Source organism: Gossypium raimondii, chromosome 3 (genome assembly GCF_025698545.1).
Source record: "Gossypium raimondii isolate GPD5lz chromosome 3, ASM2569854v1, whole genome shotgun sequence".
In the NCBI taxonomy this organism is placed as follows: Eukaryota; Viridiplantae; Streptophyta; class Magnoliopsida; order Malvales; family Malvaceae; genus Gossypium; species Gossypium raimondii.
Window position 1 is genome coordinate 15718343 of NC_068567.1, and position 72089 is coordinate 15790431.

A 72089-nucleotide genomic window follows, 5' to 3' on the forward strand; every position below is an offset into this window, starting at 1 on the left:
TGAGAGGGAAACAAAATTTTATCACAACAAAACAAATATATTAACAATTTTCACATTAATGAGAGAGTACCCTTAATAAATCATTGTTTCATCATTAACAATGAAACCACGTTGTTTAATTTTTATTTCTAACCAAATATTAAATATATTCATACTTACTACTAATTCAACCCATAATTCATATTTTAACCTAAATCATTCCATATATATTAAATGCAACTATGTTAGGAACCTGAACCTAAATCATTACATTTATTTATATATATATATATATCTAGTGATTTTCCTTTTCTTTTCTTTTTCAATCAATGACCTCTTTTCACTCTCTCTTTCCTTTTTTTTTTTCAAATTATTAGGTTTTAGCCTAATTGTTAATTCTTTTATTTTTTCCAAACTTTTAAGAATCAAGTTTAGTTATTCAATTATTTTAAAAATCAACTTAATTAATTTGTAATATGTTATATTATATAACAAAATTATTTAACACACTAAATTTATATAATAAATTAATTTATGCTAACAACTAACAATAATGGATATTAATTTTAATGAAAATATAAATTAAAATGTTTCATTATAAGAAAATTTTTTAATATATAATAAACTAATAATTTATATTGAGATTAATACTTTTCGAACTAAATCAATGGTCGACAGGCCAGACAACTAATTTTTGGTTTAATAATTACTATGAATTATTAAAAATTCATAAAAGAACAAAATAATTATTTAAAAAGTATAAAATCTGATTCAATTGATCCATTCGATTCGCGATCAATCAAATTTTTACCTTGTTCTAAATTGGTGTACCAGCTGACAGTCAGTCTGATCGATTTGTTCGGCCCGATTCTAAAAACATTGATTGAGATGTAAACATATAATTACATCGAATGTAAAACAAATCCATACTCGAGGTCAAACTCAAAATAATTTGAACTTAAAAAGACTCAAACCCGAAATAATCCAACTTGAACCCACCCAGACCCGTTCGATTTCCACTTCTACTATTAATCATATCATTATTAATTATACAAACTTAATCAAATGAATTATAATTAGTCGTACATTCAACAATCCAATTGAATCGTTTCTATACAAGTCTAATGACATTGCGTGCAGTTGCATTTACCTAATTATGAATGTAATCGAATGAATTATAATATTAATCATATAATCATAGATTCGACTGAATTGAACTATGTATAATGTAATCACATGAATCATACTATTAATCATACAATCATTAATTATACGAACATAATCGAACTAATTATATAATTAATCGTACATTCAATGATCCAATTGAAGTGTTTATATACTAGTGTGTACAACATTTTCCTAATTATGAACCTAATTGAAAGAATTAAACAATTAATCATACAATTGTAAATTCAATTAGATTAATTTATGTATGAATGTAATGACTCATGGTGTACTAGTAATTTTAAGAGCTTTGATCAATTGTACATTCCTCTAATTGCTAATGCAATCGAATGAATTATTACATCAATACTATAATTATTGATCCATTTAAATTACATGTAAAAAAATCTTAAGAGTATTGATCAAATCAAAATGCATTTGTAACACCTTTAACCCGCTCTCGTTGTCAGATTAGGGTTACAGAGTATTACAGTACAATTCGAAATATTTAAATGCAAATAAAAACGATTATACAGTTTATCTTATCATTCAATAAATCATATAAATCAAGGTAGAAATACATTTATGGGCCTTAAACCAAGGCTACGGGGTTCTAAAAATAATTTGAAAACAATCAGGGGTTATTTTGAAACAAAACAAAAAATATGGAAAATTTGAAAATCATTGAAAACAAAAGTCACACGCCCGTGTGACAAAGCTTAAATCGTGTGGCTCAGAACATGGTCGTGTGGGTATTCCACACGCCCGTGTGGCTATTTCACACGCCTTGTAACACCCTAAACTCGGCCTAGAAGTTTAAGCTTAATCTGGACGAGTTACACCAACGTAGTAAAAACGTACTTCTTTTCAGAGTTTTAAATTTGAAAACCAAAAATTCATTTTAGTCGATTTAGATGATTTTGTAGTTTCGTTTTAGACTTGGCAGATACTGACGAGATTATAAAAAGAAAAATAAGACAAGTCCAAAACAGATTACAAATCCAAAGGATTAAATTGTAGTTATTTCAGTGCAAAACAATCCGAGCTCCCTCACGTCATCCGATCCTAAATCAGATGTTTTTCTGACAGATAAAAGTAAGACAAATGGGTGAGTCACCAAACACAGCGTATAACCAAACTCAAATACAAATACATAGAGCGTAATATACAAATCGTAGTAACGCAAGCATTTTATAACAGTTGTATAACCTGTACGGAACAGATTTAGAGTATCACAGAGATTTCAATAGAGGTAGTACAACAGAACAAAGCAAAACAGAACAGAGCAGAACAACGCAATTCAAATAGAACAGAACCGAATAGAGCGGAACAGAACAAAGCAGAGCAAAACAGAGCATGTATGTTTATGCAGATGCATTATTTTTCAAATAGATCAGAATGTAGATTTATCAGAAACAGTCTTCTTAAACTCCGTTACACACCAAAATAGAGTTCTTCCTCGAACTCATCCATCCAAAACACACCACAAAGTCATCCCGGGTTGCCCGGCAATGATGGCTTATCAATATGTAGTTAAACTGCCAATCAAATATATGTGGTCAAAATCTTCCTCCTTTAACATCAACCCAAGTCCCATGCATTATGTCATGGCATGCATATGCAGAATCGGAGTAATGAGCATGTAAGACATGCTATCTTTTAATAACAAAATTAGTAAACATGAGAATCCATGTTTTGTAAAACAAACTTTTCAAAACATGACAGATCATATCAAATTTGTCATGAAGTTATGTGCATGATTATAAAATAGAATCAGTAATAATCGATCTAACATATTCATATATCGCATGTTCTCCATAAAAAAATAATGCAAAGGCATACCCGTAAACTTAACACATACACATCGTACCTGGATAATTCACACACATAGACAATAGCACATTACGTTCTGACAGATCCTACTTACTTAGGTTCAAACATAATAGATATACGTACAAATCACAAGTTGTTCATTATCATATAATCAGATATCAAGTTATAAAGCCTAATTCAGATTGTACGGACCTTACAGTAAGCCTGCGCCTGTTTCGGACGACGCTTGTAGCCCTAGGGAAAAATTCCAAATATAGCTTCACACGGCTTGGAGAACTGGCCCATGTAACTCCACACTGTAACACCCCTTACCCGTATCCAACACCGGAATAGGGTACGAGGTATCACCAAAACATATACACTTGTAAGCGTATTTAACCGAGTTATAAAATTTCATCTAAATAAAAACTTTCAAAATAATTAACATGCTTCTATAACTTTTCACCATATATCCTCGAAATATTATAATCATAATAATTAGGGCCTACGAGACCCGTCACATACTCATGCAATTCAATGCTTCATTTCCATTTCATTCAATTCGCAATTTCTCATGCTCACAATTTAGATCATATCACTAGCAATTTCCATTTAATTCATGTACAATTCAATGTCACTAAGTTTAACACTAATACGTATTTACCATTTAACTCAACGTTTATCGATTATACCATTCACTAACACATTTATGAAATTCTCAATTTTGCAATGAAGATATCACTTTAACTTAAATAACAACATCATCCTGGTATAAATACACTACCACTTATCCAATTGCTTTAATTCTTTTGGGCCCATTTGTCACTTACCATCCTTAATCAAATTAGGGAACGATTACGGAAAATTGAGTACTTCACTTTCACTTTGCCATAGTATAACTATGGTCTTACGTATGATCACTTATCACTTGTCCCTGATCAGATAAGTGTAGCCACTTATCACTTTGTTTCTTGATCAGATAAGTGTAGCCACTTATCACTTTGTCACTTGATCAGATAAGTATAGCCGAAGCTATTACTTATCACTTTCCACTTGTCACTTGATCAGATAAGTGTAGCTAAAGCTACCACTTATCACTTTGTCACTTGATCGAAGTACTCAAATCCGTTCCGCTCAATTTTATCATTTATTCATATATCGGGCTTACCAACATGTGTTAATTCATAAACCATTCATGGTATTATTTCATGCCAAATCATATACTTGAATATACCATACACACATACTATGAAACTTTATTTTCACACATGAGCTTAAACCATGTCCAATAATGCACAAAAACAAGCATCATTCATATTTCATCGTTTATCAGTTATAATCAACATATGACCATTTATACACGAATCATTCATATATTTCCCAATTTTCCTCCTCCTCCTCTCCATTCCACATCCTTAATGTGTACAGACACTTAAACAACATTAACCATAATTTCAATATTCACTAACATGTATATTCAAAGCTGTTTATCCGAGTCAGAGTCACTAAATTATTTTTACCCGGAGCTACAGAGCTCCAAATTAAGATCCGTTAATTTTCCTGAAACTAGACTCACATATATTCATAGCATAAAATTTTCAGAATTTTGGTTGAGCCAAATAATACAGTTTATTCTTTAAAGTTTCCCTGTTTCGCTGTCTGACAGTTTCGACCACTCTTCACTAAAATTAATTATCTCATTGTACAGAATTCAGATGATGTTTTCGTTTGTTTCTTCTAAAAATAGACTCATTAAGGATTATAACCATATAAATTATAACTCATAATCTTTTTTTTTTACAATTTTTAATGATTTTCCAAAGTCAGAACAGGGGAACCCGAATTCATTCTGACCTTGTCTCACAAAATCTATTATATCTCATGATTTACAATTCCATTGCTCACACCGTTTCTTTTATAAGAAACTAGACTCAATAAGCTTTAATTTCATATTTTATTCATACTCTAATTCAATCTCTAAAATTTTTTGTGATTTTTCAAAGTTACACTACTGCTGCTGTCCAAAACTGCTTTAGTGCAAAATGTAGATTTCCATTTTGCCCCAAATTTCACAGTTTATACAATTCGGTCCTTTCTCAATTAACCCCTCAATTAATTTAATTTTCTCAATTAATACTTTACCTAGACATTATAAGTTGTTACACAACTATTGAAATTCAGAATTTCCACATATAACTCTATCTTAAAACTATTTTACTATTAGGTCCCAAACATTCACTTTCTATTCAATTCTTTCGATAAAATCAGCATATGAACAATTTAAAACTCTAATTCCATGCTAAATCATCATATACTTTCAGCACATATTCATATCAACTTTCAACTTCTTTCATAAAATCAAAAACTAATGAATTTAACAAGTGAGCCTAGTTGTAAAAGTCATAAAAATACAAAAATTTCAAGAAATAGTCAAGAATTGAACTTACTTGTAGTAAAAATATGAACAACCAGCTTGAAGAAGCCCTTCCATGGTGTTTTAGCTGATGAGAATTCAGAAAAATGAAGAGAAATCTAGATAATTCCACTTGGGTCCTAACTTTATTAAGCAAATTTTGCAATTTTCCAATTTTGCCCTTAATTCTCCTTACTTTCTTGCTGATTTCATGCCTCTGCCGTCCAGCCCAAATAGACCTTGGGTCTATTTGCCTTTTAAGCCCTCTTCCTTTTATCATTTAAGCTATTTAATCATTTCCCAAAATTTTGCATTTGTTACAATTTAGTCCTTTTGTTCAATTAATTATCGAACTTTAAAATTTCTTAACGAAACTTTAATACTAACTTTTAACACTCCATAAATATTTATAAAATATTTATGGCTCGGTTTAAAATCCCCGAGGTCTTGATACCTCATTTCGATTCTAATTATTTTAATATTTATTTCTAGTGCACTATTCACTATTTCAAAAATTTTCCTAACTTCATATTTAACTTATACTTACTAAATTAATAATATTTTCTACTCATTTGTCGAATTTAGTGATCTCGAATCACCGTTCCGACACCTCTGAAAATTCAGGCCATTACATTTTTTTTTCTCTCGTCGGATTTGTGGTCCCGAAACCACTGTTCCGACTAGGCCTAAAATCGGGCTATTACACACACTGTCTGGCACATGCCCATGTGTCCCACACAACCTAGCACACACTCGTGTCACTTGCACGTGTGTTCTTAATTCGTAAACAGTGAGTTATACGGCCTGAACACATGCTCATGTCCTTACCCTTATGGCTTACATGGCCTGGGCACACGCCCATGTCCCTAGTCGTGTGGTCCTAAATCATAAACAGTGAGTTACATGACCTAGACACACGTTCGTGTTATTTGCCCGTGTGAACCCTACATTATCATAGTCACACACGACTTGGACACACGCCCATGTCCTTTGCTCGTATGGCTCAAATTCGATGAACAGTGAGTTACATGGCCAATCGCATGGCCTAACACACGGTCGTGTGGCTCACATGACCTAAGCAAACACCTATGTCCCTGGCTATGTGGCGTCGACATTCACGTTTTGCAACGTCTGAAATTCACAAAACAGGGCTTTCGTCCTTAAATGACCAGCAATTGTCCAACAAACAATTAACTCGCAATCAAATCGTTAAAAATTAACATTCCAAAATCAAAGTTACGTTGAAGAACCTTTGACACCAAACCTTTAAATCAAACTTACCGGCCAACGAATTGAACAAGAAAAAAGAAGTCAGACCCCGTACGAAATCAGTGTAATGTAACATAACACAAAAAGCAAGAAACTTGAAACTGTGAAACTAGGTCAATGAAGAAGAAAGCAAAAGGGTAACGTTAGAAAAAGATGAAACCATGTGAAAAAAGAAGGAAGTTTTTGTTTTGGGAAAGTTTAATCAACTAAAATAAACCATCCCATAAGATAGTTCAGTAAAAAAATATCTCTGTAGCTTTTTCCGAGACTCGAACACAAGACCAAAGGGTATACATACGCTTAACTATTAAACCAACTAGCTTATTCTTAATATTAATTGATTGAGTTTAACTTATAAACCAACATTTAAATGTGAGGGTTTAAGCAAAATGACACAATTTCCAGAAACATGATTTGAACCCAAAACCTCACACACATACCCAGAACACTTGACCACTGAACCAAACCAATTTACTTGTCAAGAATTTCCAAAGTCTAAACTCAAATCGAGGGATGACTTCTTTTGGTTTCAAAATGTAATTTCTTCTAAGACAATTTTTGGGATGTTACTCGCCCGTGTACGTTGACCGTGTAACTAACTATGCCCGTGTAAAATAAGATCACACAACCGTGTGGCTAGGCCATGTAACTCTTTGTGCCCGTGTGGTTTAAGGTCACACAATCATGTCGCTAGGCTGTATAACTCTCTTTGCCCATGTGGACCAGCCTGCACTGGAAACAAATAAGGCACAAGGCTGTGTGAGTAGGCTGTGTGTGTCACAAGGCCATCTGACGGCTCGTGTCCCAGGCCGTGTGTACCTTAAAAAGTTTGTAAAACAAGGCACATTTTCATTCAAAACTTATATATCAAGCCAAATCAAAACCAACCAATTCATCCTAAATGCCTAAAATATGCCAAAATATTCATCCTAAGTGCCTATCCAATGTGCCTTCATTGACACCACAATTTAAATACCTAAACAATCCAAAATTAAAGCTATGCTATCATGTCATAAGCATATACCACTTTATTGCACTTAAGCTCATAAACTACCTTACATTCAAGTCAAAACTTATCATTACTCTACTCATCCATTTACATTCAGATGTACCATAACATAACCACCTATATAAGATTTATACCAAGTGACCAAATAGTATAACAATACCATAACCAAACAATGTCTAAAACATGATCACGTATAGCTATTACAAAACATAAACATCATTTCATCAATTTAGCCATTACCACAAATATGACACAATTAAAACTTATACCATTTCACCTATTACATGTCATATAAACCAAAATTAAACGTCCAAAAACTACCAAAAGATATCCGAATAATATGATTCTTTGAGTCAATCCGATCGCCCGTCTTCATAAAAATATATCTACAAGAAAATAAGAGAAAAGACTCAAGTAAGCTTAATTGAGCTTAGTAAGTTTGACGGTTAAAAACAATAAACTTACCGAATAAGCATATCAATTACAGAATACAGAAAATAAACCAAAATCCTATCAACCACAATCAAGTCACATGTGAGTTTTATACTGAAATGCAAATGATACAATCCAATCAATTACATTATACCATTGAATATATGCCCGATGAACGTTATAATGGATTTGGATACACGATTAACCATTCAGAACACACCAAATCGCTCAAATGAGTTAATCCTCCGAGAACACACCTAGGAACCAATTGTCAAAACCGTATGCTAACATCCCTCAGAAACACACCTCGGCACTAAGTGCCAAGCCCGAAGGCTTTACATCTGCCCCGGAAGCACACATCAGTGCTGAGTGCCAAGCCCGAAGGCTTTACATCCACCCTTGGAAACACACCTGAATTACTGTAATATAACATTATAGTCTGCAACAAATGCTGAACTTCGGTATATTCAGTAGACAAGAATAAATCGGAAATCATCATCTCCACACCAATCAATCCCATACAATGTACAATATAACCTATTGGCATGCCAACCGTATACTATCCTACGTTCATCGGCACAATTATTTATCGAATATCAACACTTAATATAATTACTTTCTCAAATCAATCCACTTAACACAATTCAACACTCTCAAGATACTTAACAATTTCAATTCATAAATAATAAAATATTTAGATTATACAAAATTAAACCGTACGAACTTACTAGGGCTAGATTGTAGAAACAATAAAAGTTTAGGGACTATTCTACAACTTTTCCTTTTCCTTGGTTATCTACTTGTTCTTAAAATATAGTTTATTTCAATTATTAGCCTCAATTTCACATATTATTCAATTTAATACATATGACTACACTTTATTAAAATAAGTCCATAGACTAAAACAACATTATTTTCACATAATTAAACTTTATGTCTATTAAAACGAATTTATAACTATTCCAAACTTCTTCACACGCTAAAAAATTCACAAGAAAATAATGTATAATGTAATTTATTCAAATAAATCCCTAAACTTAAAATCATGAAAATTTTCTTAACAAAATATTTCTATTTAACATCCAAACATCATCTTCAACCATTAAACTTCATAAACACACCAAAACCATCAATGACATCTTCTAAAGTATTTAACAGTTTTACAATTTAACCTCTGGGTTAGCTAGGTTAAGCTAAAACGATCCCAAAAACACAAAATTCATGAAAAACAGATGGAAATAAACCTACATGCAAAGATCTATAATGCCGAATACTCAAGCTTAGACGATGACTCTTCTCTTCTTCTATTTTCGGCCAAGAACAACGAAAGATGATGAAATTTATTTGTTTTTACTTAAATGTTATTTTAATTTCCAATTTACTAATTTACCCTTTTAATAATAACTTAACAACTAACCAAATTGAGTCTATATTTTTCCACTAACATCTTATATGGTTTATTTACTATACAAGTTCACTAATTCACATTTAATAACTATTTAACACCTTTTACTATTGAAACTAACTTTTCAAGCTTTTACAATTTAATCATTTTAATTAATTAACTATCTAATCAACAAAATTTATTAACCAAAATTTAATATGACACTAATGACCTTGGAATTATGGTCCCGAAACCACTATTTCTGACACCACTGAATTAATACTTACGACACAACAGGCTGTTATAATATTTCATTTTGAATTATTTCGAGTTTAGTTTCATTTCATGTTTAAATCAAGTCGAGTTTTTATTTTTTATTTTTTGTATGGAAACTCGAAATGATAAAAAATTGAAATAATTCAAATTTGGAAACATCAAAACTTGTTTAGATCCAACACTAACTTGAGTTTGGACTAAAATTCAAATATTAATTTTGCAAATAACACATTTAACTTTAGTTTTTTTTTTAAAATTTTGAATAAATAAATAAATCTTACAAAAACGAACCCGATAAAAAATCAACTAATTAATATGTGAATCCAAAAATTATTCCATCTTGAATTCATAGAAAATAATTTTAACAGCCTTAAAAAGCCAACACCAAAGGGTTCAACACTTTAAAAGACCACTAATACATCGCGAGGCTTGAGGTTTTCAAAAATAATTTTATAATTAAAAATAATAAAAATACAATCTTAAAAAGTCAACTTTATTGGTAAGATTACTAATAAGTGGTAGAGGTTTTCAGAAATAAGTTTAAATGCTAAAATAGGAAAATATTAATATATAAATTTGAATTTTTATTCAATTTTCAAGTGAGAGAAAATCAATGGATATTAAAATTTCATGGTTCACTGCCCAAAACAATTTAACCTGTAATGGTAACAAGTTTCAGGTTTATAAATGGATGCTTCAAAATTACTTTTAAGATCTAATGTCTAAGATTCAAGTTTGTATGGGAATCGCACTACTAAAAGATTCATACTAATAAGTTAAAATATGTTATAATTCTCTGTATTCTTTGAAATTTTAAATTCTCTAAAATTATTATCAAAATTTGTAGTCTTCAACTCAACTTCAAATGGAGACTACATCCTACTAAATGTTGACGACTCGACTTCATATTAGATTATTGTTATAAGGGAATGTCCCATACTAAAAGTAGAAAGAATCTACGACTAATATTGTACAAAATAATATTATTAGAATGTAAGATTACTTAGAGAATGCTTAGTTTACGAATCTCACGATAATAAGAATCTTGTTATATGCTAAATAATCCTAAATTCGGTAATCCTATTGTCAAAATTAATCTTATATCTTGTGAACCAAACACCTCATTAGTATATTATTGGTATGCCTCATCATCTTGTTTAGTTCATTTTATTGGAATGCAATATTTTATTTTTTATTGATGAATATAAGATTATTTAAAAGTACATTGTAGTAAACCTTCTTTGATCATAAATATGGATGAAAAGATATTAATCAAGAGTGAAAGTTAACTATGATAATAATGAGTTAAGATAATGTAATTGATATGTTAGTGAGAGAATATATAAAATGTTTGAAGAGTTTAAACATATAGTATGTTTTCATTGAGTCTAAAGTTATGAAGAATGTGGTAAAATTGTTGCAAATATTACCTTGGAGTAACATAAAGCTATCTAAAAAAATAAGTGGTAATCTCATAATACTAATTTAAGCTAATTTTGTTGGTTGAAACTAATACATTCTATGCACCTTTGACCCAAACTATGAATACTACCCCTATTTAATTCTCTTCTCAAATGAAAGGAAGAAGACATGTTGAAGTAAGTAATGGCTTCCACTTTCTCTTATCTTATTTCATTTTCATTGTGTGAAGTGAAAAATGGTGGAGTGGGAGAAAACAAACACTTGAAGCCCAAAAACACAAAACAAAAAAATGTAAAGCAAAGGCAAGAGTATTCACCTTCTGTTTTCCAAAAATTTCAACGCACTTTATGCCCTGTCTTACGCTACATGAATCATGAATCCCTTCTTTTTTTTAACAGATTGATAAAAGAGTCTCACTCAAAAGCCTTTGCATGACTATGGAATACATCTGCAATACTTTCGTGGTTGAGTTATTGTCGCGAGTTAACTTAATAAAAGATTAAATATTTCTTTGTATTCTTCATATCTGTTTTTCAATTCATGTTCGGGGTTCATGACTGCCCCTTCTAACAATGTTATCTCTAATGTTCGAACCTACGTTCTCCTTTGAAAGTGCAATATGTCTAACTATTATACCTAACACTTGTTGGTTATAATATTGACTATTAATATAATGATATTTTCATATTTTATAATTTTTATATCAATGTTTAAATAAAACAAATAAAAATGTAATGTTTAAAGTTTGAATCCAAACCCTAAAGAGAGCTTAATATAAACAATTCACCATTTTACTTATAACTCAATTTTTGATTACTTTTTATATACATATAGTTTAAATATTAATCTTTTCTTCCACTGTAACAAAATCTAATTGCTGTTATGAATAGGTATTTAGTATACTAACAATGACAATTTTAACTCTACAAATAGAGTTAAAATTTTATCACTTAACCTTAAATTGCATTTAATAAATAAATAGAACATGTGAGAAAGTTGGAAGTAAAAATTTTCATAACTATACTAAATAATAATAATAATAATTAATAAATTGCTTTTTGAGCAGGAATTTAATGCCATCGTCCAAAAACACATTAGAACGTTCAAAATAAGTAACGTTGATTGGGGATAGAAGAAAAATTAAAACCTCACATTCATTTTCTGTATTTTCTTTATGTTTCTTCGACACTATGAAAAACACCAGCATTGAAACACGTTTAATTATTTTTTTCTTTTCAATTAAATTTAAAATGGAGTTGAATGAAAAATCAAATAATGAAGTGGAAAAGTTGACTGAAAAAAATCTAGTGTACTAGATAAGAAAGAAAAGTTAAAAGAAAAGAAAAAGAGATAATAATTTTCTATCCTAATACATAAAAATCAATCCCTTCAAATTAGGATGATGATAAAAGAAAAGAAAATGAGGGAGTAATGCATATTACTTTAAAATTATATAATTTTCAAAATTTTATTTTCATTCCTCCTATTTTTAACTCTACCAAGTAATTGATGAAAATAATTATTTTTTTAAATTATTCCATTATTCCTATCAAGCACATTTATGAAAAGAACTTATATTTCTCTAGACCAATTTAATTTTCATTTTTCCAATTTTTTTTCACTTTACTAAGCAGTGCCTTAGAGATTTTGCTTAACATACATAGAATGAATTGTTTACAATTTGACACAATTCACATTAGCAGGGGGCATCTTTGATACTTTGCTTGAGAAACAATTTTAGGTTTTTTATGTGATAAAGTCCCAAAAATTTATCAACTCCATCTCCAAAAATACAAATAGACAAAGATGTATTTTTGTGTCTTTATCTGATGGGAATCCATTGCTTTAGGCGGTATTGTTGAAGGAGGAGACGCATGTACAGGTTTTGCACCCCTCATACGTTGCTTTCTTTGCTTTGCTTTTGTCCTACTCCTACTACGACTTCTTTACGGGCTCGATCTCCGAGGAATCAAGCTACTGATTTAAGAGAAGAAAAATAAAAGGTAAAAAGAGTGAGTGGTAGTGGGTTAGTGCAAGCAGGTGAGGGTAAGACACAAATAGAAGGAAAGTGGTTGAAATAATGGAGCTTTGTTGGTCTCCACCCCCCACACTTATCTACGTATAAATGGAGCTATACTTTTACCATACCATATTAAAGATTTTGGAAGAATTTTATGATTAATTTATCATGTTTTACTTTCTTTTTTTTTTTTTAAATTCCAATCAAACATTTAAAATTTATTTTTTTCGTTTTCTTTATGGACCAATATTTCTAGAAGCGTGGTCAAAAGTCAGACAAGACCACACCAAACTTAAAAAATAAATGATAAATTAAAATCAATTTTTTATAAAATTAAAAAATCTTCGGCCCCTCAGTCTCAAATAAAATGCACTACTGGACTAAAACTGTACTGATAAGACCAGGCTGAGTATCACATAATTCACGGCTCTTTAATGGAAAATCTTTGATCCTCTTCCCCAAGATAGTGTTGGAGCAAATTATACAAACAGGGGAGAGCAATTGATTTTGTTCATCCAGCTGTGCAGTGGACCCTCCTACAGTAGTTGCCGGTCCACCCACTGACCATAAGACTAGTCTGAGTCTAATCATCATGCTTGTCTCCTAATCATGATTCAACCTATAGCTTTGCATTCCACTCAACCATACATCATTGTACTTAGTACACTTAATCATTCACATCACAAATCCACCAAGTACCATATCTGTACAAAACGCAAAACCATGGGAGTCATTTCGCAAACTGTAATTACCAATAGCATTACAGTCCATTACTTTTTCTTAGGTTAAATGCTCAAATCTTTATACAAGTACTCAAATAAAGGTTAAATCTTTTAAAATTATCAAATAAGGTTTTAACTTTTTGAAAAGTGCTCAAATAAGAATTAAACTTTGTCAAACGAGTTTAAATTAGAGCTTCTCAAATATCGTATATCAAATTTTAAATTATGTTTTGATACTTTCTTTTCTAAGTAATATTTGATTTAGGTATTATATGTTTTATTCTAAAGACAGTAGCACTTACCTAATTTTTTTCTACAAATTGGGCTAAAGTGCATAAAAACTTTTACTTAAACACTTCTATAGAGGGTAAGCTCTTATTTAGCTATTTTGAAAGGTTTGACTCTTCTGTGAAGAACCTCTAAACGATTGAGCCCTAATTTGAGCATTTACCACTTTTCTTATTAACAGAAATTTCCTTCAAACTCTTAGTCATTGCCAACTCTATTGCTAATCAGGACCCAGTTCCACATTTGGAGAGGAGATAGGACTATGTTCCTTCCAAAGCCCTCCTTCAATTTCATATCAAGGCATTGATAATACAATTTCAAATAGAAAAAGACAGCGCAAAGTTGAAACTATTGAATAAAATGCCGCATCCTATACATAAGAAACCTAACTTGAGCTACTTCAAATATTCAAAAGCTATGGCACATGCTATACTTGACAACAGGGATTTTTATTTTCTTGTTTCAACTGTGGGAGATTTGACCATCCAAAACACCTACATGTAAAGAAAGAAAATGTGTCTTTTGTCTTTTATAACAACTCATATACATTCTTGCAAGAGTCAGGGAATGGAGTTATCTACCATTTTGACTAGTAACATTTAACAACTGGACAAGCGGACCAACTGAGCTTGACTGCTCTGACTCACATAAATGTTCAGTTTCAGGCCTTCAACCACTAAAGCAGAGTTTGGTGATTGTGCCCATCATCGTAAACAGTACGAAGAACGACCGAACTTGTGTATTGCTGCCTAAGCCCGCAGGCATTCCACTCTGTTGTCTTAAAGTGAACTCATAATCAATCATCCTAAGTTTATATAAAGCCCACACCTAAGTTAAAGGATCTCAAGAAAAGTTTTGTAATATGATAAACAAATCATTCACGGAGGAGAAAGATGCAAGTCAACAAAGGGAGGCTCTATTCAATCACCTTTTTCTCTTTGTCCTCATTTATAGCTAACCTGAGTGTTAGTCTCTTTGTCCTCATTTATAGCTAACCTGAGTGTTAGTCAAGAATCATCTATTACATTGAAAATTATAGGTCAGTCACAAAACTTGAATCTCAATACCAAAATGAAATATTTAAACATGGGTTGGCACCGGGCAATTCAATATTAGGAAGAGAAAATCTTAAATGGTAAGAGTACCGTAGAGGCATGAGTACCGTAGAGGCTTGTGCTAAAAGTTAGAATGTATTTTGCCCCTCTACTAAAAAATGGACAAGTTAATTTCTCTACGTTAGATTAAAGGACAAATTGATCCTTATGTTAGAAACTTCACCGTTTTTACTGATAAAAACTAATCCCTATACATCAGTACTGAGGTACACATGGCACACCACGTGTCACTCTCCGATTATTCTATCAACCACACTAGTTTTTAATAGTACAAATGGATGAATTTTTTAATGCAAAAGATCAGTTTGCTCTTTGACCTAATGTATTGGGAGTAATTTGTTCATTTTTTCAGCAGAGAGGCAAAATGCAATTTCACTCCTAGGACAGAGGCCTCTATGGTACTTTTGTCAGTCTTTAACCTATGTAATTAGAATGATTTGTCTTATTTTATTACTATAAATTGCCCTCTATTTATGAGGTTACATTGGACAATATTCATGTAAAATAGGAAACTAAAATTAAGAACTTTGAAGTGAAATACAAAAAAAAAAAAAAAAAACAAAAGAAAAATAAATTCTTCTAATTAGGAATATACTAAGAGTAGGTTATTTGTTTTCCTTTCTATACTTAGCAACTTAGGCGTCTTGTGGCCAACTTTTCACATGAAGGCGTCGATGCCTAAAATGCTCTCCAATAAATCTTTCTGCAAGGGATGGGTACTTATCTCGAATGTACGCTCGAAGACACTTATGGTATGAGAAATCTATCCATCCACCATTAGTTCTAACAACAAAGAGACATCTTGTCCATCTAAATTGAGGATGTCGATCGACCTTAAAAGGAGAGTAAGCACATTATTGAAGCCAATAGAAATTTATGTCAAAGACATACATAGAATATATAATGAACCACATATGGAGGGCAGCACTGTGCTAACTAAGTTGCATCCAACCACAATAGCTACTAAACATTAAAACCACGTTCATTTCAACAGTAAGAAAAGCCAAATTAACAGGCAGATTAAGAGAGGCAAAATAGCAGATTCAATGCCTCAAAAATAGAGGAAAGAATGCATCAGTCGAAAGGTTCAAATTGTTGATCCATGTCCCAACAATTGCTTACAACCACAAACAGAGATATACATACATGCATGTATCCGTAAGAAGACTTTACCACTTATACTACGTTTGATAGGAGTATTATTTGTTATGTGTAGTATATGAGTGAGACATAAACCCATTAAATTGGTAATGTTTAGCTATTCTCATGACTTATTTTTAGAAAAAATTAATATTTTTCGCTTATTTTGAAAATTTCTTATTTTTTTACAAGAGTTTTTACTCATCTTTGTAATTTCAAATTTAAAATTGGACTAACTATTTTTATTTTATGTCCAACTATTGTAATACATATGTAATAGATAAGCATCTTCCTCATGTTATTAAATTAGTAACCAAACAAGGCATTAGAATAAAGAAAAGGGAACTGAAATTTTGTTTTTTTTCTTAAATAGATGAGAAAAATTCCAATCTTGATAAAGGAAAAAAATTGGGGTATCAGTCAAATTTTTAAGTGCAAGGGAAGTCTGAGCAACCTAATTTGTATTGTGTTGGTCAAATGGGTACTTGAGAGAGAGAGGGAGGGAGGGAGGGAGAGAGAATGTCATGCTGCCATGTAGGCAAAAGTATGCAAATAATACATGATGCATGCATTCACCAGTCACCTGAGCAAGAAGGCCAAAAGGAGATTCTTCTCAAGCACAATTTGAGATAACTGGAGATTATATCAGCAAGAAGCAAGGGATAAAACGTGACAAATTCATAGAAAAGGAACTAAGGTCCAAAACATGGTAGAAGATCGAAACTCAGGGCACCACTTTCCATTCAGTGGGAATGTATTCTTCTAAATCAAGGCTTACCGAGCCAAAAATAAATTAGAAAACCCATAGTTTGTTCTTCTAAATTACACAAATTGCCAGATGCTGCAACAACAATGAAGGAAAACAACATTTAACCACAAGGAACAGAGAATGGTAGCTTATCATTTAGTTATTTGAGTCAATTCAAAGCAAATGCAGGTAGGAGAAAATTTTGACAGTAGGACATAAGAAACAATGAGCTTTGTTCTTTTAAGTTTACAATAGATATTATCCAGATACGAAACTACCAAATTGGTTTACAGAACAGACTTGACTATGGAAATACTTTGAAGTTTTTTTACCCAGAAGATATGTTTGATTATCTAGCAACTCAAACCAAAATAGTGAAACCCACAATATAAGGTAATGCCAACAGAAACTCACCATAATAGAATCAAGTCCACATCCAATTTTATCTTCAGAATGTGGATGATAACGAAGAAGCATATCTACTACAGCTTCCTCATCTGCAACAGTTAATCCTTCCCCATCCTTATACCTAAGAATAGGAGAAAAATAATTAGAAGGAAGAATCATTGACGAAGTTGACTAATATTTAACATTGTTGCAGTGTATAGACACACTGATTCAACTTATTAACTGCTTCATCCAAAAAGCATCTCAAAAATGTTAGCTTGATTTTCTATTAGTGGTGTAAATCATAGGTTCTATGTCAAAACTTAATTTCATTAGTAATTTTTCTAAATGTAGCTAGCTTACCACTCTGGAGAATATTTTCCATAATAACCTCAGAAGGGATGTTTAACATATTGAAAATTTAAGACAATTTAGAGAGTTCCGTTTTTGCTTATTTATTTGGTTTCCCGAATTTTCATAAGATGTAAAAATATCTGCAGCTACAGTCTACCTACTTGATTCTAGCACATGTATAACGCAATCAGACAGAAAATTATTCTCTGCAATTTATTTGATGGTGTTCTCTCTTTCCATTACTAATTTGGGTAAAATATAAAATTGGATTATAATGTCTGTACAGCCAATGGATACAACATCCCAGTTCTTCTTTCATCTTCTTCTGTCCTTGATAAGAGAAGATAACCTCGGAGACTGATATAGGAAACTTAGCGGCAGTGTTTTGAATGGCAGGCAAGAAGATGGTTAGGCGACATTAAAAAGCTCTTTTGCTGACACCATTAGACTCCACATTCCTACTTAAACAACTTCTTTTAAATACAAACAGGAAGTATAATTTTCATCCAAGCAATAGAAAGCAATGTTTTTGAAAGCATTAAAGATTTATCCACAAGATTGAACAAGTTCCTACTCTAATCGCAAAAGAAGCAACTGCAACGCAACCATGCCAAGCAACAGGAAGTATAATTTTCATCCAAGCAATAGAAAGCAATGTTTTTGAAAGCATTAAAGATTTATCCACAAGATTGAACAAGTTCCTACTCTAATCGCAAAAGAAGCAACTGCAACGCAACCATGCCAAGCTTGACCATTTGTTAGAAATTCAAGTTAATCAGCATAAATATGGGACTAAACTTTTAAGACATTAGAAATTCAAGTTGCTTTTATTACTTTTGCTTTCTTGTTTAGGGTTTAGGGTGAAAGATTAACTATATTGTATTAATTAAGCGATACATATATGAAATCATATCAGTAAAGATTCAAATGTATGATATGTAAATGGAGCCTAAAATAACTGGTGAAAATGACAAGAGCTGTGAGACTGACCTATTAGAGTGAAGAATCTCTCTAGCGAGCGAAATGATAGGCTGGATGTCACGAAGAATCTCTTCCTCCTTATCCTTCCATTTCCTGTAATCAGGATCATCCAACATATGGTACTTCTTCGGGTCCCTCACGCTAGGCACCGCACTGCTCTTCTCCGCGGAGGACACCTCCTCTTCGAGCCCAGTCGACTCTGCAGCAGCGCACCAAGGACGACGAGGAGACGGTGGGATTCCAGCTGCAAGAAGGTTGTATCGTTGCAGCCGAAGGCGGAGCAGTGGGATGCCTTTACGAAGCAGAGGAGCAGCCATGGCTCAAGTGTGGGGGCGTAACTGAGGATGACTTAATTCGTCGTCTTTTTCCTAGGGATCGAGTCGATGCGACGCCGTGTTTAAGAACATGACCAACTTGGACCGGCTCAAGCCAATTTTTTTTCTTTTCACTTTTTTTTTTGTACACACTAGTTTTTGTACCCTTATGTATAAACTAAAATATCTTTTTAATTTCTTTCAAACAAATATTTTTTAATATTTAATTAATTTCTAGAGGAACAATATTACGTTATTACTATTAATATATTACGTATAATATTTTAATTAAAAATATGTAAATTTACAAGGTTTTTAAAACATAATAAAAAATAGTTCTTATGTTTTAAGGTACAAAAATATTTCTTATTATCTTTAAACTGTTTAATATAAAGTAAAAGATTTTTAAATATTGTTAAAACTTTTCTATGATTTTTTATTTCTTTACAATCTTAGTTATCAATTATTATTTTAATTTCAAAATTTTATTAAATATAAATCTATTTTATAAAAATACTTTAAATTATATTTTTATATTATTAAATATAATAAATCTGTGCATTACATGGGATGCAAACTAGTTTTTAATATGACTAAAATATTTTTAAATATTTAAATATTTTAATTTAAAATAGTTAAAAATTCCTAATTTTATTCTGATAAGTATTTTTAAAATTATTCATTTAAAATATATTTGAAAAGAGTAATCATGTTTAAATTATTTATAGTCATGCAATTACTAAACAATGGGAAAATTGTGAATATTTTAATAGATAATTATGATAAACATATTTTATATTATATGAGATTTATGAATTTCGAATGTAAATGAAGTTGGAGTTTTAAATATTAAATTATTAATTTAATGGATAATAATAATTTTGATGAATAATTATGAATTTTGAACTTAAAATATTTTAAATTTCGAAGGTAAATCTATTAATTATTGTTTTTGCAACCAATTAAATGCAGGAGAAAATCACGAAGGTTTGATTATTGTAGCACTTCAATACTAAGGTTCAAAGGAGGAAATTCTAGGGTAAAAAAACCAAAAGTTTTTAGGATTAATCAATTTTTCTAAGACCTTGTCGAAATTATTTTTTTACCAAAATATCTAAAAATTTGTAAATTTATCTAAAATTATTTTTAATTAGAAATAATGATATTATAAATCTTGGTAAATTCAAGTTTTATAAGTTGAAGCTCATGATATAATACATAGAAAATTTTAGAAAGGGTGTATAAAGAAGAGGGCAAGTTATGACCAAATTTTATAGTATATCATCATGAAGGGCTTTTAAGGCTTTATGCTTGATTGACAAGTTCTTTTGGGAGAAACTCTTCGTGATACACATTACCATAAACAAATTACTAGACTAGAATCATTTCTAAACTACCAATTTAATCCTTTAAAAACGTCTCTTCCCTATAATAGACATTTTCAAACTTAAAGGTGACCACCTCCCAATGTACCAACGTCGGAGTATGAATACTACTATTAAAGGTAGAGAATTGAGGCAATGTCTACAAGCATACGAGTCATGTTGTAATTTAGTTTACAACGAAGCAGGTGAATACTCTGAGGTTTGCACTTAAGGGAGACGAGTACTAAATTAATAATAACCTAAACGTAAATAGGTCTAACTAGTAATTTAAATAAATTATAGTACGATAAAACAATAAGTAAAAAGAATTGGATTTTATAAGAAGATAAAAAAAATTCATAAAGTAATAAAAGCTGTAAAACTAATATGTGACTCAATCAAATCTAAGCATGGGTGATTAGCTCGCTTTGGTGGTCATAATTAATTCTTATCTCGGGTCTCTACTCAATCAACTAGTCGTTACCCTAGCAGGATCTCTCGATCTTCTACTAAACTAACAAGTCAACAAGAACTACTTATCTCTCGACCTCACAATCCAGACCAGTTTGGTGGTAAAGGGTTCACAGATGGACAATACCAATTTTGGGTTAATTCCCACCTAAATGACTTCCTAAGTTTTAAGTTCTATCCTAAATAGTTGATCCACTAAGAAACCTTACACAGAAATTAGTTAATCACACACCCACTTGCTAATCCCTCATAAGAGGATTAGTTCCTCAAGGATCCCATAAACAATATAAACTTGATAAAATTAATAAGTATAAAGAAAAGATCAAGATAAAAAGTTTAAGAAGAATCTAAAATTATATTTGAGTGAAGTGCATACCCATAAAGAGTTGTGTTGAATCCACAAATCAGATTCCCCGAAGAACACGAATGAAAATAAACTAGAAAATAAATCCTAAATACAAAAGAACATAAAAACGAAAAACTAAGTTGAAGGAAAATGTCTAAGTACAGAAAAGAAGCCTTTCTTAATTGTTCAATGAGCCTATTTATAGTGTTACGGTTGGTTGTCGTCCTTAACCCTAGTTCAGTTGACGTTTCTTTGTTAATTTCCATTATGTGGACCAAAATGCCCTCAACTCGTAATGTTTCACATGCAGGGCTGATGTCGTGACATCCACTAGCTATGTCGTAACCCATAAGGTAGTAGGGCAATTTTGGCATTTTGCTCATCGTGATGCGACGTCAACCTTCTGTGTTCAACACTGTGATCAGTATTGAGTTCCCTTGCCTTCAATAGTGTCTTGCACACTCGATACATACATTAGTCCTGACTTAGGCCTCATTTGGCCCCTAAGGTCATAAAATCAGCTAAAATCACACTTTTTATTTAATTAAAACTAAAATAGAAAAACTAAATAAAATAGAATAAAATTACTCGAATTCAAGCTCCTTAAGTATGAAAACTAGTTTAATCTGCAACAATAAATTGCGACAAATCAAAATCCCTACCACTTAAGTCATTGCTTGTCCTCAAGTAAAGAAAGACAAAAACGCAAATAAAGACAAAAACGCAAATAAAAGATGACCCTTGAACAAGTATGATACAAAGATTAGTTTTGGAACACATAGCTAGGAAAAATCATACATACACGTAATTCTAGCATGATATATAAACGACTCACCACTCTCAATATCAAACACTTAGGTTCTGTATATTACAAAGTATATAAATAATAAGGTCCTCAAATATAGGGGTCCATCGATAAATCATATAGGTAATTTGAATATCCTAACTAAATAAAAACAATCATTATTGCAATTACTTGATATAATGTCCATTCATGAATAGATTTACCTAGATCACATAGGGCTTTTCGACTTGTAACGTTTTGAGGCTTGAGACAGGTATTAAATTTAAGAGCAGGAAGCATCAAAACAGTTTCAAGCACGAAAGTAGTTTGACACATCGTATTATTCCCTATTCTGCCCCTTAATGACCCTTACCCTCTCACTGCCTTATTTTTTTTTTCTCACATTCCTTATTTCTTTACGTAGGAAGTCATAGCATGACAAAGTAACTATGGCTAACTCATGACTTTTTGTGCACTATTGACTGGGTTTTTTTTAAAAACTTTGTGACTTTGTCACATTTGACTTTTTCAATCCATCTCACTCACAATGCTTTTATTTTTCATTGCTCAAATATTTTTTTACTCGTTTTGACTCTTTTTTTTCTGAATTTTTCTCTTATTTTGCACATTTTGGCTAAACCTATAATCATTATATCACACTGCTTCTTCCTATTTGACTCTATTTTTTTACAAAATCTGTCATGATGTATCTATCTATCTATCCCTCAATATGTATGTCCAAACATCTAAATTTGTACAATTTCGAGACCAAAGAAAAATGGTAAGTACAAAATTATATTTTGGCTCGGGTTTTGTATGAAGGCTCATCACAAAGTGATTTTTGGATAAAAAAATAGATACTAAGGATTGATGAATAGGGTTAGCTTTTTGGCTCTAGGTTGTACCAAACAATGCCTTAGGTCATCCCTAGGTACCTCAATATTAATAAATTTAATCAATCAAGTAATCACAACTTTAACCATTTATCGTACTTACTACCATGCTTATTTTCCTATTTTTCTATGTCATTTGGTACATTCAATTACTTAATGCCTATTTATAATGTAATATATAGAACTTATTAGTCTAATAACTGAACATTTAAAATCATTTACTATTATGCCAAATTTATCGTAAATACAATCAACCTATATACATTATTCTAACTAATCATTTGTATTTCTACAAGCTCAAGCACACTTTGAAAATAAAATAAAAAACATAAAATCAAAATAAAACAAAATTTCCTATGTTACCCCCCACATTTTAGATAGCACATTGTACCTAATGTGTCGCCCTTAATAGATAAGGAAATAAGTTACCCGATTGATCATGACATTGTCGTAGTCTTATGATGGGTGCTTCCTTCTTTGCTCATAAATGTAGTGTTTCTTTAATATGGGGTTCCTACATCGAAAATTTGAAAATAGAATATATATATTTAAAAATCTACTGCTAGTCCTACTCTTAGAAAATAGAAGTCAAAATTATCCAAATTAATTATTTACAATCCAAGAATAATTAAAAAGTTCATCAATTGTCAGAATTGTCAAAGTGGTGTGATTGTCCCCTCTCCATTGGTGCTTTCCCTTTTCTCGAGATGTGACCTCGAGAGGAGTCTCCACCCGATGAATGTGCATGTCGGGTTGGGATACGAATGACGGGTCCTTTCGGTGTAAAATATTGCGACTGAAATGTCTCATCGTAGTCATCATCCTCTCTCTTGAAAGTCTTGCTCTGTGGCCTCCTCCTTTTCATTTCCGCTTCCTTTCCCATCTTTACTTCTCTGCTCGTTGGATTGGCTATAGAATGATCTGGATCTATAATTTTTGGTAGGTAATTTGACAGTTTAATATTATTTTCTGGCGCAAACACCTGAATGATTAGCCCTGACTCCTGCATCCATATGATCATCCATTCAGCCTCCGAAATTTTGCTTCCCTTTTGAGTTTCTGTTGCCTCTTTTATTTTTGAAGATGCCGAGATATCCATATTTTTTTTTTCTCATTCAATTCCAATATTTAATTTGTTTTTGATTGAGCTCAACATACTATGTATAAATGGAGTCACCTATTAAGCTCTTCGTTGTTCTCATAAATTACTTTTTCTCTTCTATCGGAACTCTAGCTTTTTTGTATAGTGTCTTAGTGCCGTTATGAGGTGGGGAAAGAAAACCCCAACCTTCCGGCCACTAACGCATCGCTTCATGCTTTGATGGATCCATTTGCCAATGCGTATCTACTTTTTCTGCAAAACCCCATATAACAAAATAGCTCGAAAAGTATTGACGTTAGAAACGTTTAAAGTAGGTATGATGCTAGTGCAAATAAATTGCATCCACATTTTAACTATGGGAAACATAATCGCTTGATTAAAGTTGGTCGGGAGGCTGATATCCGATCGGTACTTCCATTCACCCCGATTTTCAGTTAAATACTTGATGATGCTATCCATATCCATGTCGTCAAAATTTAATAAATAAGTACTTTCCAAGAAATCCGTTTCATAATATGGGGCATCATAAAATTCACAAATTGCCTTTGGGGTGAATGACACATCTTTTCCCCATACTGTTACACTTTCCCACCTAACACTATGTGGTCTCTTGGTCTCTTCGTCCCTAAGAGCAACATAAAATTCTTGGACGATTGGGATAACAACATTTTCTTTCGGGATTAGGCAAAAGCGTTCCCATCTATGATACCGGACTATCGACCAAATTTCTTTGCAAAGAATCATCAATGGCTGAAATCCCTTTTCTTGAATAAAGGTTTTCCCTTGTAATTTAAGAAAATATTTCTCAACATTTGGGTTTTGAAATTTTAAGGGGTCCGAAATCACTGGTGTTTCTTTGACATTAGTTTTTCTAGACTTCTTAGGAGGCATCTTCAATGCAATTTCTACTAAAAGAACTAACAAAATATCAATCAATATATCTCAAAGGTAATAGAACAATAAAAGTCTATGTTGGAACTCTTAAACTTTATTTGAAGGCTTGTGAATCCCCTCGAAAGCTGTTTGCAATTTCTCTTGTGAATGCGAAAAGCTTTACCTGCACCAACTAAAAAAACACAAAGAGAAGAAGGAAGAATGCAACAAAATAATGAGAAGAGTTAAGCAAAGAGTTTTGGGGTTTTAAGAAGTTTTTGAGAGAGGTTGAAACTAATTAGGGATAAGACTACTTAAGATTGTTTTTAGGTTAAAATTTTGTGTTTTTAAGTTTAAAAATGGGTTAAAACAAGGTTATGCCGTCGGATTACGCAATCAAATTGGGTTAACCCTATAGAAAATTACATCGATGCCGTGACATAGGGGCTCCATGTCGTGACACCGACTCTGTTTCATCCCCTTTTCTTGATTTTCAAAGTGTTTGGTTTAAATTCATAAATATTTTAAATAAATTTAACTCATAAACTACCTATAAGTCTATTAAAATACAATAATGTACAAAAAATTTATCTTAGTTTTAAAATAAAATCAAGTGTGCTGCCAGATTCGTCTGTAAGCTCTATTAGTGTGTGCATAGATGTGCTTTGGATCGGTTTTCTGTCCATATCAATCTAACATCCATCATACCATTCCACTTTTCTTCTTTTGTCCCACTCTTTGAACTTGTCCTTTCGTCTTGCATTGACTATAGAAAATACCTTTTGTAGATCAAAGTTATTAGCTAATTCTATAAGTATTTTGTAGCTTGGTGGTCCTAGATAATTCTTGTGTGTCTGATTCTGTGGGCTGTCACCCTTAGATGTCTTATCCTTTATTTTTCCTATCATTAGTAATAAATCTACAGAAAAATTCTCTCGGCAAAATGGAGTTTTCCAAGTTAACCTCAACAACTAGGGTTATAGAATCATCTCGTGTCATGGACTGGCGTTGTTCACTTAACATGTCCTTAATCACCCCTCTTTGTTGGGCTACAACTCTATTGGGTGGCTCTAGTAAAAAAATGAATACTTTTTTGTTCCCTCAACCGTAATTCTTCATTCATTGGTAGGATTAGAAGATTACGGACAAATCCCAAATCATTTAGAGTCATGTCACAGTATACATTCCCTGTCTTTATTAACACATTGAAAATCCCTAGGTCTTTAAATTTTTGGGGTGCTTGATTAAGGATTATCACATTACAAAATGTATAAATGTTGAATAGATTATCTTTTGCAAATGTCTTATGCTCCTCCCTACTTTCCTTTACAGTCTTTGGATGTGTTGGAAGTTTTTTTGTTGGTTCAACCCAGGGTAACAACTCATGAAATTATCATAATAAGTTCGAAAAACTCACCCTTTCTATTACTTTCTGAGATTGGTCGTTTTCCCATTTTGATAGAATTAATGTTTTTAGGGGAACATATTCAATGCTTGACTCATTATTCCGGTCAGTTGTCGACTCAATTACTGACTCTGTCATCCTCTTGAGACATCATCTCTTCCTTGAACTTATTGGAAAAAACGGGTTTGAAAAATGCAGCAGAAAATAAATTTAGGGAAAATAGAGTTTGAAATTTTTTTCCAAAACAAGATCTTGGTTGTGATATCTAAAGTAATAAACATTTAATCAAAATTGTACTTTTTCGATTTGTCTAGGATGAACGCTTAGACCGAGTAGTCTTCTCCGCTATCCTCGAGCTCACGTTGGCCGAGTGTGGGCTCGCTTGGAATAAGAAAATATTTCACAAAAATTACTAGTGGGATAATTTCACAATTTCTATAAACTTTTGGGCCAAGTTGTAAATCAGAAAAATATCTCTAGAAATTTTCTAAAATAATCTCTTCAGAGAATTTTCTCTCTACAATTTTCTCTTAAATTCAAGTGTGTGAAAAATAATTACCCAAGGCTCTTTTTAAACTTAATCACTTTAATATTAAATTAATATAATATTTATCAAGATAAACATTAAATTAAATTTAATATTAAGATAATCACTTTAATATTAAATTAATAAAATACTATTAGGATAAGTATTAAATTAAATTTCATATTAAACTATTAAAATAATATTATTTTTGGAATAGTTAATCTGAAATGAAATTCTCTGGTAAGTCCCAGTAGGAATGTAACTCTTCCACTGTTGCTACCAACGGATGTCGCCACAGACCATCAAGACTGCTGTGTCGGTGATGCGGTGCCATACCTTACTGGCGATCTGAGTCGATTAAAGACGTGTCGTGACAACCCGACCGGTCCGGTGTAGCCACCGGTTGGACTGTTGGCCCGGTTTCACATACTGGGCTTAGTTTGACCAGTTTTTGGGTTTTGGTCTCTATTTTGGGCTCTTGAGCCCAATTTACAATCCAAGGTCCAATTTTCAAGTTCAATTACCCATTGGACCAATTGTCTGACATGAAAATTAATTTCCAAAAATATCATCTCAATTTTAACTAATTTGATTAATTTAATTTTACTTGCTCAAAATTAGTTTTTCAAAAAATACTTAGATTTTCCAAATTAAGTTTTCAAGAAAATTCTTTAATCAAATTTTCTAGCTGAACAATTCTCACATCCACCTAATTTAATTCCACATCGAAGAAATCGACTCAATTAAATTATTTCTAAAGTTGTAGAATTTTCTTCTGATTTAAATGTAGTCTGATCGACCTTTTGTTGAGCTAGCGAAGGGACCAATTAGACATATACAATTAGGCTCCAGTAATTGCAATTATGTCTAGAAGCATTATTCAGATAATTCACGATTACTTAATTATGGAGTCATTCTAGAAGAAGTACCATGATTGAAAATTCCTTATTGTATACTTTTTACGAAAGCAATTTTTTTCCAATGATCTCATCATGTGTGTGTTACCCTTATATGATACCCTTGATTCGTTTGAGTTAAATTCGTTCACTCAATACAATAGTATTTTATCTCATTGTCACCATTGTGTCTTCTTAATGATTAATATGATCACCGTCAATAAATGCTGTGATAAATTGCTCGTTTGGGAACTAGCAATCCGTGGTAACATTCCATATTTATCAATCTACACAATGCCAATGAGAGGATATGATTAACTCTTTAATTGAGCTATGAATTCCACTGTTGCTAGTAAAGTCATACCATACACAAGTCATGTACCCAACATACCGACTATGGGCTCGATCATTTTTAGAGCATAAGCCTCAATTTATATCAAAGCACATGAGTTGCATACACATGGTCAACGACTAACTTAAGATTTAGGTAACTCACACCATGAATATCATAAGTGAATTAATTCACAAACGAATTCAGAATTAATTCATATTGGGTTTAGTCTAATGTATCATTCTACCAATGAATACATCTATGTCTCTACCCGTGGAGTCAACTACTTCGATAGCCAAGACTAGCTATCTCTTCAATTGGAATTGTAGATAACATAATAATCCTTCTCAGTATTTGAATGAAATACTCACTTCAATACAGGATTACAGACTTATTTAGATTATCTACTAAAGTAAATTGTCTTTATCGCAATGTAATAGTTCTTACAATGCCACTTATCTTTAGTTTGAACTTAGACAATCAATGAGCGAATATTTGCTTGTCACAATTTTTCTATTCATGTAAAATATAAAAGACAGAAATACAATAGACATAATAGTGAAATGTGAAACTAACTTTATTTATTTATTTATTCATCGTTCAAATAAATAGAAAACAGTTACATGTTTACTACAATATGGGCATATTTCCCAACAATCTCCTACTTGCCCTAGTGACGTAAATATATCATGTTTCTCATTCCCATATCCTCACATGTTTGTTAAAACTCCTAGTTACAAGAGTCTTAGTAAACGAATCCACAAGGTAATCTTCAGAAGCTACTTTCATCACATCTACAATTTCTTCGGCTGCTGCCTTTCGTATCAAGTGATACTTTTGATCAATGTGCTTCATTCTCTTGTGACTTCTCAGTTCCTTGGTATTAGCTATTGCAACATAGTTATCACATTACAGTGTTATAACTTTTTCCATACTAGGAATGACTTCAAGACCGGTTAAGAATTTTCGAAGCCATATTGCTTCTTTCGTTGCCTCAGAAGTAGCCACATACTCGGCCTCTATAGTAGAGTCAGCAGTGCAAGCTTGTTTTACACTTCTCCATATCATGGCTCCATAGCCTAGAAGAAATACAATTTTTGATGTCGATTTCCTCGAATCATTATAGGCTTGGAAGCCTAACTCTGTGTATCCTACAGTAGTAAAGTTCTCCCCATAATACACAAACATATAATCCCTGGTTCTTTTAAGATACCTTAATATATGCTTTACAACTTGCCAATGCTTGAGATCTGGATTTGCTTGATATCGACTAACCATTCCTACCGCGAAACAGATATCTGCACGTGTGCAAAGCATCACATACATAAGGATTCCAACTACAAAAGCATATGGAACCTTACTCATGTGCTCTCTTTCTTTCGTTGTCTTAGGACAGTCATTTATAGAAATATGAAAACTTGATGCAACCGGTTGAACTCCTGGCCTCGTATCAATCATTGCAAAACATCCCAGTACCTTATCGATATATGAAACTTGAGATACAACTATCATTTTATTCTTTCAATCCCTAAGGATTCAAATTCTAAGAATATAACTAGCTTCACCCAAGTCCTTCATGCTAAACTTTTGAGTAACCATAGTTTAATCGATGAAAATTCTCTTACATAATTTCTGATAAGTAGAATATTATCGACATACAAAATGAGAAGGACCACATTTTTTCTTTATATGCTTATAAACACAAAGTCCATTAACATTTTGGTCAAATCCAAAAGTCTTGATCATTTGATCAAATCTTTTATTCCATGAGCAAGACGCCTATTTAAGTCCATAACTAAATCTTAGCAGTTTGCAAATTTTCTACTTCTTTCCTTTAACAACATAGTCAGTAGGTTGAGCCATGTAAATGGTCTCATCAAGATAGCCATTCAAGAATTCTGTCTTGACAACCATTTGCCAGATCTCACAATTGAGAGCATCGGAAATGGATAAGAGTATGTAGATAGACTTGAGCATGGCTACCGGAGAGAAGGTTTCATCGCAATCGATGCATTCTTTCTATGTGTAGCCTTTCCCTACAAGTCTAGCTTTGTGTGTTTCCACTTTCCCTTCCACATTTCTCTTCTTCTTGTAGATCCACTTGTACCCTGTGGGTTTAATCTCAACTGGTAAGTCTACAAGTTCCTACACCGTATTGGATTTCATAGAATTAATCTTGGCATCTATGGCCTGTTTCCAAAGCTTGGAATCAACGTCCAGCATAGCTTTCTCGTAAGTGAGTGGATTATCATCCTTATGATTGGATTTTGTATTATAAACACTACCATCATTAATGAAGAAGTCTAGTTTCTTAAAAACTCTCCCACTACGATGAATTCCCTTATGTTGTTAATAGTTTGCAGGTCTTTATACAATTTTCTTCAAAATTGAACTTGGTGATTGTTCTACACTCCCGAAAGTTCCTTGAGTACCACTTTACTTCGAGGCTTAAAGTTATCCATGTGACTTTTATTGAGGAAAGTAGCATGAGTAGAAACTTTGATCGTATTATCTTTTGGATTGTAGAATAATCCACCATTTGTTCTTTTCAGATATCCTACAAACATGCACAATTCTATCTGTGCATCCAACTTCTTTGCATCCTTATCCAGAACGTGTGCTGGACAACCCCATATTCTAAAGTGATTTAGAGTGGGTTTCTTTTGATGCCACAGTTCATAAGGTGTCTTACAAGTAGACTTGGTTGGCACATCATTCAAAATATAGCAAGCCTTTTTTATCGCATATCCCTAAAAGGAAGTAGGAAGTTGTGAATAGCTTAACATTGAACGAACCATGTGAAGCAAGGTTCTATTCCTTCTCTCAGCTATGTCATTCTATTTTGGAGTGCCCAGTGTAGTCGATTGGGATGAAATCCTATTCTCTATGAGGTATCCTAAGAACTTGTCGGACAAGTATTCCCCACTTCGGTTAGATCAAAGATTCTTTATGGATAAACCTAATTGCTTTTCCAATTCCGCATGAAACTCTCAAAATTTATTAAAGGTTTCACTTTTTACGGTGCATTAGATACACATATCCATATCGAGAATAGTTGTCGATGAAAGTCACATAATAATCGTAACTTCCTCGGGCACTGATGCTCATGGGGCCACATACATCAATGTGCACAAGTTCTAAAGGTTGGTTGGCCCTTGTACCTTTCGTATTAAAATACCTCTTGGTCATTTTATCTTCCAAGCAAGATTCATATCGTGGAAGACTAACTTTCTTAAGCATACTTAAGGGACCATCTTTCATGAGTTTAGTGATTTTTTATTGGTTAATATGACTCTTAAGTGCCATAGGTACCCCTCATTAGAGTGAGAAGTCTTAAGCTTTTTATTCACTATTTCAGTTTGAAGCATCAAGTAGTTATTTGGTTTGATAAAATAAAGATTGTTTTCCATCCATTCATTACAAATTAAAGAACAATTTATGTGAATAACAATCCTTTTATTGAATGTCACAATATAACTGTCATAAAATAAACATGCTACAGAAATTAAATTCCTCTTAAAATAAGGTACATAAAATACGTTTTTTAAAACAATCTTCCTAAAATTATCACAGTGTAAAATAACTTCTCCCACTGCTTCGACTGAAACATAGCTCCCATATCCGGTCCATAACGAGAAGCTCTTGTCACACAGACTTCTCGTTTCGCTGAACTCTTGTAAAGAAACACACACATGGTTAGTGACTCTAGAATCAATAACTCAGTTGTCAATTGATTCTTCCAATAAGGAAGCTTCAACCACAAACAATTCCATACCTTTGCCTTTTTCGACTAGGTAATCCAAATACTCTTTACAGTTTGATCTAAAATGCTCTTTCCTGTTGTAGAAGAAACATTTGATCTTTTTGGGATCTTTTGACTTCTTAGCCTTCTTCCTATCTACACGAGGTGGAACTGAAGACTTATTCGGTTTTTTCTTTTTTCCCTTAGCTTTTTACTTCCCCTTAGAGGACGAAAGGCCCACAATTAAGTTTACCTCAGTTCTCCTAATCCGATTTACCACCATTCAGCATAAACTCATAGGATTGTAATTCTTTCATAAGCTAAGTCAAGATAAATGCTTTATTCCTCAAGTTGTAAGCGGCCCTAAAACCAACAAACTCCTTGGTTAAAAATTTGAACACTATTTCAATTTGAGTATTCACGTCTAGTTCAACCCCATTTTCCTTCGCTTCCGTAAAGAATCCCATAAGCTTAATCATATGTTCTTTGACCAGAGTGCCGGTTTTCTATTAAGAATTCATCAAATTTGTAATAGTAGATTGTTGAGCTAATGTAACTTGGCCTCCGATTAAATTCTCCAAATTTGTCATGATCTCTTTAGTAGTACGAAAATTCTCGTGTTGCTTTTGCAACACACTACTCATGCTCGCCAACATATAACATCAAGCAATCGAATCAGAATCTCTCCAGTGATTTCTCACTTTGAGCTAAGCTTCAGGAGGGCACGTTTCGTTAAGAATGAATTTTTGTTTCTCATAGTTAAGAACTATCAGCAAGTTCCGTTTCCATTCTCGAAAGTTATCCCTATTTAATTTATTCTCAGTAAGAATGCTAATAAGAGGAGTAGGAGATATATTTGAACTAAAAAAAAATAAAGATTCACTAATTACTATCTTTGTATTAAGCAAATATTTTCATTTCAGCAACATATCAAGAATGCAATATGATGCATGCGTCTTATATTAAAATCTTAAAAAAATATTTTTTCGTTGCTACGGTCATTCTTACACCCATCAACCATGTTGCCTTGGGGTCCCATGATTAACTAGTAAGAACATGAATTACATCCAATCAGTTCATGAATCTTAATTCTCAAGACTCCATACGAATTAACGACCGTTTAACGTTTGGCCATCATCTCTAGCTTAAATATCGTTTCTTAGGAAACTATTTAATAAGATATGACCTTGAAAGTGTAACCATTGACTCAACACCCATCATTTGTAAGTCATCTTGGGACAATCTCTCTGAAAGTCATGCTTGACTAGTTGTCCTTAAAAGGAAATCTCATCTAGTGAACCCACATGATAATGTTTACCTTGAGGTGCGACCAGGGTAGGAACCAACTTGAAACTTTATCATGCTATCACTTAGAGACCATCAATAGAGGTCATAGGTCTTATTTAAGGACCTTCTCCTACCCAATTTTTAAAAACATGCAAGGTTTTTATCCCAAATTTCAAGAATGATCATACAATAGTCCCAGTGGCATTCTTACCTAATCTAAATGGCATGCTTCCAATATATGCATGGCATGCTATGGGAATTTTATAATATTCACATTCATTCACAAGAATCAATCAATCATACAAATAAACAATTTTGGTTCTTTACAATTTTTTAAGGGAAAAATCGAAAAGTGAATGTGAACTGTGCACCAGGTAGGGCCCTAGAAAAGGGAAGTGAGTCAAATTTGACCACTTAAAAACCAAGTTTTTCCTAGCCAGAGCCACTCCTAGACATGCACCTTCTCATTACCACACTTCTCATAGTTATCGAATAACCTAAATAAGTGAATGGAACAATACAATACATGTATTTTCTCATTACCACACTTCTTATTTTTTTAAACAGTCAACTGTAGATCATCTCATTTATATATCACAATTATAACATTACATAATATAAATATTATAGACAATTATATAAAAAAATATATAATGAGATGGTAATTAAAATCATAATTTTTTAGAAAATAAAATTACATAATTTTTCGCCACAAGCATATAATCTCTAGTTCTTTACATCGCGTTTTAATAATTTCAGTTTAGTGTATTAGTATGGTGACATCCTACATTTAGATTCAGCAAATCGGGTTGGGTGTAGGGCGTCATGTTTTCAAACTTAAGGGTTTGAAAGTTTACAAATTATTTGAGTTCTAGTTATATATGTCTAATTAGTCCTTTATTAACTCAAAACAATTTTGAATGGTTTTAAATTGAATTGATATGATGAATGAATGAAAACGACGAATTAGAGAAATAGATTGCTTGTATCACTATTTGCAATGAATGCATTTTCACACCATATGCAATAGATGACTTAGAGATTAAATTAATATTTTGAATTATTATTTAATTTATTATAATTAAATAATTGAAGTTCAATTTGAAATTAAATTAAATTTTCATCACAATTTTAGTAAGCAAGATAATTAAATTTATTTAATAATAGATTCTAGTATGGTAAAGTGATCATGACTTTAACGAAATTAGAATTGGATTGAGAAAATAATTTAATTAAGAAATTAATTAAATTTATTTTAATTAAATAAATAATATTTTTGGAGATAGAAAAATAATTATTAGGTTAGTAAAATTATAGAGTTAGTTTAAAGATCAGATAACACATATAATTGTACATAATACGAGAGACTGACCTAAGTCCCGTCTGATAACAAGTGGGTGGCAACCTTAGTCCTAGAGATTAGGTGTTGCGTTCTTACCCCCTAGGTATTCCTAAAGGGGAATATTTGTGTTCTTCTAATTAAAATAATATTATTTATTTAACCTTTGTTCAAATGAGACTCTTGTGTTTTTCTCTATAAATAGAGACCATTGGCTAGGTCAAACACACACCACTTAAGTGTTGACACTCTGTCAAAATCTAGTGTTATTTATTTTCCCAAATAAATTTCGTATTTTGAGAAAGTTGGTCTTTCTGGTTTCTAGACTTTAAGATGTTTTAATATTCCTACTAAATATTAATAAAGTTTTCATTTTGTGTAATGAGTTTGTGAAATTAGATCTCACACTCTAAGCAAACCGAAGTTCAAGAATAGTTGAGATCATTTTGGTCAAAACCCAAGAAATGAATAAAATGCCTAACCCAAAACACATGTACTAATATTTCCAACCGTTTAGCTTTTAAAAAATTTTAATTTTCTACTATGCAACAAAATTGATTTCTAGACCGAATTTTTCAACATCATAAAATTTATAACAACTTAGATATTTGAGTATCTAAAAAATAAAATGGATCAAGAATATGATCAAACATAAGTTCTCAAATCTTCTTTTAAAGACATAACCTAATCTTTTATGCCACAATGAAGTCGAATTCTTACATGTTAATTTGTGTTTCTTACATATTATGATGGTGCATAGCGATTCATTAAATGAAGCAATAGTATCAAGTAAATATAGATTATCATAACCTAATAAAGAATTAGAGGCAACCAAATTTGAATTATGAAAAAGACTAAAATTTTCTATTTTAAATTAACAAGGATAACCAAATTTGTCAATTGTTGAAGGGTAAATTACACAATAGTCATTCAACTTTGATCTCTATAACAAACAGTCACTTAGCTTTCAGAAGAAGAAGAAGAAGAAGAAGAAGAAGAAGAAAAAGAAGAAGAACAAGAAGAAGAAGAATAAGAAGAAAGCCAATTTCCTAATACAAAAGGCTATTCGATTATACCAAGAATGTGCAAAAAAGAAAAAAAGTACTATCTATTAACCATTAGAGATTGAAGAACAAAGAGGAGCATTTATATCATAATCACCAGTAATGTCGTCATTTTGTACACCAAAAGAATCTACTAAAAAATGTAAGAGAATTCAAGACGTATAAACAATGAGCAAAAAAATATATAGAGAGAGGCAACTAATCGAAACCCAGGAAAGGAAAAAGAAGAGCTTACAAAGATGAGATAAAGAAAAAGAAAAGCTAAATAAATGATGAGACAATATGAAGGCACAAGAAAGAAGAGAAAGTAAAAGGAAAGAGAGAAGTTTAGGCATTCTTCTCCTGGTATAACCAGAGTTTGTCCACACGAAAACAATGATCCCTTCCTCTTCAACTAATTGTAATAACTCAACCCAAAAACAAAGAGAGGAAATCTATAAAAGCCCCAATTCCCAATAGAACCTAACCCTAGATCTAGAAATCTTTAAGGAAATCTATAAAATTGATGCTAATTCATAGACGAAACATCGTTAAGGAAATCTATAAAATCATTAAGGAAATTTACAGATCGATTGGAAGCTCTTCTTCACCAGGTTAAGCGATAAAAAGTTGGGAGGGGGTGAATAAATGGTGGGGAAGGAAAAGTTTGGATCTCGGATAGTTTTTCTTATTTTGGCATCTCCATTTCTCTTCTTCTTCTTCTTCTTCTTCTTCTTCTACTACTACTACTACTACTACTACTACTATTTTGTTTGGTTTTTATTTTGGGTTTCCATTGTGGCAAGTTAATTGGCCACGTCAGCTAGTTAACTGGCCACGTCACCTGTCCCGTTAGGCCTGTAATGAAAAATGTTAGTGGGTGACTAATTTGTCACTTTTCAATAACGTTAGTGACTGATTTGTTATTTTTTGAAAGTTAAGTGGCTGAGTTGAAAGTTGTTTTGTTATTGAGATCAAATTTGAGTGACTGTTGGTGAAATTTACCCATTGCTAAAATATAAACCAAAATCTGCCTAAAATACACTACAATAAAAGTATCATTCAAATCCAAATAAAATGCAATTCTAAACAATAATCTAAAGTTCCTATTGCTTCAATTTTTACTGAATGACCATTGCCTATATAGATGTATCTTTCACCATAATTTGGTGAAATCTATAAAATTGATGCTAATTCATAGACGAAACATCGTTAAGAAAATCTATAAAATCATTAAGGTAATTTACAGATCGATTGGAAGCTCTTCTGCACCGGGTTAAGTGATAGGAAGTTGGGAGGGGGTGAATAAACGGTGAGGAAGGAAAAGTTTGGATCTCTGATGGTTTTTCTGGTTTCAGCATCTCTATTTCTTCTCTTCTTCTTCTTCTTTTTCTTCTTCTTCTTCTTCTACTACTACTATTTTGTTTTGTTTTTATTTTGGGTTTCCATTGTGGCAAGTTAATTAGCCATGTCAGCTAGTTAACTGGCCACGTCACCTGTCTCGCTAGGCCTGTAATGAAAAAATGTTAGTGGGTGACTAATTTGTTACTTTTCGATAACGTTAGTGACTAATTTGTTATTTTTTGAAAGTTAAGTGACTGAGTTGAAAGTTGAGTGATTGTTTTGTTATTGAGATCAAATTTGAGTGACTGTTGGTGCAATTTAGCCATTGCTGAAATATAAACCAAATTTTGCCTAAAATACACTACAATAAAAGTATCATTCAAATCCAAATAAAATGCAATTCTAAACAATAATCTAAAGTTCCTATTGCTTCAATTTTTACTGAATGACCATTACCTATATAGATGTATCTGTCACCATAATTTGGTGAAATCTATAAAATTGATGCTAATTCATAGATGAAACATCGTTAAGAAAATCTATAAAATCATTAAGGAAATTTACAGATCGATTGGAAGCTCTTCTTTACCAGGTTAAGTGATAGGAAGTTAGGAGGGGGTGAATAAACGGTGAGGAAGGAAAAGTTTGGATCTCTAATGGTTTTTCTTGTTTCAGCATCTCCATTTCTTCTTCTCTTCTTCTTCTTCTTCTACTACTACTATTTTTTTTGGTTTTTATTTTGGGTTTCCATTGTGGCAAGTTAATTGGCCACGTCAGCTAGTTAACTGGCCACGTCACCTGTCCCGTTAGGCCTGTAATGAAAAAATGTTAGTGGGTGACTAATTTGTCACTTTTCGATAACGTTAGTGACTGATTTGTTATTTTTTGAAAGTTAAGTGACTGAGTTGAAAGTTGTTTTGTTATTAAGATCAAATTTGAGTGACTGTTGGTGCAATTTACCTATTGTTGAAATATAAACCAAATTCTGCCTAAAATAGACTACAATAAAAGTATCATTCAAATCCAAATAAAATGCAATTCTAAACAATAATCTAAAGTTCCTATTGCTTCAATTTTTACTGAATAACCATTGCCTATATAGATGTATCTTTCACCATAATTTGGTGAAATCTATAAAATTGATGCTAATTCATAGACGAAACATCGTTAAGAAAATCTATAAAATCATTAAGGAAATTTACAGATTGATTGGAAGCTCTTCTTTACCGGGTTAAGTGATAGGAAGTTGGGAGGGGGTGAATAAACGATGAGGAAGGAAAAGTTTGGATCTCTGATGGTTTTTCTTGTTTTAGCATCTCCATTTCTTTTCTTTTTCTTCTTCTACTACTATTTTGTTTGGTTTTTATTTTGGGTTTCCATTGTGGCAAGTTAATTGGCCACGTCAGCTAGTTAACCGGCCACGTCACCTATCTCGTTAGGTCTGTAATGAAAAATGTTAGTGGGTGACTAATTTGTTACTTTTCGATAACGTTAGTGACTGATTTGTTATTTTTTGAAAGTTAAGTGACTGAGTTGAAAGTTGAGTGATTGTTTTGTTATTGAGATCAAATTTGAGTGACTGTTGGTGCAATTTACCCATTGCTGAAATATAAATCAAATTCTACCTAAAATATACTACAATAAAAGTATCATTCAAATCCAAATAAAATGCAATTCTAAACAATAATCTAAAGTTCCTATTGCTTCAATTTCTATTGAATGACCATTGCCTATATAGATGTATCTTTTACCATAATTTGGTCTTTGCAATTCACGCAACCCGGCATAGACATACCGGTGTGAGTTATTGTACTAAAATCTATCCACCATGTGTGTCTAACTATCGAAGTCAAATTAACCTCAAAACAAACAAAATAAAGAACTGTACCTTTCTTAACACACCAAGCATGATAATTGGTATAATTCTTTTTTTGATAACATGTCGCACTATAAAAGAAACAACCATATTTAGTTGGCTCCTTTTATTATTTCTTTTCTGGTATCGTATCCGTAATTTCCTTAATTTTTTTATCTTTTTGTCCTTCTTATCCTTTAGGACAACGACTAAATGAGCACATTCTATCCTTTCTTACTTCAACCATTCGTCTTCTTGAACATAGTGTGAGAGGAGCTCATTCAGAGAGCGTGTCTCTTTTTGCCAGTTATAGTTGACCTTAAATAGGCTAAACTGTGGCAAACGAGATTAAAAACCAGATGCACTAGCAAACTTTCAAAGATTTCTAGCCTTAACTACTTTCAACTTTGAAGCAAGATGAGACATTTTCGTAATGTACTCTTTGATATTACATTTTCCTTTATACCTCATTAAAGTTAGATTTGTCAAGAGCGTGCCAATTTTAGCCTTTTCATTCTTGACAAACCTCTTTTCAATGATAGTCAAGAATTCCTTAGCCATGATAATCTTATCAGACGTAATGCCCCTAAATGTTTTTGGAATAACACTCTTCATGATCATCATACATATGTGGTTTTATCTCTCCCACCTTTCAATCTCCCTCCTTTCATTAGAGGTACTCTCATTTATAAGTGGGGGAGGAGAATTGGTCCTTAACATAAGGTCGAGATATATGACTCTGAGAACAATCATAAGATTCTTTTACCATGATTTAAAGTTGGTGTCATTTAAAGTAGGAATCGAGTTAATGCTAGCTGTGATGTTGGCAAGTGTAATAATAGCTGAATTAAACAAAACAAGCTCACATGAGACTTTAATTTTAAACCAAAATAATTTGAATAAAGGTAAATGTCATATCAAGATACTGAATACTCCATTAATATTTCATCTTTGAACAAAATATTAACTTGTAAGTGATATCTTGGTCTAGTAATCAAACATTGCCAATAAGAGCATGTCAAATAATAAATCTTCTTATGGGTCGATTTATTACTCACATGTAAAACTAAAAATTGTCACATGTTTATTACCATAATTGCACATGTAATTTTGTTAAATATGAATTAAGTTACATGCACACAACCTTTTATAATTTAAATCGAAACAATTTCAACAACAGAGGTCACTTTGACAATTTATTGTTTCAATTAAGTTGTTTTAAAATATATAAATTATATCGATATTCAAATTTAAAATTTTCGTAACAATCAAAGTTCAAAAGCTGAAATCTCTAATCATAATACAAATTATGAAATAACTGAAAAAAGTTATCTAAATACCACAATAAAAATTGAAAACATTCATCTTTGACTGGTTTTAATATCTTAAACAAAAACCATAAAAACTTTTACAATAAAATTCAAAACTAAAAATTTTATAAAACCAACCAAAACTTTCAACATAAATTTAAAATTTTAATATTCATTATTAGAAATACCAAATAAAAGTTAAAACCCATCAAATCTCAATATCAAAATAATAGGACAATAAGTTTATTCTTATTGATTCAATATGATGAGATTCGAATGTCACTTGTTGAAACCATAAACTCTATCTTACATAGAAGTCAAGTCTACAGACTTTCGATAAGCCTCCTGATGAAGTGTTGGGGGTTCTCCAACAAGACATAACTCGTGATGTTGATATTTTGATTTGATGTAATTGGTTGTTATTTTTCACCAAAAAAAAAGATAACAAATTTATTCTTATTGATTCAATATGATGAGACTCGAATGTCACTTGTTGAAACCATAAAAATTGAATTTCTAACTTAATAAATAGGAAGATAATTTTGCACATTAACTTGAATTTCTAATCAACCTACAATCAATTAAAAATTAATTATTTGATCATAATTCATTTAATAACCAAAGTCCAATAATAAAACATAACTATATTAAATCACTTTAAATTTAGATTAACATTTAATAACATGTAATTTTTATATGATATATGTAATGTTTATATTATCCAATCCCAATTTATTTAGATTTAGAACTAATTTTTAGTAAATAAAATATAACAAATTAAAAGAAATAAATTTGAGAAAACATAGGAAATATGTGAAATAGATATAATAGAAAAGAAAATAGATATTTAAAATTGATTTCATTTATATACAACAAAAATAGGCATTTAAAATTGATTGAAATTACCTTGGATACTCTCAAATGAACCTTGGGAAGTTATGCAACGCTAAAACAAGAAGGAAAGAAGCTCTGGAAGGACAACCTTTCCTTCTAAATTAATGTTTATTAACTTAGAATAATTTTTATTTATAAATACTTTTTAAAGCATTAATTGTTGGTATCTAAAGTGTACTTATTTTTCTACTTTGATACTTAATTTTTTTGGTGATACTTAAAGTATGCCTCTATTATAATTTTTAGTTTATTTTTGACTGATGTAAAAAAAAGGTCGTCAATATAATATATATTAATAAAAAAATTAAAAAGGGCATGTGGCATGTTTTAATAGTGCCAGTGGTCAATTAACAGTCTATCAAAGTTAAAAATATTTTTAATATTTAAATATTTAATATTATAATTTTTAAATTTAAATTTAAATTTAAAATTTTAAATAAACCTAATTACCACGTGACTTCTTTTTATTGGTCAAAATATGCCATGTGGCATTTTTCATTAGTCAAAGTTACCTAACAAATTTTTTAATGTTGGTTACAAATGGACCAAAAATAAAACAAATTAATACTTTAAATATTAAATTGGAACAAAATAATTGTAAATAGCAAACTGAAAAATAGATATACCTCAAAACTAATTCCTTTTCCATAAGGATTTGAATTTTGAAAGAATATTGGATGAAAATATTTTATTTGAATTTTACATTAATATATGAATATATCCAACACAAGTATTATATCCAAATGCTTTAAAGAATATTAGATTATGGCATTCCTATTACGTGAATGAAAAACTCATGTAAAATATATTTATTAAAAATTAAATAAATTTTTAGTTGAAATGGTAAAGTTAAAGATTAAAATACTATGGTGTTAAGTTCAAATCTTCTTATGTTTATGTTTTTAATGAATTTATATAAAAAGAAGAAGACAAAACATCCTAAAAATAATACAATTTATTTTATAAACATAATTTTTAAGTAATTTCCCAACTTAGTTGAATCCTAGTTAATAGGCAACACCCACTCAACCAAGCATTTAAAGAATAGTATAGATAATTAAATATAATATACTATGTAACAGCTCGTTTTTCTCAGTATCGAAAACAGTGATTTTAGGACTACAATTCTGACGAGTGAATCCGTAAATAGTATTTAGTAATATTTACAAGTTGATTATGAGCAAACTAATCTTTCTACGTTAAATTAAAGGAAAAATTGATTCTTATATTAAAAATTTCATTATTTTTATTGATAAAAGTTGATCCCTATATATCAATATGAGATACACATGGCCCACCATGTGTCACTCTCTGATTATTTTGTCAATCACATTAGTTTTAATAGTACAAATAGATGAATTTTTTAATGGAAAAGATCAATTTACTCTTTAATCTAATATATAAGGAGTAATTTGTCCATTTTTTCAATAGAGAGGGCAAAATGTAATTTCACTCCTAGTACAGGGATCTCCATGGTACTTTTACAGTGTAATTAGAATGATTTTTATATTTTATTACTATAAATTGCCCTCTATTTATGAGGTTACATTGGAAAATATTCATGTAAGATAGGAAACTAAAACTAAGAACTTTTTAGTGAAATACAAAAAACAAAAACAAAAGAAAAACAAGTTCTTCTAATTAGGAATATACTAAGAGTAGGTCATTTGTTTGCCTTTCTATACTTGGCAACTTTGGTGTCTTGTGGCCAACTTCTCGCATGAAGGCGTCGATGCCTAAAATGCTTTCCAATAAATCTTTCTGCAAGAGATGGGTACTTATTTTGAATGTAAGCTCGAAGACACTTGTGGTATGAGAAATCTATCTATCCACCATTAGTTTTAACAAGAAAGAGACATCTTGTCTATCTAAATTGAGGATGTCGATTGACCTTAAAAGAAGAAGAGTAAACACATTATTGAAGCCAATAGAAATTTATGTCAAAGACAATACATAAAATATATAATGATCCACATATGGAAGGCAAGCTAACTAAGTTGCATCCAACCACAATAGCTACTAAACATTAAAACCACGTTCATTTCAATAGTAAGAAAAGCCAAATTAACAGGCAGATTAAGAGAAGCAAAATAGCAGATTCAATGCCTCAAAAATAGAGGAAAGAATATATCAGTCGAAAGGTTCAAATTGTTGATCCATGTCCCAACAATTGCTTACAACCACAAACAGAGATGTACATACATGTATGTATCTGTAAGAAGATTTTACTACTTATGCTACGTTTGATAGGAGTATTATTTGTTATGCATGTTTTAGCATATGAGTGAGCCATAAACTCATTAAATTGGTAATGTTTTGTTATTCTCATGACTCAATTTTAGCAAAAATTAATATTTTTTTTACAAAAATTTTTACTCATATTTCTAATTTCAAATTTATACAACTATTTTTTATTTTGTCTAACTATAGTAATACATACCTAATAAATCAGCATTTTCCTCATGTTATTACATTAGTATCCAAACAAGGTATTAGAATAAAGAAAAGGAAACTTCGTTTTTTTTTCTTAAATAGATGAGAAAAATTCCAAGGAAAAAAATTGGGGTGTTAGTCCAATTTTTAAGTGCGAGGGAAGTCTGAGCAACCTAATTTGTATTGTGTTGGTCAAATGGGTACTTGAGGGAGAGAGGGAGGGAGGGAGAGAGAATGTCATGCTGCCATGTAGGCAAAAGTATGCAAATAATACATGATGCATGCATTCACCAGTCACCTGAGCAAGAAGGCCAAAAGGAGATTCTTCTCAAGCACAATTTGAGATAACTGGAGATTACATCAGCAAGAAGCAAGGGATAAAACGTGACAAATTCATAGAAAAGGAACTAAGGTCCAAAACATGGTAGAACCATGATTGAAACTCAGGGCACCACTTTCCATTCAGTGGGAATTTATTCTTCTAAATCAAGGCTTACCGAGCCAAAAATAAATTAGAAAACCCATAGTTTGCTCTTCTAAATTACACAATTTGCCAGATGCTGCAACAACAATGAAGGAAAACAACACTTAACCACAAGGAACAGAGAATGGTAGCTTATCATTTAGTTATTTGAGTAAATTCAAAGCAAATGCAGGTAGGAGAAAATTTTGACAGTAGGACATAGGAAACAATGAGCTTTGTTCTTTTAAGTTTACAATAGATATTATCCAGATATGAAACCACCAAATTGGTTTACAGAACAGACTTGACTATGGAAATACTTTGAAGTTTTTTTACCCAGAAGATATGTTTGATTATCTAGCAACTCAAACCAAAACAGTGAAACCCACAATAAAAGGTAATGCCAACAGAAACTCACCATAATAGAATCAAGTCCACATCCAATTTTATCTTCAGAATGTGGATGATAACGAAGAAGCATCTCTACTACAGCTTCCTCATCTGCAACAGTTAATCGTTCCCCATCCTTATACCTAGAATAGGAGAAAAACAATTAGAAGGAAGAATCATCGACGAAGTTGACTAATATTTAACATTGTTGCACTGTATAGACACTGATTCAACTTATTAACTGCTTCATCCAAAAAGTATCTCAAAAATGTTAGCTTGATTTTCTATTAGTGGTGTAAATCATAGGTTCTATGTCAAAACTTAATTTCATTTGTAATTTTTCTAAATGTAGCTAGCTTACCACTCTGGAGAATATTTTCCATAATAACCTCAGAAGGGATGTTTAACATATTGAAAATTTAAGACAATTTAGAGTGTTCCGTTTTTGCTTATTTATTTGGTTTCCCGAATTTTCATAAGATGTAAAAATATCTGCAGCTACAGTCTACCTACTTGATTCTAGCACACGTATAACGCAATCACACAGAAAATTATTCTCTGCAATTTATTTGATGGTGTTCTTTCTCTCCATTACTAATTTGGGTAAAATATAAAATTGGATTATAATGTCTGTACAGCCAATGGATAAACATCCCAGTTCTGCTTTCTTCTTGTTCTGTCCTTGATAAGAGAAGCTAACCTCGGAGACTGATATAGGAAACTTAGCGGCAGTGTTTTGAATGGCAGGCAAGAAGATGGTTAGGCGACATTAAAATGCTCTTTTGCTGACACCATTAGACTCCACATTCCTACTTAAACAACTTCTTTTAAATAAAAACAGGAAGTATAATTTTCATCCAAGCAATAGAAAGCAATGTTTTTGAAAGCATCAAAGATTTATCCACAATGTTGGAGATCGACCCGATTAAGCAAGGAACAAGTAAAACTAGCAAAAGAAATTGATAAATTGAACACAAATTTAACGTGGAAAAGAAACGAAGAGTATAAAAGATGGAGATAAAAAAAACTTAAACCCCGAAAAACCAAAAATAAAGAACTATCAAAACGTAAACACAAAATTTTCTAAATGTGTTATGAGTTCTAATCTAATGGGTGTATTTTCTAAGGTTGTAAAAGAGCCTACTTATAGGCTAAATTCATATGTCAAATAATAAAAAAATAATCTAAACTAATCAGTGTTTAATTGAAACAAATAAATAGAGTTTAACTCGAAGATTATTTCTCAAGTTTGACTGAAATATGAGTCATATTTAACAAATCTCCACCTTGACTCATATTTCCACAACGCCATCTTTTTTAAAGCCAGCCACGAGCCTATCTTGAACTATGCGGGGAATTAACTGAGTCGAATCTGTGCTTAGAAACTAGAAGACTTCTAGCCTTCGACTTGTACACTGCCAAATCAAAACTAACCCGGGTTTGATTTTCACGAACACAGTACCCTAACTTTTCAAAACCTGCATCCAAAAGAAAACCTCTCTTCAACGAAACGATCATACATTTTTCCCTCCTATGACCAAGTTGCCTCCGCTCCAAACAAGTTGACTTCGACTCTGTAACAGATGAGGGACGTCCGATTTTACCGGTCACTGTAGAACCTTCCAGAATATAGAAACTGCCAGTTCTTTTACCTTTTAACAAAACGAGAGCTCCACGAGATACTTTAATGCCGCTCGACTTGATGTTGATTCTACATCCTTTTAAGTCTAAATTACTCAAGGAAATGAGATTCTTTCGTAAATTAGGTACATACCTGACATTTGAGAGTGTCCTAATCGTCCCATCGTGTGTCCTAATTTTAACAGTACTAATACCAATTACCTTACTAGATGAATCGTTTCTCATGCGCACAACTCCACCTTCAACTGAACTGTGTGTGGAGAACCATTCTCTATTGCGACATATGTGGAAAGAACATCTCGAATCTAGGATCCACTTGGACGTGAGCTTGGAGTTATCGCTCATTGACACTAACAAGAAATCATCACCGCTTTAATCGGCCAAATTAGCACCAGCTACATCTTCCTTATTACTCTCACCAACTCTTTTATTTCGCAGTTTATAACAATCTGCTTTGACATGACCTAACTTTTTACAATAACGACACATTTGTCTCGTTTCTTTGATGCTATCAAAATGGAAGCTTGCCTATTTGCCTTGCTATCCAAATAAAGCTCATTGTCGAGTTTGTCTTTACTCAAAAAATGACCCGTCAGATCTTCAAACGAGAGTTTGTCTCTGCCATAAATCAGTGTCTCCTTGAAAGACTTGTATGAAGAGGGTAAAGAGCACAATAATAACATAGCTTGATCTTCATCATCAATATGAACCTCAACATTCTTTAAATCATTTAAAAGAGTAATGAATTGATTGATGTGATCTCTAAGAAGCTCACCTTCGTTCATGCGAAACGTAAATAGACGTTGTTTCAACACTAAACGGTTAGCCAGAGACTTAGTTGCATAAAGAGTTTCTAACCTTTTCCACAAGGCAGATGAAGTCTTCTCCATCAATACCTCCTGCAATACCGTATTCGCTAGGCACAATTGGATTGCAGACAAAGCCTTTTCATCAAGCTCTTCCCATTCTGTTTTACTTAGATTCTCAGGCTTTTTCCCGCTAACAACCTTTTTCAAACTGGATTGAGCTAGAATTGCCATCATCTGAACTTGCCACAGATTGAAATTTGTCTCATCATCGAACTTCTCAATTTCAAACATTGTTGCTGCCATATCTGAATTGGCTGATCTATAAAAATTGAACCAACTCTGATACCACTTGTTGGAGATCGACCCGATTAAGCAAGGAACAAGTAAAAATAGCAGAAGAAATTGATAAATTTAACACACAAATTTAACGTGGAAAAACTCCTCCAAAGAGGATAAAAACTACAGGAAAAGATAATTTTACTATAATGGCGAAAGAAACGAAGAGTACAAAAGATGGAGATGAAAAACTAAAACCTTGAAAACTTGAAAACAAAGAACCCTCAAAACGTAAATACAAAATTCTCTAAATGTGTTATGAGTTCTAATCTATTGGGTGTATTTTTTAAGGTTGTAAAAGAGGCTATTTATAGGCTAAATTCATATGTCAAATAAAAAAAAAATCTAAACTAATCAGTATTTAATTGAAACACATAAACAGAGTTTAACTAGAAGATTGTTTCTCAAATTTGATTGAAATAGGAATTATACTTAACACACAAGATTGAACAAGTTCCTACCCTAATCGCAAAAGAAGCAACTGCAACGCAACCATACCAAGCTTGACCATTTGTTAGAAATTCAAGTTAATCAGCATAAATATGGGACTAAACTTTAAGACATTAGAAATTCAAGTTGCTTTTATTACTTTTGCTTTCTTGTTTAGGGTGAAAGATTAACTACAGGGATTTAAATTGTGGTTGCGACCGCATTTTAGGCCGTGTTGTGTTTATCATGGTTGGCGTTTATCATAGTTGCGGATATAACGGATACTATTGCGGTCATTGCCGGTATCGCGGTCGTGAAATTTTTTAAATTCACACAACTTATTGTAAAACATAATAATTATAATTATAATTATAAAAAGTCACTTTTATTGATTTTTAAAGTGTTTTCTAACACTTATGAACTTTTATTAATATGAGAACACAATTTTACAATCATTAATTATTCTTATATTTATTTACGGATTTTTAAGAATATTATATTAACTAATAACAAAGTAAAAAAATAAATATTAAACATTCATCATATTTAATAAGTTTGAATGTTTTAATAGATAAAATAATTGAAAATTCATACATGAGAAAGGTCTTCAATATTTTTGACAACTTTGGAGATGGTGAAGATATCAAAACATTCTATCTTGCAAAAGGAAAAAACAATAGATAAATGTATAGATTCTCATTAATTATTCCTATTTCCTACCACTTATTCTCACCCTCATTCTACTTTCATATATAGTTAAACATGCTTTAATCCTTAATTATCTTTTCATAAAATATACTCCATTCATTTATCTAAAGATATATTTTAAATGTTTTAATATCATTAAAATTAAAAATATTAACGAAAGTTTTCTTTTAAAAAAACATATCTTACAAATAGTGGTAGTGGTACGATTTAGTTTTCACCAATTAGTGGAACGACAAGGGGGATCAAATCCTTCACCTTCACTTTGAGAGCGTTCTTGACTTGATTCTCTTGGCCTTTGTCCAAAAATATATCCCAAAAAAGCAACATTTTCACCTTGATTTTTATATAATTGATATGAATGATATATTTGAGGAGGATGATACATGAGAGGTGAAGGTGGGTGATACATTGGTGGTGGAGGATGCATTTGAGGCTGATATGGCTCACCATAATTAGGAAATGGTGGATAATAACCATATGGTTGTGGATAACCATGTGAAGGTTGAAAATATGAAAGTTGTTCGGGTGGATAAAAACCTTGAGTGCTAGTAGATGAATCACTATACCAAATGTTACTAGAACTCGATCTCTTACTAGATGAAGAGCTTACAAAAGTATGCTTCTTGCCTTTTCCTTTTGATGGAGCTCTAGGTTCACTTCTATCTCTCCTAGGTTTAGGAAACATATTTCCATCAAATTCTGATCTATCACAGAAATGTTCACTAGTGGCACCAACCTCATATTATCCTCTATATTGACTAGAAGACCTATTTTCACCTCTATCACCACTATGTCCATTATTTTCATCAATTGGACTTAAACCACCACCATCGGGTCCATCGTCACTCTAACTTGGCGTTGCATTAGAACTTGATTAAGACAAATTTTGTTGTTGAGATTGATCAACATTCATTTCATCATCAAAGGTATCCAAAGGCAACACATTGACATTTTCACCATCTAATAATGGATTCTCTTTCTCTTGAAGCCATTCAGATAGTGGATCAACTTCTTCAAAGATATGATCAAGGCTGATAGGATTAAAACTAGTGTTCATATTATCAATGCTCATTCTTTTTTGATGCCTTATCTGAAGCTTCATATTATAGTAGGTAAACACTAGTTTCTCAAGTTTTTTATATTTCAACCTATTTCTTGCCTTGGTATGAATATAACTAAATGTGCTCTAATTTCGTTCGCAATTTGATGTAGAAGTTGTTTGACTAAGCACTTTAATTGTTAATTTTTGTAACTCAGGAACACATGTGCCATATATTATCCACCACTCAGCTGCATAATATTATTTAAATTTCAAAATAACTTTAAAATGTACAATATAATTAAACAATATAAATTAAATTAAATAATTTAATTAACTATTTACCCAGATTCATTTGCTTCCAAGCTTTTTGTGCTTGTGGAGTATCCAATGTCTCATGTTTATCTCTAAATAGTAACAACTGCATAAATAAAAGATAAAGTAAAATGAAAAAATAATTCCATTTCAAATTATGTAACTAAGTTACAAATAATAGTACTTGAATCTAATCTGTTTAACCATTCGACTTGAGTATCAAGTAAAGGTTCTAATCTTTCAATTCTTGATCTTGTACCTTCTAATGTTCTATTAGTACATTCTCGAATGCTCCTCCCAAATTGAAATTGAGGATTGAGAAAATAAATTAAGCATAATTTATAAGAATATCATCAAATAATAATAATCTAAATCTTAAAATAATAAAATATAAAAATAGTTCTTAATTATATGAAACATTTTATCTTACCAGCTGAATGCAAGTCGGAATCCATAAAATTTCATCTATTGTGAATAATCTTTTCGTACTCGGTGAAATATCGACAATCTTGTTGAATTGCTCGTTTAGCTCTATCAACAGCCTTATAAATAAAGCCCATTGTTGGTTTTTCATCACCATCCGCAAGTCTTAATACTTGTACTGGGGGCTCGTAAAATTTTATGAGGTCATTAACTTTTTTCCAAAATTTTTTTTTGGCTTCATAAGCAGGCCCTGACTTTTGCTGTCCCCATTTTGATTCTTTAAATTCCTATATATTCTTATGAAAATTTTTTAAATAATATAATTTAAATTATTTAGAACTAATAAATCATTAAAGGTTGCTATATTTAAGTAATTATATTAACTAATTATAAAATACTAACCATTGAATTAAACATTTCTCTCAGACCTTGCTTTTGCCTTGTTATCTCTTCAAGTTGAATGAAATGACTGCAAATCAAGTAAGAGCGGGTCAAAGTATTTGATTCCCTTGTGTATACTTCTTCATCAAATCAACAGTCCAAATGTGATTGTATATAAAGCAAGTCACTTTCTTTGCCTCATCTAACACTTTTGCTACACTGGGATTTTTCCCAATATCTTCAAGGCATAAATCTAAATAGTGAGCTACACATGAGGTTCAATATAGATTCTTTCTTTTCAACATTAATTTTTTTCTAGCAGCTTTCATTGTTGCCTCATTATCAGTCACTATCTGGACAATGTAACTTTCTCCAATTTCTTCTACAACTGAATCTAACAAATTGTAGGAGAATTTAGCATCTCTACTACGAACACTCAAGACATCCACAAATTTCCAAAAAATGGTTCCTTTACTGCAATAAACAAGGAAATTAATGATGTACATTTGATTCAAATTGTTGGTCCAACCATCACACGTTAGAGTTGCACCCAATTATTTCCAATGAGTCTTTAGTCCATTTACCCAATCACGAAATCGTTGATACTCTAACTCCAAATACACATCTAAAACCTCATAAGGTGTTAAGAGCTTTACACATTGTCCAACTTATATTGACACTTAAATTAAGTTATACAACCATGGAGAGCTTGCTAATTGAAAAGGAAGTTGTTCATATATTAAAACTTTAGATACCGCTTCACCTATTTTCCTGCGTAAAGTCTTTAAAAAAGAGTCACTAATCTTTGGTTGCTTTGAGCTTTTGTTTCTAGCCAATTCAGGTATAGCTCCCCTTAAGGTAAACTTAGACTCACTTGGGATGGATTTATTTTTTCTTTCTCCGTGATATTCTCTAGCTGATCCATGAGAAGATCGCCCTTTTTCATAAATGTTACTCCAACCACTAATACTTCGTCTGAATTCCTCCCTTCTATGCCACTCGTGTTGTGATTGGATATTTTCTCGAGTTGCTTGCCTTATAGAAGAAACCTCATTAATGAGTTCCTTGTGTTCATCCTCCTTTCCTCTTAATTGGGATAACAATTCATTTGTTCTCCTCTTTTTGTCTATTTTCTTTACGTTGCTTTCTTTCAGTATATTCATCATACTTTCTCTAATGACACCTGTTAATAAAATAAAAATAATTCACACTTTATATTATTATCAATTATGTATAATCTTTATTGATAAATTTACAATAACATTTAAAAATAATAATAAAGTATCACATACCAGTAACATTAGGGCATGGTGCAACATTGCCGGTTTTATGAGCAATGTACTCTTTAAATCCTGTTATTCCTCCTTTCACAACTTTACCACAAAGTTTACATACGACATTTCTTTTTGTATTTGGCACTAGAGTTCCAAAGTGCCAACTTATATCATTACTTAGTGCAACCTCCAATCCTTTAGTCGGGAACTCTTCACATGGTGTCTTGCTTTATTTTTATTTATATACAAGAAACATAAAATAATATTTAGAAATATGAGCAATTCATTACTTATATTATCAACAATATAATACAGAAAAAGTAAATATCACTAACATTGAAAAATTAAATTTATTGCATAATCCATAATTTAAAAAAAAACAACACACCATAATCCATTATTACCCGATCACCCAAAACCCAAAAACTAAAAACTAAAATAAAAACTTCCTCAAATCCCCTCAAGCCCCAACCCCCTTCCTTTTTTTTAAATATAGTTAAAACTTTTTATTAGAGAAAAGAAACCTTAAAAACAATTACAAAGCAATACAATCTAGCCTAAGCTAACCTACCAGCTAACAACTTAGCTCACCAATTAACTCTAACTAACTGCTCTATAGTAGACTAAGCTACTGTATAAACCGTAATATTTATGATTGGGGCTAAAGAAATCGCTATATGTATTTTATAAGTTTTTTAAATGCAAAGCTTCAATATTAATATTTGTTATAATTTTTTGCTAAAAATAGTTTAGGGTTAGATAAATTGCATTCTTTTGAATGAATATACTATATAGTGAGAAAAAAGGTGCATACTACCGTATTGTTATTGAAGTATGTATTTTAGTTGTAGGATGATTTGAGGGGCTTTTAGAAGTTGGTTGTTGGATATAGAGAATAGGAAGCAGTGAGAATTCTAGAGACCAAGAAGCAAAAATTAAAATAGACCCCAAACCCAACAAAAACCAAATAGGATTCCATAAGCCCAAAATGGGTTGTAAGGCAAAAAAATAAAAGACAAAATCCTATAATATGAAAAACAAATGGTAGAAAAAACTCAAAAGCCTCAGACCTCAATAGTTATCAATAAATGCATAACCTCTTGAAAAAATAACAAAAACGTTGGGAACCCCAAAGACGTTTTCAAAACCCATTTAAAGCACTAATCCAGATCCTTCCAAAACCTTTCCCCTTCTCCAAAACAATTTCTCATCCCTAACCCAAAGAACATCTCTGCAGATTTAAGATTAATACCCTTCATTTGCTCTTATCTCTATCAACTGCTTCTCGGGCACACTCCATGTTACAACAATATTTGCATGTTACAACAAAAAAGAAGCAAGAATCAAGACAAAAAAAAATTAAGGTGCTTACTTGAAAATTATGAATTTTTGAAAGTGCAAGTCAGATTTTGTTTAGAGATTTTTGTGATTTTGTTTGGTTTGGAGATTGGACAGTGAAATATGAGAATTTCATATTTTTCTATTGCTTTTGGACTATTTTTTTTTCTGTTGATTTTGGACTGTTTTTTCTTTTTTTGATTGAAAATTATCTGATTTTGCAGGTGAAGAATATATTCCCTTTTGTCTAATTATATTTTTGTTGATTTTTTTTAAAGGAGTTGAATTTTTTTTTAAAATTTTACTGTAACAGAACGATAATAGGAATAGTGGCATGTTATTGCCGTAATTGGATGTTACCCATTAAATTATGGTCGTGATCCACCGCTATTGGTGTGATTTCGCTTCACACTGCTATTTTCAGCATTTGCAGTTTCGGACAGCGCCGTTATCGCTATATAGCGGCCGCTATTCCGCTACTCGACCGCTATTTAAATCCCTAACTATATTGTATTAATTAAGTGATACATATATGAAATCATATCAGTAAAGATTCAAATGTATGATATGTAAATAGCGCCTAAAATAACTGGTGAAAATGACAAGAGTTGTGAGACTAACCTATTAGAGTGAAGAATCTCTTTAGCGAGTGAAATGATAGGCTGGATGTCACGAAGAATCTCTTCCTCCTTATCCTTCCTTTTCTTGTAATCAGGATCATTCAACATATGGTACTTCTTCGGGTCCCTCACACTAGGCACAATACTGCTCTTCTCCGTGGAGGATACCTCTTCTTCGAGCCTAGCCGACTCTACAATAGTACACCAAGGACGACGAGTAGACAATAGAATTCAAGCTACAAGGAGGTTGTGTCGTTGTAGCCGAAGGTGGAGAAGTGGGATGCCTTTACGAAGTAAAGGAGCAACCATGGCTCACGTGTGGCTGCGTAACTGAGGATCACTTAATTCGTCGCCTTTTTCCTAGGGATCGAGTCGATACCTACGTTGAAATGATAAAATTGAAGATTAAAATACTATGCTATTAGGTTTAAATTTCATCATGATGTTATGTTTTTAATGAATTTATAAAAATAAAAAATAAAAACATCTTCATAATAATACAATTTTTTTTATAAAATATATTTTTAAATCATTTGCCAATTCAGTTGGAACCTAAGTAATGTGTAACACCAAACATTTAAAGAGTAGTATAGATAATTAAATATAATATACTCTTATTTTATTATTTTAAAACTAAATATATTTTTAATCATAACATAAGGTATAATTCCTAATATATATTATGTATTATAACAACAATTGACCGAATTATCACAAAAAGCATATTAATAATAGTCGCATAAAGATAAAATTTCTTTTTTTAAATCATCACTAATAAGAATTACATTAGTGACGGTGAATCATAGTCACAATAACATTAGTGGCGATAAAATTTTCTAAGATGTTACAATAACATTTCCCACAAAATTTGTTTGAAAGTCAATTTTGTCACAAAGCATATAGTGGTGTAAACCTCTAGAGTTTTTACAAATTGTCATATAAGATATACCATCAATCATTAAATATGATGGTTATTTATTTTTGTCACGTTTGTAATATATTTAGTGATACTATTTTAAGCGTAACTTAGAAAATTCATCAATAATTAATAGTATATGTGACTGAAAAATAATGTTATATATTCATACAAAAGATTATGACATTACTTATAATGTTATATAAAGTTAAGGAAAATTATTTGATATACCACTAGTAGAATTTTTATACTCCACATGCAACGTAAGGGTTTGACAAGTGTATTATAAGGTGTAGTAAAAATAAAAATAATTATATAAATAAATGTGACACTTCATTCACCTTTAACCCATTTGTAGAATCTTAAAGCCTCCACTAGCATCTGTATCAAATAATTACCTTTTGAGTTAAACATTTAGGTGACAATGTTATTGTCATTAATGGTAAACTTTTAGAGATGTAAGTGCATGTCACTATATTTGCTTCATAGTAATGACAAACTGAATGTGTCACTAGTAAGATATATAATCATGGATTAATTTTTTTCATAAAACAAAACATTTGAAGATTTATTAATTAATAATTTTTTTGAATTAGTGACATAAACAAAACGTCAAATAAAATTTAAAATGACAATAAAAAGTTTTCCACAATTCGTTTTACAAATCTTAGTGCCAAACATTAAATGACACAAACCCATGACATTTTTTAAATCTTCATACAAAATATAAAAGAAATAACAAATATTGACAAATTCATGTGTTCATCACTTTAAATCTATTTTTGTTACAAAAGTAGCATGTCACTTTTTATGTATTTATGACAAATCAAATTGTCACGAACAAATCCTATTAATAATTTTCCTTAAAACAGAATTAATAAAGATATGAAAAATTATTCTTTAGCAAAAATTAATAATCATTAACTATGACAATTATTTGTTTTTTTTTTCATGTTTGTAGTATATTCGATGACATTATTTTAGGTGTCACATGAAAATTTGTCACTAATTGATAGGTTTGTTGTAGTGCATGGCTTTATTGCTACACAAACCCTTATGATTGTATTTCTTAGGTGATTGCGCCTTTAGTAAACTGTTATAAGATTTCTAGCAACATGTCCTAATTTAGTCACAATAAATAGCCTTAAGTATTCAAATAGTATACCCCATATCTATATCCAGATAGGCATTGCTGAAAACATGTCCGTGTTTGGCGAATTGTTAGGAGCCCCCTTTACTATTATCAAAAGTGTTCCCTCAAGTTCCCAAGGGTTCTCCCCATGCCTAAAGTAAAGGTCTGACAAATTGGCGAATTGTTAGGAGCCCCTTTTACTATTATCAGAAGTGTTCCCTCAAGTTCCCAAGGGTTCTCCCTATGCCTAAAGTAAAGGTCTGACAAATTGTAAAAATAAATCATAAAGGAATTATCATCTCCAGAGACAATTGTGGCACGGCCACAAAGATTCTAGGCTCTATTGATGATTAAATCATCATAGGTAAATAGGATAACAAGCCCTTGATGAGTGCATATTTGTCACATGTTTTAAGGCCCTTTACAGTCTAGTCTTAACTTGTTTTAAGGTGAAATTAAATAATTTCAGTGTTAAATTAGTGTTTTGCTTATTTAGGTGATAAGATAGGTTATTTATGCATTTTAGGTTAAGGTTTAGCATTCAAATAAATATGTTTTAAATAGGTTTAATTTTGATCTTTTGAATGTAAGGATGATAGATGCTCAATAAGATTGGATCAAACTTAGTGGACAACATCCCACTGTGGGCATGAGTTAGCAAATGGGGAAAACATATTTCACAGCTCATGTCATGACGTAGGGGGATTCCACATCATGATATCACTTCCCAGAAGATCAAGAATTGGTGAAACAGTGGCCAACATTGTGACGTTTGTAAGTCTATGTTGCGACATCAAGCCTTGTAACAACTCCTCTAGTGGAAATTACTTGTGGGCAACTGAAGGAGAATCACCTCAAGGTCGCATTGTCATGTGTTAGTTAGCGCTTTAATGGATGATATTATAGTCCTTTCCTACATCCAAAGCTTGACTATCAATACTATTTTCTCTATATTTTCAGAGGACTATGGCCATTTTTAAATTTCCTTAGACTCTTTTATGACCTCCTTGAGAGGATTAAACTTTTCTTTGTATTTTTGCATTAACTTTTGTACTTTTTCTATTTTCTAGAAAGTTTTGTATTAGATTTCAGTTCTAATTCACATTTCTAAATCTCATCAAGCTAGATTCTACAATTTTTTCATGGAATTGAAGTGGGCAAGTTGGAATTAAACTATTTGCAGGCTTTCTTCGTAAATTGGTTGAGCTTATTTACTCTTTTTATTTTAATTTGGTTTTCCATTATATGAACAGGTTGAGTTTTTTTGAATTGAATGAGATTTTTGTTTCCAAGGTTAGGAAAGTATCTTGAGATGGTTAATTGTGTTGTTTAATAATTGTACAAAGTAGGATATACTTTAATTTGAATTATTATGCAATGTTTTTGAACAATCTCATTATAGGTTCTGATTATATCTTTTCTTTTTGACATAATGCCCAGAACTACCCATAACTCCTCCCTACCCCATAAATAGGAGCATAATGCACTTTAACGTACTGGAACCCACGTCCTCCTGCATTGGTAATAATGCCCATGCTAATCGAGCTAAGACTCAAGAAAAAATTATTATGCAATTGTTTGTGCTAAAATAATGGTATTAAGTGTATTATAATGACAACCTATTGCATAGACATAGATAAAGGAAAATGAAGATTAGCTTTGATTGAGATTGAATTGGTTTAACCTTGTTAAGTGTCAACGAGTCGAGAGACTAGACATATGCTATGTTAATAAGTAAGACCTAAGATGTAATGCAAATATTAAGTTTAAATTGAGATAAGAGACCAATTAAGTGTAAGATTAACAATTCTATAGCTAATTTAAGTTAAGGACCATTCTACAATCACCAAACGAATCAATTAACCATGCCTTTGACTTGTAAGAAGAATGATTTGTTTGAGAGTTTCTTTAATTAATTTTAGTGCACTTAGCTAATTAGTTTTGCTCAACTTTAAAATAAAATTTGGTAGTGTTAATAATTCTCAATATGAATCAAGTGGTACTTGAGTTGATAGATAGGGTGTTCAATCTAAAGCAATGACTTAAAATTCAAATATTTTTCCTTAAAATATAATCTTTGGGATACTTCTTAAAAGTTTCTCATTGTAAAACTTTATACTAAAACTTGACAATTATAAGCCCACAATTGGAAAAATAATGAAATTTTAAAGTATTTTGAATGTATAAATCAATCAGGTACCTATGACACTTAAGACTTAGTTATATTAACCAAGAAAGAACCACTAGACTCGTGAAAGATGGTCCTTTAAGTATGCTTAAGGAAGTTAATATTCCACAATGTGAATCTTGCTTGGAAGGTAAAATGACTAAGAGGTCTTTTAATGTGAAAGGTACAAGGGCCAACCAGCCTTTAAAACTTGTGCACCCTGATGTATGTGGTCTCATGAGCATTAGTGCCCAAGGAAGTTATGATTATTACGTGACTTTCATCGACGACTATTCTTCATAAGGATATATGTATCTAATTCACCACAAAAGTGAAACCTTTGATAAATTTCAAGTGTTTCGCATGGAAGTAGAAAATCAATTAAGTTTATCCATAAAGAATCTTCAGTCTAATTGAGGTGGGGAATACTTGTCTAGCAAGTTCTTAGGATACTTCCTTTTGGAGATATGCGATATAAACATCTTGCTATATTCTGAATGATGTGCCAACCAAGTTTGCTTGTAAGACACCTTATGAATTGTGGCATGGAAAGAAGCCTTCTCTAAATCAATTTAGAATATGGGGTTGTCCAACACACATTCTGGATAAGGATGCAAAGAAGTTGGATGCATGGATAGAATTTTGCATGTTTGTAGGATATCCGAAAGGAACAAAGGGTGGATTATTCTACAATCAATAAGATAATACGACCAAAGCTTCTACTTATGCTACTTTCATCGAGGAAAGTTTAATGGATAACTTTAAGCCTCGAAGTAAAGTGGTACTCGAGGAACTTTCGGGAGTTGTAGAACAATCACCAAGTTTAATTATCAAGAAAATTGTAGAAAGACCTACAAACTATCAACAACATAAGAGAATTCGTCGTAGTGGGAGAGTTTCTAAGAAACCAGACTTCTTCATCTATGATGGTAGTATTTATAATACGAAAGCCAATCATGAGGACGATGATCCACTCACTTCTGAGAAAGTTATGCAGGATGTTGATTCCAAGCTTTGGAAACAGGCCATATATGCCGACATGGATTCTATGAAATCTAATACGGTATGAGAACTTGTAGACTTACTGGTTGGGATTAAACCCATAAGGTGTAAGTGGATCTACAAGAATAAGAAAAATGTGAAAGGGAAAGTGGAAACACATAAATCTAGACTTGTAGGGAAAGACAACACGTAGAAAGAAGACATCAATTATGATGAGACTGTAACACCCATATCCCACTTCTGTTGCCGAATTAGGATACCGAATGTTACCAGTCAGGCTGAAACAGTTAATACGTTAAACATTCAATAATCAATTCAATTCCATAATTACAAGTAATATTAAATATAAAAGAGATCATTCGATTTTGGGTCTTAAATCTAGCTTCAAAGCTCTAAAAAGAAGTTACGAACATTCAGGGAAAAAATCAAAACAAATCAAAACTTTCAGGAAAAATTCAAAAAAATTTCAAGTTAGAGGTCAAGTGACCATGTGTCTAGGCTGTGTGATAGAGTCCAGCTCGTCTGGCTCCAAACATGGCTGTGTGGCTATCCTACACGTCCGTGTGCAACCTCACACACCGGTGTGCATGGACCGTGTAACTCTCTATTTTGGATCACACTGTCGTGTCGCAGGCCGTATGTCTACCCATGTTAAAGCTGCACCTATACCATTTTTAAACACACTCTGAGCACATGCCCGTGTGGGTATGCTTCACACAGCCGTGTGACATCCCGTGTCTTAGGCTGTGTGAGCCCAAAAATGACCAATTTCAAGCTAAATTTTCACCCATTTGTTTAGGTACCTAAACACATGCAAATACACAACTTTATAGGCAAAAAAATGTCTTCAATAATACTCAAACATGTCAAACAATTCAACCTATGTACCTAACCATTGTGCCATCATTGACACCACAATGCATTTCATGACATTACACCTTCAAGTTGCATATACAAGTTATAGTTTACACATCAAAACATCTATTTCCATTTCATACCATAGTTCATCATAATGTCAATATTTTCATTCTTGATCAATAAGCTTATCTTAGTAAAACATGCCTAATTTCATTTGTTCTCCAATCACACAACACAAGTTCAAGTAAAACTTGTTCAAAACTAAGAACCAATATCATACATACAAAAGGTTCCTAATACATGCCATATATACCAACTAAAATCAAAGTCTACCAAAGATTTCCCAAATTGTAACACCCCCAACCCGTATCTGTCGCCGAAACAGGGTTATAGAGCATTGCCAAAATTTACAGAACGTATAACAGACATCTCATATCATTTAGCAATCATATCAGAAACCAATCATATTGTCCCTTATGTTAGCCTTTAAGGCCCAAAATGAACATTAGAAACAAGTCGGGACTAAACCGGGTACTCAGGAAACTTTTTGGAAAATGTCAAAATTTTTCTAAGGTGTAGGGGACACACGCCCATGTGGTCAGGCTGTGTGTCTTACACAGTCAAGAGACACGCTCGTGTCTCAGGCCGTGTGGACATTTGAAATAGGGACACACGACCGTGTCTTAGCCCGTGTCCAAATTTGTGAGCTTACTAACTTGGGTCACACGGCCAAGCCACACGCCCGTGTGCTAGGCCGTGTGAGCATAATGACTTGCATTAATAAGATTCAAGTGTCACATGACAAAACCACACCCCGTGTGCTAGGCCATGTGAATATTTTGAGCATTCTGTTTTGCAATTTTAAAGATGCAGGGGACACACGGCCAAACCACATGCCCGTGTCCTAGGCCGTGTGTCACACACAACTGAGACACATGCCCGTGTGGATGAAAATAGGCCATTTTCCAGGCCACATTTCTCACCCACTTTGCCTACAACCTACATAAACACTTTTACAAATTCACAAGTCACAAGAAGACCTTTAATTCAAGCCAAAATCAAGTTTTTCACCTAACATATCATCAAATAAACTCAAGTATCCAAACTTACCAAGAGAACCAAATATATATATATATAAGCATACTTGTATCAAACATTAGCATACCTGTAAGATTACTATTAATCAACCATACCAAATACTCACATCAAACAAGATATAAACTCTTATATACACATGAAAACATGTTCCTCACAAGCCATTGGCTAAATAACCTATACATGCCATTATAACAAAAATTAATTTACTATTTATACTAAAAAGAGCTGATAGATAGTGTGAGATATCTCCGCCAAAATTCTAACCCAATGAGCTTTCGAATTACTATAAAACAGAGAAAATAAAACAAAGTAAGCTAAAAAAGCTTAGTAAGTTCGTATAACAGGAAAATTAACTTACCATTATTTCACATATAAGGTAAGTATACAAGCAATATCCAAATCAACTTGGCCATAGCCTAAACACATATCTATATCATATTAGCCAAGAAATCACATGTAATAAATCATAATCATGGATGAACTTACTCATTTAATGTGTTCCACATACTTGTATCATGCATATCATACTTCAATATATATTAAATAATATCATTTCCATAACATTTAGGTATACACAAGTAATAGTTCACTTTGAACTCATGTTACTTCATATTAGAACTTTGCCCTTTGAACCATTTAAAATATCGATGGATACATGGGTAGTACACACGAAGTGTAAAAAATTGTAATCCATCAATTCATGTATTATCCGTCAATTCATATTTAGGAATGCTCGTACAAGCACATAAATGGGAAGCTCTCTCTCGAGCCATAAAATGAGAAGCTCATGTAAGCTATGTAATGGGAAGCTCATAAAAGCCATAATCAGGAAGCTCATGCGAGCCAATATCAAAAAGCTGCGGAGAGTCATTAATTAGGAAGCTCATGAAAGAGCCTTTAATTGGGAAGCTCCAGAGAGCCATTAATCAGGAAGCTCATAAAAGAGCCTTTAATTGAGAACCTCTGGAGAGCCATATATCAGGACGCTCATAAGAGCTGTGGTGTGTCCACAACACATATAGGATTACAACCAATCAGGATACTCAGAAGAGCTATTAATGGGAAGCTCGTGAGAGCCATTTATCATGAAGCTCAAGAGAGCCAATATCAGGATACTCATGAGAGCTAATAACGGGATGTTCTTATGAGCTGTGGTGTGTCCACAACACATACAGGATTACAACCAATCAGGATACTCAGAAGAGCTATTAATGGGAAGCTCGTGAGAGCCATTTATCAGGAAGCTCAAGAGAGCCAATATCAGGATGCTCATGAGAGCTAATAACGGGATGTTCTTATGAGCTGTGGTGTGTCCGCAACACATGCAGGACTACAACCAAATCGGGGCCCTTGTATACATCCAATTTCGTATATTCAACTGGGACTTAATACTTGCCAGTCATCGTCCGATATGTGATTAATTTCATATACATGGAAATAATACAATCACATACAGAAAATTCAATTAACACATAAATTCTCAATTTAGTTACGCGAACTTACCTCGACAATGTTCGTGTACACAAAAGCTACTAATTCGTTACTTTCTCTTTTCCACGATCTAACTCCGTATTTAATCTATCTGGATCTATACGAATGAATTTAACATCAATTTATATTCAACTCAATCCAATTCACATCTTTGGTAAAATTACCAATTTACCCTTATACTTTTAATTAATTACAATTTCATCCCTAGGCTCGAAAAATGAAAGTTATGCAATTTAATCCTTATTCCAAGCCTAGCCAATTTTTATATGTAACAATAGAAGCCCATGTATTTCACAAAATTCAAAATTTTCCATAAATTTTATATCTTTTCAATTTAGTCCCTTAATCATAATTTCATCAAAATTCCCTTTTCAAAAGTTGTTTATCTATTAACAACCTTTCATTTTCTACCATAAAATTTCAAAATTCAACTATAATCATCCATGGAAAAACCCTAACACTTTAATAGCTTTACAAATTAATCCCCGTGATAGCTAGATTAAGCTATTATGATCTCGGAAACATAAAAATCATTAAAAACGGAACAAGAATACTTACCCAATTAAGCTAAATAAGCCTGCTAAAAAATCAACACCATAACTAGGGTTTCCATGTCTTTAATTTTAGGAAAGATGATAAATATGATGATATTTTTATTATTTAATCATTTATCATCTTTTATTATTTCAACTTTCCAATTTAATCCTTTTCTTTATTAAATTTTCCAATGATGAATAATCATACTTATCTATTAACTGCTCTAAATGGTCTGTTTGCCATATAAGGACCTCAAATTTTGAATTTCATTGCTATTTGATCCCTTTAGCTACTAGAATTCAACTTTTACACTTTATGCAATTTGGTCCTTTACTTCAAATTAGACATGTAACTGATAAAATTTCTTTACGAAATTTTCATACGATATTTCTATCATATGGTATACCATAAAATAATATAAAAATAAATTTTCTTATGACCTCAAATTTGTGGTCTTAAAAGACTGTTCTAATTTTACTGAAAACGGGCTGTTACAACTCTCCCCCTTAAAAAATTTTCGTCCTTGAAAATCTTACCAGTAAAGAGGTTCGAATATTGCTTTCTGATTGTTTCCTCAGGTTCCCAAGTTTCTTCTTTTATACCTCGCCGTAGCCAGAGAACTTTTCCTGAAGCTAACTTTTTATTTCTCAAGTCTTTCACCTCACGTGCCAGAATTTTTATCGGTTCTTCTCTGTAAGTTATGTCAGGCTGAATCTCGACATCCATCGAGGAGATAACATGTGAAGGATCTAATTGATACCATCGCAACATAGACACATGAAAAACATTGTGAATTCTATTAAGCTTTTACGGTAGAGCTAATAAATATGCAGCAGGTTCGATTCTTTCAATAATCTCATTCGGCTCGATAAATCGTGGACTCAATTTTCCTTTATGGCCAAACCGAAGAACTTTCTTCCGCGTTGAAACTTTCAGAAATACTTTATCACCAACTTGAAACTCCATCTCTTTACATTTAAGATCCACATAGGATTTATAGCGATCAGAAGTTACTTTTAAGCTATCTCAGATCACTTTCACTTTTTCTTCAGTCTCACGGATCAAATCAACCCCATGTATCTTTTTCTCACTGAGCTCAGTCCAATACAATGGAGTTCTACATTTATGACCATACAGAGGTTCATACGGTGCCATCTTTATACTTGACGGATAACTATTATTATATGCGAATTCGACTAACGACAAATATTTTCCCCAATTGCCTTTGAATTCTAATACAGAACACTAAAGCATATCTTCAAGAATCTGAATCACACGCTCTAACTGATCATTAGTTTGAGGGTGAAATGCGGTACTGAAATGTAATTGTGTACCAGAGCTTCTTGTAACTTGTTCCAGAATCGGGATGTAAATCGCGAATCTCTATCCGAAATAATGGAGACTGTCATTCCATGTAGTCTGACAATTTCAGAAACATATAATTCTGCTAATCTATCCAGGGAGAAATCCATACATACCGGAATAAATTGTGCAGACTTCGTAAAATGATTGACGATTACCCAAATGACATATTATTTTTATAAGATAGGGGTAACCCCAATACAAAATCCATCGCAACTCTATCCCATTTTTGTTCTGGTATCATGACTGACTGTAATAGTCCTGAAGGTACCTGATGTTCAGCTTTAACTTGCTAACATATCAAACATCTAGATACAAATTCAGAAATATACGTTTCATTCCCGGCCACTAGTACATCTGATTCATATCATTGTACACTTTATTACTTCCCGGATGAACAGACATGGTACCAATATGAGCTTCGCGCAAAGTTTTCTATACAAGCTCTAAATTCTTTGGTACATAGACTCTGCCTCAGAATAACTATTAATAATCGGGTCTAATTTGAAATTTTGTATCAGAAGTTTACTCACATTGTACTCGTTTAACTTGTAACTCATTATCTCTTTTTTGAGCTTCGTAGATCTATTGTAAAAACATCGGTTTAGCTTTTAACTCAGCTAAAATTGAATCATCATCAGACAATCACGATCGGGTATTCATTGCTCGCAAGACAAACAGAGACTTCCTACTCAGAGCATTCGCCATTACATTCACTTTTCCCGGATGATAATCGATAACCAAATCATAATATTTTAACAATTCAAGCCACCTGTGATGTCTCAGATTCAAATATTTTTGCAACATCAGATACTTTAAGGTTTCATGATTGGTGAATATATGACACTTTTCACCGAACAAATAGTGTCGCCAAATTCTAAATCATGTATCGGGTAACTCTTTTCATGTGACTTCAACTGTCTGGAAGCATAGGCTATTACTTTACCTTCTTGCATCAGAACACAGCCTAAACCATTCAATGACGCATCACTATAAATCACAAATTCTTTACTTGATTCAGGCTGAACCAGAACTAGTGCTTTAGTCAACAGGGCTTTCAACTGATCGAAACTTAGTTGACATTTATCAGACCATTCAAAATTTACACCTTTCTGTAATAGTCGTGTCATCGTCGAAGCTGTCATAGAAAATCCTTTTCCAAATCTCCGATAGTAACCGGCTAATCCCATAATACTTCTGACTTAAGATACATTTTTTGGCGGTTTCCAGTTAACAATAGCTAAAATTTTATTCGGATCAACTCTGATGCCTTTAGCCGGAACTCTATGTCCCAGAAAACCAACTTCCCAAAGCCAAAATACAGTTGTTTTCCTTGCAAAATTTTCAAAACAATTCTCAAGTGCTCGGCATGCTCAGTCTCATCTCAGGAATATACCAGAATATCATCAATGAATACCACCACAAATCTATCCAGATACGGTCTAAAAATTCTATTCATTAAATGCATAAACATCGCAGGTGCATTGTTTAAGCCAAACGACATCACAAAAAATTCATAATGTTCGTACTTGCTTCTAAATGTTGTTTTTGGTACATCCGAGTCTTTTACTCGTAACTAATAATAACTAGATCTTTGAAAACATTGTGGAACCTTTCAACTGATCAAACAAGTCATTAATACGAGGCAGTGGATACTTATTCTTGATTGTAACTTTGTTAAGCTGTCGGTAATCAAAACACAATCTCAAGGATCCATATTTTTTTAACAAACAGAACCAGTGCACCCCATGGTGAAAAACTGGGTCGAGTAAAACCCCTATCAGTCAATTCTTGCAACTATGCTTTCAACTCTTTTAATTCCATAGGAGCCATTCTGTGTGGTGCTACAAATATCAGTGTTGTTCCAGGGACAAGATCTATAGAAAATTCAACCTCTCTGACCGGTGGTAATCCGAGTAACTCCTCTGGAAACACATCAGGATACTCATAAACTACTGGCACTGATTTAATATTTGACTCTGCCACTTTGGTATCCAATATATATGTAAGATAAGTATCATACCCTTTTCAGACATATTTCTGTGCTGACATGGCTGATATCACATTAGATAACCCGTCCAGTTTATCTGATTCAATTATGGAACATTTCACCATTATGACATTTCAACACAATGCGCTTTTGTTTACAATTTACCATGGCATCATGTTGAGTTAACCAATCTATACCCAGAATCACATCAAATTTACCAAATGGTAATAACATCAGATCAGCAGGGAAACAATAACCCCGAATAATTAATGGGAAATTTTTGCAAATTTTATTCACCATCACATATTGGCCTAGGGGGTTTAATACTTTAACCACAAATTCAGTGGACTCAATAGACAGATTTTTACTATACACTAAATTCGTGCAGATATATGAATGAGTTGAACCAGGATCAATTAAAGCAGTTATATCAGTATTAATAAGAGAGAAAGTACCAGTAATAACATCTGGTGCAGAGGCATCCTCACGTGCACGAATAACATATGTTCTAGCTGGTGCTCGTGCTTCAAATATTATAGTTGATTCTTTTGTCGTACCCCAACTACCACTCACATTGTCGGGATTACGAGGTGGTCTACCTCTTGTAGCAGCATTGCTCTGCCTTGAAGTTTGAAAGGTATTTCTTTCAACTTTCTCCAAACAATCTCTGAGAGAGTGATTATAGGAACCATATATAAAACATGCTCCACTCTTCATTCTACATTCACCAAAATGTAATTTATTATAGTGCTTACATCTGAGTTTAATGTTTCTAACACTACCTACACTTACTACAGATGTAGCTTGAGATCTTGGATTGGAGCGTCGAGTACCTCTGTCTCTGCCTAAATATCCCGTAGAGGTAATAGAACGGTCATGATATTTCTTTGATTTCTTTGAGACTGACTGATATGACTTTCTCGTCATTCTTTTACTTGTATTTCTGGCATCCATCTCAGCTTGCCTTTTCTTTTTACTAAGCTCTTCGGTTTTATATGCCCGGTCAAAAAGTACAAAAAATTCTTTTAATTCAAAAATTTTGACTAATAATTTTATGTCTTCATTTAAACCATCCTCAAACCACTTGCACATTACAGTTTCAGTCGGAATACATTCTCTGGCATATTTACTCAGTTGGACAAATTCCTGTTAGTATTCAAATATTGTCATATGCCCCTCTTTAAGCTCCAAAATTTTTTTTACGTTTCTAATCAAGGAATCTCTGATTGATATATTTCTATTTGAACTCAGTTTGGAAAAAATTCCCAAGTGACCCTTTCTTTCGGTACAATTGAAATTAGTGTGTTCCACCATTGGTAAGTTGAACCTTTCAACAAGGATATCGCACATTTTAGACATTCAGCAGGTGTATAAGTTAGTTTGTCGAGAACTCTGATAGTGTTTTCTAACCAGAATTTTATCAACAGGTGGGTTAGCAATTCTAACAAGTTCTGTACTTTGTGGAATATCGGGAACTGTTTGAGGAACAAGACGGGGTGGAGGTTGTTGCACAGCTAGATTTGTTCTTACATATTCAGTAAACCATTCATTCATCATTTGCTAGAAGGCTTCTTTAGCCTCTCCTCCTTGGCCCTCAGATAAGGGTCTTCTCCTACTTAAGGTTGCGCTTTGCACAGAGGCTTGAGCATTACTTTCAGCTTCTTCGGAATCAGCACAGTTGGATGACATTGTTATATGAAAAACATGTTTTAAAATGACCAAGAGATATCATACTATCATAGGTTATATAATGGTATATATAGTTAAACTCGTATACGCTATGTTAGTTCGAGAATTGACTAAACTATAGCTCTGATACCAATAAATGTAACACCTCCAACCCGTATCAATCGCCGAAACAGGGTTACAGAGCATTACCAAAATTTACAGAACGTATAACAGACATTTCATATCATTTAGAAATAATATCAGAAACCAATCATATTGTTTCTTATGTAGGCCTTTGAGGCCCAAAATGAACATTAGAAACAAGTCGGGACTAAACTAGGTACTCAAAACATTTTGTGAAAAATGTCAAAATTTTTCTAAGGTGCAGGGGACACACGCCCATGTGGCCAGGCCATGTGTCTCACACGGTCAAGAGACACGCCTGTGTCTCACACGGCCGTGTCTTAGCCCGTGGCCAAATTTGTGAGCTTACTGGCTTGGGTTACACGGCCAAGCCCTACGCCCGTGTGCTAGGCCGTGTGAGCATACTATCTTTCATTAATAAGATGCTGGGGTTACACGGCCAAACCTCACGCCCGTGTGTTAGACTGTGTGAATATTTTGAGCATTCTGCTTTACAATTTAAAAAATGCAGGGAACACATAGCCAAATCACAAGCCAGAAGAAGACCTTCAATTCAAGCCAAAATCAAGTTTTTCACCTAACATATCGTCACATAAACTCAAGTATCTAAACTTACCAAAAGAACCAAATATATATAGGCATGCTTGTATCAAATATTAGCATACCTATAAGATTACTATCAATCAACCATACCAAATACTCACATCAAACGAGATATAACCTCTTATATACAGATCAAAACATGTTCCTCACAAGCCATTCCAATGGCTAGTTACAACTAAAACGTTTACATACCAACATTGGCTAAATAACCTATACATGTCATTATAACCAAAATTAATTTACTATATATACTAAAAAGAGCTTATGGATAGTGTGAGATAGCTCCGCCAGGATTCTAACCCAACGAGCTTTCGAATTACTATAAAACAGAGAAAATAAAACAAAGTAAGCTAAAAAATCTTAGTAAGTTCGTATAATAGGAAAATTAACTTACCATTATTTCACATATAAGGTAAGTATACAAGTAATATCCTAATCAACTTGGCCATAGCCTAAACACATATCCATATCATATTAGCCAAGAAATCGCATGTAATAAATCATAATCATGGATGAACTTAGTCATTTAATCTGTTCCGCATACTTGTATCATGCATATCATACTTCAACATTTATTAAATAATAACATTTCCTTAAAATTTAGGTATACACAGGTAATAGTTCACTTTGAATTCATGTTACTTCATATCAGAACTTTGTCCGTTGAACCATTTAAAATGTCAATGGATACACGGGTAGTACACACTAAGTGTACAAAGTTGTAATCCGTCAATTCATATTCAAGAATGCTCATACGAGTACATTAGCGGGAAGCTCTCTCTCTCGAGCCATATAACGGGAAGCTCATTTCAGCCATGTAACGGGAAGCTCATAAGAGCCATAATCGGAAAGCTCATGCGAGCCAATATCAAGAAGCTCCGGAGAGCCATTAATCAGGAAGCTCATAAAAGATCCTTTAATTGAGAACCTCTGGAGAGCAATATATCAGGACGCTCATAAGAGCTGCGGTGTGTCCACAACACTTGCAGGATCAAAACCAATCAGGATGCTCAGAAGAGCTATTAACAGAAAGCTCGTGAGAGCCATTTATTGGGGAGCTTAAGAGAGCCCATATCGGGATGCTCATGAGAGCTAATAACGGGATGTTCCTGTGAGCTGTGGTGTGTTTGCAACACATGTAGGACCACAACCAATTCAGGGACCTTATATCCATCGAATTTTGTATATTCAACAAGGACTTAATACTTTTCAGTCATAGTCGGATAAGTGATTAATTTCATATACATGGCAATAATACAATCACATACATACAATTCAATTAACACATATATGTCGAAACCATTTTTATTTTGGAAAAAAACAAAAATTAGTTGTTGACTAAAAAAAAACAAAAATTGGGAGTCACCACCAATCTTTTATTAAGGTGTGATTGGATCACTTAAAAAAACGATTTTGATCTACGAGTTTCAGAAAAAGCGGATTCGAGAGTCAGTTACGTACGAGGAAGGATTAACACCCTCGTAACGCCCAAAAATTGGTACCAAATTGATTAATTAATGTCTTAGAGTCGAGAGTTAAAAATGCGATCCTTAATTAAATTAAATTATTTATTAAGACTTTCTCATTTTGAAAAATGAAAATATCACACCCAATGCGTTAGGGCACAATATTTTGTTCTTTTCAAGACGAGTTGGTCCAAAAAACTCGTGTAATAAAATTTAAGAAAATATTTAATCGTTTTAAACTTATGAAGAAATTGCAACCCAATACGTTAGGGAACGATTTCTTAAAATCCTAAACATTGAATATTTCCTTTATTTTTTTAGAAAATATTTATCTCGAGAAATCAACGCGTCACATCCAATACGTTAGGACACAACATATTGAATTCCCGATGACAAGTTTTTATTTTATTTTTGATCAAAGAGTAATTCTCAATTGTTAGATTTAACGAAGAAAATCGGAACCTAATACGTTAGGGCTCAATTTTCTCGAAAATCCTAAATACAAGTATTATCTCTATTTTGAATAACTCTATTTTTAAATTCAAGTAAAAAAGATGACATAATGTTATATTGTATGTATGAATGTCACAATAACAAATACAACAATGACATATAAATAATATAAGTAAACAAAATGAATATATAAAAGAAAAATAAAGTCAATGACATGCAAAGTATCAAATAAACGAGCAAGATAAAAATAATATAAATGAAAACATAAATAAATAAACAAATAAAAATAAACAAAAATATAAATAATAAAAGGTACATGACATGTACATTAAAACTATGAAGAATACACATGAATTTAGATATAAAATTTAGATTATAAAATTTATATAAACAAAATACATAATGCATTTGTGAAGATAAAGAAAAGTATGAAAATGTATATATACATATAAATTATAAAATATATGTTAAAATAAGTAGGTATTTAAGCATCTTGAAAATAAAAAACATAGATATATACGTGTTTATATAAATATAAAAGAATATTTGTTGGGAAAAACTATATATATAGATTAAAAAATAATAAATACATTATCAAAAATAAATATGTGTATATATATAAATATGAAAATATCAGTTTAAAAAATAATAATTATGTACATAAAAAATAAATATATATATATATAGATTTTTTTTAAAAAAAATCATTACATATAAAAGTTAAAAATAGTAATTACATTATTAGAATTAATTAATTAAAAAATAAAAAATAAAAAGGACTAAGGTACACTAGAAATGGAAATCAGGGGAGAAATCCGCAAATAAATGAAGTTTAAAGGACCCTATTGAACATGCTAACAATGTAGAGGGGCTGTAAGGGAAATTTTCCCTTCTCTTCTAAAACGGCGCCGTTCAAATTGGACCGAATTGAAATAAAAATAAATTTAAGGGGTAGATTTTAAAAAAAATAAAACAAACTCAATTTAAGAAACAGTAAAAGGTGGAGGGGCTAAAAGCGTAATTTTCCCCTCCGCACAAAAACATGCGGGTCCTAGGCCGGGTTGGGTCGGCCTCCCCAAAACGACGCGGTTTTAGCGCCTGGGGAGGCCTAATGAAATGACGTCGTTTCAAATAGGCTATTTAAGCCAAAAATAACTCAAAAATTCATTCTCCCTTTCTTTTTTTTTTAAAAAAAAACAGAAACCTTTCAAAAAAAAACTCTCCTCCCCTCTGTTCGTCCGGCCTCCAGTCCGATCATCGGCCACCGCGCCAGCCGCCGACCTTCGAAGCCGGCACCGCCGTTTACAGTGTCCGGAAAAGGAGAAAATCTCCTATTCAAACCTTTCGAAGCCCCTGAGCCCAAATCTGGGTTTAAATTTTCCAAAAACCGATAAAAGCACCCTCAAAAAACCTAGAAACCTTTCGGCTTCTAACCGTCTGTCCTCAGAGACGAACCTCGACCGTCCCAACGGCGTTTTGGAGGTAAGCGAAAGTAAGTTTTTTCCTTTTTGTTTTATTGTATTTTAGCAAAGTAAAAAATAAAAAAAAATAGAATAGGACGATGCTAAA

At 32.2% G+C, this 72089-nt stretch overlaps 2 protein-coding genes across 4 annotated transcripts; both read right to left on the reverse strand.

Moving 5' to 3' along the window:
• Positions 1-13390: 13390 nt before the first annotated feature.
• Positions 13391-53942, reverse strand: LOC105795721 (protein DCL homolog, chloroplastic-like). Its single transcript, XM_052628845.1, has 4 exons — positions 53918-53942; positions 53635-53824; positions 44349-44463; positions 13391-13884 (listed from the first exon to the last, which is right to left on the reverse strand). The coding sequence occupies exons 1-4, from the start codon at positions 53940-53942 to the stop codon at positions 13861-13863; spliced, it is 354 nt and encodes a 117-aa protein (XP_052484805.1). The 3' UTR covers positions 13391-13860.
• LOC105797314 (protein DCL homolog, chloroplastic) lies at positions 15730-19371 on the reverse strand. 3 transcript variants are annotated; one of them, XM_012627274.2, is made up of 3 exons: positions 18925-19371; positions 17608-17722; positions 15730-16138 (listed from the first exon to the last, which is right to left on the reverse strand). In XM_012627274.2, exons 1-3 carry the CDS (start codon positions 19230-19232, stop codon positions 15941-15943), a joined length of 621 nt encoding a protein of 206 aa, XP_012482728.1. In that variant the 5' UTR covers positions 19233-19371; the 3' UTR covers positions 15730-15940. The 3 variants fall into 3 exon arrangements, with proteins under 3 accessions (XP_012482728.1, XP_052484120.1, XP_052484121.1); XM_052628160.1 differs by having other exon boundaries at positions 15985-16115; positions 18925-19370; XM_052628161.1 differs by lacking the exon at positions 15730-16138 and adding an exon at positions 17106-17286 and having other exon boundaries at positions 18925-19370.
• Positions 53943-72089: the final 18147 nt, after the last annotated feature.

Bases quoted from the DNA above. Each gene is read 5' to 3' on its own strand.
- LOC105797314 (XM_012627274.2), bottom strand. From the start codon at position 19,232: ATGGCTGCTCCTCTGCTTCGTAAAGGCATCCCACTGCTCCGCCTTCGG. The intron at 17,723-18,924 runs GTCAGTCTCACA...TCCTATTCTTAG, and splicing joins GAGATTCTTCACTCTAATAG to GTATAAGGATGGGGAAGGAT. The intron at 16,139-17,607 runs GTGAGTTTCTGT...TCTCCTTTTAAG, and splicing joins GTGGACTTGATTCTATTATG to GTCGATCGACATCCTCAATT.
- LOC105795721 (XM_052628845.1), bottom strand. From the start codon at position 53,942: ATGGTTGCTCCTTTACTTCGTAAAG. The intron at 44,464-53,634 runs GTTAGTCTCACA...CTCCTATTCTAG, and splicing joins GAGATTCTTCACTCTAATAG to GTATAAGGATGGGGAACGAT. The intron at 13,885-44,348 runs GTGAGTTTCTGT...CGTTTTGTACAG, and splicing joins GTGGACTTGATTCTATTATG to ATATGGTACTTGGTGGATTT.